At 42.9% G+C, this 72,089-nt stretch overlaps 1 protein-coding gene across 1 annotated transcript; it reads right to left on the bottom strand.

Moving 5' to 3' along the window:
• Positions 1 to 25,407: 25,407 nt before the first annotated feature.
• Positions 25,408 to 59,850, bottom strand: PDGFRA (platelet derived growth factor receptor alpha). Its single transcript, XM_014873455.2, has 23 exons — positions 59,611 to 59,850; positions 52,267 to 52,327; positions 50,613 to 50,927; positions 47,633 to 47,896; positions 46,806 to 46,936; positions 45,255 to 45,426; positions 44,963 to 45,152; positions 44,651 to 44,766; positions 44,015 to 44,141; positions 43,321 to 43,514; positions 42,766 to 42,860; positions 42,524 to 42,656; positions 38,365 to 38,469; positions 37,615 to 37,725; positions 36,737 to 36,890; positions 35,424 to 35,590; positions 34,151 to 34,266; positions 33,491 to 33,613; positions 32,802 to 32,913; positions 30,882 to 30,981; positions 30,655 to 30,760; positions 29,712 to 29,947; positions 25,408 to 28,790 (listed from the first exon to the last, which is right to left on the bottom strand). The coding sequence occupies exons 2-23, from the start codon at positions 52,313 to 52,315 to the stop codon at positions 28,643 to 28,645; spliced, it is 3,264 nt and encodes a 1,087-aa protein (XP_014728941.1). The 5' UTR covers positions 52,316 to 52,327; positions 59,611 to 59,850; the 3' UTR covers positions 25,408 to 28,642.
• Between the last annotated feature and the right edge of the window lie 12,239 nt (positions 59,851 to 72,089).

The raw sequence follows: 72,089 nt of genomic DNA, 5'->3' as shown, positions 1-72,089 counted from the left end.
GACACATGCTGCAGAGCAAAAGGATGTTCAGGAAAAAAATCTTTGCAACACACATCTGCAAGTGACTGTAATTGCTGAGGTACCTCTTCCCTAACACAGATGTATAGAATATTAAGATTTTGGTGGTGACTGTCTGCAGGACAGGTTTTTGTTAATAGGTAACTGTTGCGATTATAAAATTACAAAATTGCATTCTGACACCATGAAAAGCCACTGATACTCTCTTGGAAGGTGAGTTTTCAATAATAATGTCCTCAGAGACTTTCAATTAGAGTATTTCAATTTTACCTGAAGTGTGTGTGGTAAAATATTATCACTCTCAGGAACATAGGATCTTCCTATTTTAAGTAAATAAAAAACATAGCTGGTTTGCTTAGCATTCAATACTATATATATATATATATATATATATATATATATATATATATATCCTTTTCATCTCTAAGTAATTCCTTTAATGCCTTTCATTTTTGAGAAGCACTGTCTGTAGACCTGGATACTTAGTTAAGCTGGGTGGTTTTCATGGGAGCAGGGGTTAGATTTACCAGTGCAGGAGTGATTTGAAAGTACATGTGTAGACCATCTGTACATGAAGGCCAGCCTTTGCTGTTTTCCTATATAAGTCTGGCCTTTTCAAGCCCTGCTTCAAAAACCACTCAAGATACACCTATATTTTCAGTGGCATTGACTATTCATCCAGGATGTGGTGTGTTCTAGTGGATGCCTACTGAGGCTAAGATCCTGTGCAAGAGCATCAATGCTTACATTGAGTGTTTTTTGCCGCATGCAACAACGTGACACAACAACCAAAGTCCTTTGGCTTCTGCTCACAAAGGGAAAGCTTTGCCAGGGGGTGAATGCTGCATGAACCACCAGAGCTGTTACTGTGCACAGTGTTATGGTAGATCATGGCCTGTGGTGTAACCCTGCAGAGAGGTGTTTTCTGGTGTAGCTCAGAAAGGAGAGGATACACAGCTGCTGGGAGCAAGGCTGCTCCTAAGCAGGGCAAGGTCCTGGCCTCTCACCCTTTGAAGGGTCTGGCTCCCCAGGCTCTGCAGGGACCTAGTGTTTCCTACCCAGGGACACAAGAGGGAGATTTTTGATTGAGCAAAGGGACACTCTGCTGCAGAGATGTGGGCACCACCAGCTCTTTTTGGATCACTGCTGACTACACCAGGTTAAGAGAACCTGCTGTGGAAAGAGTACACGCAGTTGGATGAGAGGCAGAGAAGCAGTTCAGCAACCCAAAAGCAGGAGTGTTTGCCATAAATCCCAATGCTAGTTTCTGGAACGAAAGAAAAGGAAAAAAAAAAAAAAAAAAAGAAACCTTTTTGTCTGAAATAAGCCTGCTGCAATACGCTTCTAGGCTGAGTGGAAGGAAACACAAAGTGCCTCCTGTTCTCCAAGAGTGTACACTCATCCGTGCTACTTTTTCAAATCTGAGCAGTGTTAACAAAGAGGTATATCAGAAGATTGACATTGCCAGGACAAGCACTCAAAATTCACAAATGTTTCATTTGTTTTAGTTAACACAAAAGCTGATATGTAAAGATCATCTTCTGAAAAGCCAGGAGCTTTGTGGTGAAAGAGTGCAGCAGTTCAGCCAGTGAGGACAAAGGCTCTTATTGCAGTGTCCAGTGTGAAAACGTGACCAAAACTTCCTGGCCATAAATGAAAGGTGGTATTATTATTATTATTGGTGCGTAGAATGCATTCTAATATTGCTTCACATCAAAGGGCCTTGGCTAGATATTTGCTACTTGACCATGAAGATTCAGGAATGAGCAGAACATTCAAGATTATTAACTCCAGTGAACCCTGAAATGAGAAGATATTACCTAGCTTACAATCTCTTTCTGAGATGGTAACATGGCTTTCCCTTATAATGCTTTCCCTTTTCTTTTGAATTTCTTTTTCTTTTTCCTTTTTGCCCCCTAAGGTTTTTCTCATTTTAGTAATATCATTGTGCCAGTAATTAACACCATACTTGACAAAAGTATTTCCTTATCAATGTGGAATTATTGATTTTAAATATCTGCATTCATATCTTTATGCTTGCCACAATAGGATGCTTTGAAGCAGAAATGATAAAGTCATTCACATTAACACCTGGACTTCCTGAAATATGTGTTTGTCTCCCAGTTCAAAACCACTGCCTTCTGGGGAGAGGAAAAAGGGAGGAACTTTTATTCTCATTTGTGTTTTTAATGGACTAGAAAACCCAACAGATTTATTGTAATTAGAGTGCATTTAGTTTCACGGAATTAATGCTAATGCTACAAAGGATAAAGTTAATTTGAATTAGAGCTGTATGACTGGGCTTTTTATGCATTTCAGACCAGGAGTGTATGCAGGTACAGAGCCCCATCATAACTGCTAAAACATTTTAAATTCTAAATTAATTTGACTGTGAGGAGAAATATTGGACTATAATGTATTGTACAGATTCCCTGAGCCGGTCTGTGTGAACCTGAGTGTGGTGCTGGCTATCTTTACCAAAAGATTTGACAAAGAAGTCAGAGAGGGATGCCAGACTAGCAGCTAACACTGTCATTAACTTGTGCATTTGCTGTGATTTCTTCGTTGACAAACATATTTGTTAGAACACATATCAGGCAGTGTCATCCTAGGAGGGAAGCAAGAATAAGGAAATTAAGACAGTTTGCTTGACATGCAAATTATCACCTCAACTCCAATCAGTTTGTGAAAAAGATACACTTTACAAGAATGACACACACAAGAGAATACACATCGGCCTCATTTTATTTTCAGGAAACTGCTGTTCCAATTTTTCACAGTATTTAAGGTAAACCCCCTTCTTTCCTAAGTGTATTATTCTGGATTTTCTTTAGAGAGAAGCTTTTCACTCTGGCTGCAAGTTTCCATCTTATTCACCTTTCTTCTCTCGGGCTGTAATTGAATCTGTAAGGCATGCTTCTTATGGTTCTGTAATCCGGTGTCATGGAAACTTTGGAGTCAGCCTAAAGGAAAGCGATTCAGAGGCTGGCAATCATTAAATAGCACAATGGATATTTTCTGAAAACAAAGGCTTCAAAATTTTAGACTTCCACGAAGACAGAGAAACAAGTCTCTTTTGAGCAACACCCAGCATATACACAAGCTCATTTATTGACTTTTTCCTTAGAGTATTTCAATAATGGAGACTTGGATCAAAGTTGCCAGCACTGGTAAAAGGGTTCTCATGAACTGAATTTTACTAATACCTAACACTTAAGCAACTTAAATACTATTCAGGCCTAAAAAGAACGGTCTGAAAAAATATTTGTTTGGGGCTAAACTCTTCATTATTAAAAAATAAAATTAAAACTAAAGTTAAAAAAAGACAAATCTAAGAAGCCTAGAAGTTGAATTTTTAAGGTAAATCTATACCTTTGGTGACCTGGAGCTGTAATAAAAATGCTGTACACGTATATAAAAGCTATTGTTTCACAAAGAAAATGATTTGATTAGCATTAATGCAATAGATAAGACTACAGCAGAAGAGTCACAAATCAATGGCTATGCTTCTCAACAAATTGAATCTTCCATAGCAGCACTTTTCATACATATATATTAGATATAGAGACTTCAAGAAGTGAAACTGAGCACAGAGAAGGAAAAATCCTACACCTTTGTAGTATAATCTTAGTATTACATTGTTACAACTTAACTGCACAAATAAAGCAGCAAAGTTGTCCCTTCAAGAGTAAGAATAAATAAGACTAATTCCAAGTGTGACATTATTACAAAATAAATATATTTGGTCATGAAAAAAGTACAGTGAAAGTTAGGATATCAAAGCTAGACTGACTTACCCTGAATAAAATGTCTAGTAAAGGATTTTTCTAGCTAAAAAAAAGCATTCCCAGCTCTGTGTTCTGGAGACAGCTGGGCCCAGCAGTGCAACTCAGAAATGCATTTTAATGCAGCATTTCAACTGCTGGACCTACAGCAACTTAGTAAAAAAACTTTCACCAATCTCACAATGAGGTCACAGGGTGTGAGGAACCCAGATTTACTCTGGAGATGGCCTTGTCTTCACCTATTTGCAACACACTGGACCACTGAAATGGTACCATGGCCTAATAGCTGAGCAACAAAAGGGCAAAAGCAAATTTTTGTTCTTCTCACTTTTTCTTAAACAAAGATTTTGCATTTAATAATTAGAAAGACATTGCAAAGCAGTGAGAATCAAATCTGAATAGTTTGGTAGTGCTAATAGAGTCTACTGGAAAACCTATATCTACTCCTGTGATTCTTGTTTTTAAAAAGCCTCATTTTATTTGTGAGCAAAATGAAAAGGCCAGTAATTCAAACAAGTATTGCAGGCAGTCTCATAAAAACAGGGCTAGCCCAGCAGATGAGCAAAAGCTTCCCTGATAATCAGAGCCAGCTCTCTCAAAGAAGGGCAATGCTCCCAGCTGGGAGTGAGGGGCACTTGAAGGATTTGGAGAGCATCCTGAGATTTAACAGCTCACTCTTTACAACATTGAAATTGTCATCACTACCTGTGGCCACATTTTTTGGATCTGATCCTTCCCTAAGTGACCTTGGTGTGAGTTTTAACAACATCACAGGGGAAGTGTCAAGCTTTATGTGATGTTTTTGGCAGCAGATACCACTTTAAAACTCCAGCTCACATTTGGATGCTTCCATTTACAGTGTTTACTCTTCTTGGTGATGATTTGGCCCAAGTCCACTACAAGCAAGAAACACTGGCACTGATGGGGTTTTTATCACTTGTAATTCTTTGAAATAAAGGAGACATGTTATTTGGGCTGCCCTGATGTTAGCATCTGATTTGCTTTTGGGATTTTAAGCACTGAGGTATAATTTTCACAGCCAGTATTTGTGACTGGGTGTGATTGATATAAGTAACCATCAATCACCTGGTGGTACCCACATACCAAGCACTGAAGGACCTAAATGGAATTAACTCCCTAAGGCTTAATTGTGGACAAAACATTTTTACAACTTGTTTACCTGCAAATACTGTTCAGGAGGTATATTCTAGAGCTTGAAGATCTGGCCTTCAGGTTTTTGTCTTTTTTGTTGCTGTTGTTTCTTTTCCTTCTCTCAGCTTGTATTTCTGCCTTTTTCTGTTCATGTTCAGGAGCGTTTTCATAAGAGGAAAACTAACTTTTCAATTTTTCCTCAAGTTAGTAATTTCTATGCAGTGTCCCATTTATTTGAGTAAGCATTACTCACAGGTAGAAGACCTTGCTGGTTTAGACTCCTTTTCAACAGAAGAGAAGGTACCAGACAACAGTAATCTCTTTTTCAGCACATGGCAAACACCAAACACTGTGAGGAAGAATGTGTTTACTTTGGAATATGAAAACCAACTAAATAAAATTAATAGGCATGAGGCATCCATGAGACAACAGCAGGCGAATGTTGTTTTCTTCTCCCCTTTTTCAAAACAAAAGGATGATGTCCAGGAGAAACAAACTCATGATTCCAAATGGTGTCTCAGGAAGCTGTACTTGCCTGATGCTGTGGCCAGCATGAAGGATAACCTGCTATAGAAATGGCCTATGTTTTCCCACTGATGTTTTATTATAAGCAGTCATATAAAAGAAGAAAAATACCTGTAGCAAATTTTTTTATAAAATAAGGGTTGGTCTCTCTTGCTTACATTATTAAACTTACTATCTTTTTCTAGGAAAGACACAGCAGCATGCTTTGTATTTTTGACATGTATAAAATGTAAATATTTTAACCAAATTGACACAGCTGCATGGCAGAGATATGCTTGGTATGGTTACCTTGCTTGTCAGTGGATTCACAGCTTCTTTTTAATTTGTTTTCTGCTGTGGCACCATGCACATCCTCTCTCATTTCCCTGGCAAGCAAAACAGAGCTTTAGGGCTCTTACGGATGGTCCCAGTTCCATGGAACCTGGGCTGACTTTCTTGTCCATGTGTACCAGCTGAAAGTTGTTCTGATAACCTTGCTGTGGAGAGTTTCTGCCAGAACAATGCCACCCTATCACTGCATTTGAAAGTAATTGGATCTGCCAAGGGAAGCCTCTGCAACACGCAAGCTAAAGCATACTTTATTTAATATATTTTCTTCAAATGCTCTGCGTGGTCAAAACTGAGTTACAGATGCTGAAAAGTCTGTGTTCATTCCTGCAGTCTGTCCACAAACAAAACTAACTGTTCACTGGTGAGGATGAATTATTCTGTGCAAATGAATTTAGTGTGTGCAACAAATTCCAGCTTAAATAAATGAATAGCTTGCAAATAGATTCCCTGCTTTTCTTGAAGGCATTATGGCACATGAAGATTTGCTGGGCACAGCATCTTGGCTGGTGGGCAGCTAAGCCACAGACCCCTTCCAACACCCACCAGCTCTGCCAAGCTACCAGCACCTCAGCTCTGGTGCCTGGAGTGTGAAAGCTGCAAATGGCAAACTGCAATCATAGTCATGAACCTCAGCACATGCAATGCAAACTTTTCAGGGGCTATACCCATGCCCCACACCCAAGGTCAAACTGAAGGGACTGTCCTAGTTTTCACCTCTGCCCATGGAAAAGATTCACAAATTGGCTCATCTTCTACTTGATTAGCTGATCTGATTCCCCTGTGCATGTGTGGGGAGACAGGGAGGAAAGGAATGGCACCCAGATCATTGAGGAGGTGAAATTATTGAAAGTAAGTTTGTCCCTACAAAGCTCTGCACTTGCAGACCGTAACCATGTACTGCAGGCCACTGATCACCCCAACACTAATCTGTCTTCTAGGTAATTAGAAACACTCACTCTCACCTTTTTGATTAAGTTCTCAGTATAACACTAAAAGTAGTAGTGTTCTATTATTTTAAGAAGAAAGAATTTTCACCAGTGAATAAGGAATCTCTGATATATTCATATTTGCTTCTTAACAAGGAACTCATCCCAAAGGATAACTAGCTGCCCACTTTCCTTGAACTTAATGTTGTCGGTGACGATTCTGTATTGTATAGGATAATGGCTTCAGACTGTGTTAGAGGCAGAAATGTTGCTGGGGACGCTGGTGCAGAATAAATGTTTGTATTTTGTGTATGCTTGGAGAAATAGTTGAAAAATAAGTGACGAATAACAAACCACCTACTTAAGTCAGCCTCTCTAGATGTATCCAACTAACTTTAAAATGTGCAGTCTGGAAAAAAAGTTAAACACCAAATACACTTTCCAAGTGAGTCTCTCTGGTATATCTGGCTTTTTTGCACACACTAAATCACTTGGGGTTTGTTAGGCAGTATTATTTTTACTAAAATGATACTTTGCATTCCACAGCTTCCCATTTCCTGTAAAGGAAAACAGTCTTAAAATACATGGCTAAGCCACAGGAAGACAGGAACAAGCTAATGCATAGATTGGCTCCACCTGTATAAGCCAGAATTAAAAAGAAAAAAAAGAAAAGGCAAAAAACTTAAAAGTAGTTACAAAGGTGAAGTTAAAGCAGACAGCCTACCTTTTTAAACTTTGCAATTGTATTCAATTCCAAGTATTGAGAAGCACGGGACAATACATTGTGCAGGCTTTTGAGCTCACACCTTACTAGAGGCAACCTTTTATTCCTTCCACTGGCTTCCTGACTCTGAAATAACTTCTCCTGGAAAAGTGATGTCTCTCACAAGGGTGCAGGACTGAGGGAAGCTGTTAATTGCAGGATACCAGGCAGCTGCTCTAGGGAAGCAACATGCAGGGATATAGAACTGACCAGGTCTGGCAACTTTGAATAAATACTACAAGTGATCTTGCTTCACCCCGGTTTTCACAGGGAGGTGGCTTTACCTCTTCCCCTGCTGACACACATTTGTTAGCTCCTCCATACATCACAGACTTTGTGTGGGCACAAGCAGATAAGGAGGCAGAGAAGAACTTATTGCCAGAGTCTCTAGTCATGAGACAAGGGACAACACTTTTAAACAAAAAAGGTAAGTTTCGACTGGATGTAAGGAAGAAAATTTGACAATGATGGTGGTGAGACACTGGAGTAAATTGCCCAGAGAAACTGTGGATGTTCTATCCCTGTAAGTGTTCAAGGCCAGGCTGAATGGGGCTTTGAGCACCCTGGTCTTATGGAAGATGTTCCTGTCCACAGCAGGGAGTTGGACTAGATGATTTAAGGTCCCTTCCAAACCAAACTATTCCATGATTCTATGTAAGATGAAGGACAAAGGCCACCCTGACAATGAAACCAGTGCAGATGGCTCTCAGTATTTTGCCTGTGCTTGGAGGGTCCTACTTCCCAAATGGGTAGATACTCAGCACAAAAAAGTTAACAATCCTGCCTAAAATTAAAAATACTGCCATTGCAATGCAATCTCTAATTCCCTGAAAAAAAACTATGGACAAAGCCACATCAACACATGGAGGAATTAGGCTAGTGAAGTGTCAAAGCCTTGAAGCTCCCTCCTCACTGGGAGCCAAACTGTGTCTCCCAACACACTTGGCAGAATCTGGAGGATGTGCCCCACTTGATGGAGGCATCTCCGAGCCTTTCCCTGCCATGCTGGGAGCAGCGTTGAGCTCGGTGACTGCAAACATCCAGCTACACACGAGCAGCATCTGAAAGATTGCTTCTGACTTCTGCTTGGGTTTATTAGTGTTGGATTGAATGTCCTTCCAAGGCTGGAAGTGGAGTATGTCAGACATCTCCTCCCATCTGTGATAACTGAGCTCGTCAGTGCCGTGATCCACACTGCTAACCAGGAGAATGGTATTTTCAGTCTTAGACTGTAGACAAGGAGAAGTCCTAGTAGAGAAACTGAGAAACTAGAAGAAAAAAAATAAAAACTTGAGAACAGGAAAATCCCAAAGCACAGGAGTCTGGTTTTGTCTTGTGCCTTTGACTTATGCTGTGTCTTTTGCCTTCACTGATTATGGAATCAGCCTCTTGATTTTTCTGACATTTAGTTGTTATTTTCCTTGTTTGAGGCTTCTTACACACGGTTTCCAGTCCTGAACTTGTCAAGCAAAGCAGCTCAGAATTTTTTTTTATGTCAGTTGCAATTTCTTCTTTGTTGACCATTCTCTTCCAGGTTTTCTTGCTTGCTGCTTTTGCCCATGCCCCAGGATGACAAGAATCTGCAGTGTTCTCATTTCCCTTCTCTCAGATACTCATTTATGAGGGATCTATCTAGTTGGCAACATTTTTTCTCATAACAGCAAGATAAAAATGTAGCATTATATTTTCAGAGAGTGAGTGCAACAAAAAAGGCTTACATATCAATTGAACATCCAGACTTGCAGATTCCATGAGGTCTCCAAGCCTTTTATTGTGGGGACAATTACCTCTGTAACTGCTGTGCTGGGAATGCAGCTCGCACAAGGGGTGAGGAGAACGCCTGGAATCCCTAGAAACACATGAAACCCAGAAAGCAAGAAGTGATACAACTCTGTTTAATCCAGTGTCCCCCAAAGTCAATGAGGAATCTGAAAAATCAGCTGGCTTTGGATCAGACCCCTGGTACCTGTTGGTTTGTAGGAAACAACGAGGGCCGAGTGGTTACATGAAACCCATCATTCTTGGTGGGGATCTACACACAAGAAACAGCTGCACATGGATATGTGTGTGTGTGTGTGTGTGTGTGTGTGTGTGTGTGTGTGTGTGTGTGTGTGAAAGCACCGTTCTGCCATGGGAAATTACCTTAAACTCTTGGGTTTTTCTAACAGAATTAAAACCAGAAGGTTTTTCAAACTTCAAATATTTATATGAACAGGAGTACTGTACTATATCAATCAAACACTTGTGGACTGAAGACACATTGAAACCTATGTACCTGCTCTCTCAGAGAGCTCTGTGAGCTGCTTGGAGCTAGTTTATGTTAAAAAAAAATCCCTAGCCCAAATGACAATACCAGAGCTTGTTAGTTCTCTGTTTACACTGTGTGAACTTAAGTTACCAGCACGACAGAAGAGGATGTATATTTTAGATAACACAATCTGGTTTCTATCTTTTGTATTTTTAGGTTTTAATCCTATCAGTCTCTTAGCCAAGCAACTGAGTATCAGATTTAACTATTGTTATATAGAGGGGAAAATCCTAGCTTATCTTAAAAAAAACAATAGGTTTGAGTATATATATTTTTAAAAAACTTAAACCTAATAATTCCCATTAGAAACTGAGTCAAATTGCTCAGACTCCTCTTTTAGTTCATGAACTTAGCAGTGATAAAACAAAAGGAAATGGATTTGCAGAATTTTTGATTCTGGTGCACGCCTTTCATGAACAGAAATAGACTCTGAGAACTGCCTTCTGCAGGCATTATTTCTGAACAATTTCCATAACATTTCAAGTAAAACATCCATTTTTCCTCTGCCTGCCTTGTAAACACCCATCTGAGAGTCAAGCCAGATACTCTGCTCTTTCCATGCAGTCGCAGAGCCCAGCCCTACACCCAGAGCAGTTCCAGGAGCTAGTGCAGCTCCTGGGAACATCTGTGCTGCATGAACAGGCCACCTCCATTTTCTACTCGTTTTCTACTGCCTCACCTCACTCTCCTGCTCCCTGAAATAACAATTCAAGCTAGTAAGTCTACTTCTGCTCTAGTGAGAAAAATTTGGGGCCTTGGAAGATTTATTAGCATCAAGCAAGGTAGCTGGACAATGGTGCAGGAGTTGAGGGGGGATATTTTGCGAAGATCTGACTGCTGTCCCAGAAGAACAGACTGGTCTTCACAATGACCTTACCCAGCTGTGCCTGAGGTTCAGGAAATGGCTGTGTCCCAGTGGTTTGTCCAAGCCCTCCCTCACTGTTACGTCCTTATCTCTTGTGATAACCATGTCTGCCTGCACAGGATGAGCAAGGATGCCTTGGTCAAAGAATGTTAGTGTCAAACTATACGTGTAGGTCAGGGCATCATGCAAGTTGATTTCTACTAAAACAAGCAAAGCCAAGGCACAACAGGAGCTAAAGCCCTGGTTAAAATAAAGTTTTGCCTGAGTAAGGTTTGTAGCTCAGGCCTTTAATACAAGCCAAGTCAAGAAAAATATGTTTGACTCAGCACCAGGCTAGCTATTTTAAAAGCTTTGAACAACATCTCTGATATGAGTGACCTTGAAGAAATTCTGAATTCCTACCATGTCTTTGCAGGGTGGTTTCCTAGGAAATTTATAGCTGTGGTAGCAAAAGCAGCAAAAGGAATTCAGATAAGCAAATAAGTAGATACAGACTTGCCTTTTTCAGAGGGAGTAAAAGAGAAAGAACAGAGGAATTCTGTGTTACCTAAATTATAGTACTTATTAATAGATAAGGTATCATTAACACATTATTAATTCCTGAGGGACAATAGTGTGTAACTATTGTTATATATCATAACTACAGTGTATAACAATCATAGCAGCTTTTACTGATGGGCTTCAACTTGCCACGAGGACAGACTAGGTAACCAGCTGCTGTGTATTCTCTGCCTCTATAAGCTCATTCTCGTAGGCTTTCTCCACTTCCCACAGGGATGCAGGCTGCTGCCCTCCCTCGTGGCCACTGCAGCCACCCACTCTCCTCCCCTGGCACTGCAGGGTCTGCATTTCTCTGATCCTGCTGCTCACCCCTCACCCACTGCTCTGTTAATAAAGTCCCCAATAGATCACTTTGCAGCCACTTGATAACCTTTTCAAAACAGTGTCTTAAACATGTATAAAGAAGAGCAAAGAAATATTCAGGGTTGGTTCCACCTCCAAAGCAATTTTGGAAAAAGTATCTGCAAACACTGGCAGCGTCTACTTAGTGGGTTTCTTTTTGGACTTTTTGCCACCAAAGTATTTCTTCCAGTTACTCCTACATGAGCATGTCAAATTTCAGTAATGCCTTAGAAACTGCAGGAATATTTCTGAAGGTTCACTTTGCCCCTGTCTTCATCCTCTTCCTCCTGTGAGCCGTGGCACCTGTAGCCCCAGCGATTCCTGATGGTCTGATAGTTCAGGAAACCCTGAAGGAGACTGAGTTCATACTGATTCTGAACATTTCAGATAATCTCACCACAAGCTCGAGCTGACTTTTCTTTGGTGGTGGTGGTGGTGCTCAGCAGTCCCCATTGCTCAGCTGTTAGTTGATTTGCAGCGTGATTTACAAACTTTGTTTTACTCAGTATGAGGAGCATGACTGATAAAAGCATGGGGTCAAGGGTCTTTAAAAGAAACATGATTATAGCCCTGAAGACTTATGAAGACTATGAGGTATTAGATGTCATCCTAGGAACACATTGACCTACTCATTTCAAGAGATGCTGTCGAAGAAAATTAACTAGCTGATGCTTTTTCTTGTTCAGTGCTATAAATATTTCATATTCATGTTTCATATTTTCCTGTGACTATATACAGTTATACCTCCTTAGCACTAATGAATGGCACTTGTTGCATCCACAGCTACAGGGCCTCAAAGCTTTTTCAAAGAGTGATATTTTTGTTGATCTTCAAAATTCTCTAGGTATGGAATTTGTCTACAGTATCCCTTAGTTTAATACACCAAACGTGAGGAAGAGGCAAAGGCACTGACTGGAAACTGGAAACACAAATATCTGGGTGCCCCATTTCCCCATTCCCCATTTCTCATTTCCCTCCCTTTTTAAAGAGGTTTAAACACCTCTTGGTTTCTGCAGAGGTGTAGGGACTGCATCACCTCTCTCTGCAAAGCCTGATTGTGGCAGCATGCCTGCCAGGGGATGGTGTAGGGGCCTTAGAAAGGGCCATCTGCTGGGGAACTCAGCTCAAGCCCAAAAACAGGGGAGCAAAGGGGCTCCTCCTCAGTGTCCTTTAGATGATAATGCTGGCTTTTGTGTGCACTGGGTGCCATGGCCTCTCCCCTGGCTCAGCAGGGCCTGAGGCCAGCACATCCCTGACACCATGCTCAGTGACCAAAGCCAAGCTGGACATCTTTGAGTGCAGGTGTGCCCAAGCCATGGCAAAGAGAAAGCCAGAAGAACACAGGTAGATTGAAATTCAGATACAGAGGAGGTTTAGAAGAAGAGGAAAGAAAGACAGATGACTCATTAAATAAATAGCAGCACACAGCAGTCTCTCTTTTCATACCCCCACTTACAAAACAATGTGATTTTCTAATGAGAGATCATGGGACAGACCAGAGGCGAGCCTACAAGGGACTTACATAATAAGTTTACATTAAAGGATGAGATGCCAAAACACCCTGTAACAAGGATACTAGAGAACAGTTTTAATAACATATTCCAAACTTCCTGAGGTTGTTTATACCTTCCTTCAGACTGATGAAATGCTTTTTCTTACATGTGGACTGATGTGAAATACCTTTCAACTACTGCTAAAAGATCTGGGTGTAGAAAACATACTTGCTCAGCTAAGAAGATTGTTTAAGCACCTCAAGAAAAAAGCCAGTCACTTAATTACAAGATTCAGGGTATATTCCAAAGCACTTCCTTCTATAAATTAACGTGTCAACCAGGAGATTAACTGTTACTTTTAGAGTAATTTTATGGTATATTTGTTCTTCTGCAACTTTTTCTTTCTCAGGCATTAGAAGTGCTCTGGACATCAGTGAAGACCTATGAAATGTCACATGGAAATAATTACTCTGACCAGGAAGAGGGACAGATTCAATTCTGCACTCAGATTTATGCTCATGCAAACCCCACTGACAGTGGCATGAAGTTCAAGTTACAATCAATAATCAGGCCCAAAGTCATTAAAATTAAAAACTAGTTACTAATGAATTACTTGTTTGGTAAGCCATATGAAAAAAGATGGTGTTTTCAGTACAGATCCTAGAAGACAGATGTCCACATTTCAGAAATTACTTCCAAACTGGCGCTACTTGGCACTCTCAGAAGAGAGAAGAAAAGATTTGCAAGAACACTCTTCATCTAAAAACATATTTGTGTCTGAACTATATTTACCTACTATGGCCTGTAATATTTTGAAGGAAAGAATCAGTTCTGTAGTTCTGGTGTTGATTGGGGCAGTCTTTAGCCCTCAGGAGTACTTGAATGCATCTCACCGGAACTGATAAAATCCAAAAGAGAATGCAGTTAGTCTTAGTTTTAATTCTTCTACAGAGTGTTGCAGCCCATTATCCCAGCATCTCTCCACTTGTTTCCAGCTCTTCTGATTAACTGAATTTCCCCAAAGCTGCCAGGTGAGGATGCTAGTACAAAGGATTTAAAATGTCCCCTGCAGGCTCAGGCACTTTTCATGGTCCTTTGCACAGCTCAGAGACGAGAAGTTTCCACACCCAAAGAGGAACTCCACAGAACCTCAGGTTTGCCACATATTCAGAGTGAAGGAAAACCCAATTCTGCCCTGCTTTCCTCTGTACAAGGAGAATCATAGCTGCATCCCTTCCCCAGGAGACTGTCTTGTCCTTGCAAACTGTTACACAGCACTGAAAGGCTCTGGCTGCCTCTCCCCTTGGTGTGGTCTCACTTTGCACATTACATTGAACATTAATTGCTCCAGAGGGAGCACTGCAGTGCAGTGATTGGGGCACCCAGGTGGGAGCTGGGACACAGAGGACCATCAGCACTAATAAATATTTAATCTTTGTATGCAAAGTGTAACAGCTTCATTGAGAGAGACTGCACCTGCCAGCTCTGCTCAGCCCAGAGCCTGCTCAGCAAGGGCTGCAGGAAGACGAGGCTTGAAGCAGATGGCAGAGTTGAACTTGGATCACCCAAACCTTAAGCATGTGCTTTAGTCAATCTGTACATTCAGCCCAATTAGTGAATAGTGCCAGATCTGCCAAAGCCACATTTTTCTCACGCTAAACGATTGATCAAAACAAAAGAAAACAACTCACCCAGGCTCACCAGTCAGTCTTGCTGCGGATCACGGCCCCACAGGCAGTGCCAGTGTTTCACAACAGTCGCTTTCTTCAGCTGTCAGTGTGCATCCTTTAGACATCAGCAGGAAATAAAGCACAAAACTGGAGACAGGAAATTGTTTAGTGATAGAAATTGGCTAAGACAGGTGTAATCCTCAAGCTACATTTAGCTCATTTTAGGAAATACGCAGGTATCATTTTGACAGCAGGCTTTTAGCAAATAAAGGTAGACATTTACACAGTAAGATGTGCTCTTCTTAGAGGACCTAGCCCTCATTCTGTTGGTAAATTGACTGCCAGTTGTAGCTGGGATGTAAGTTTTTTGTGAAATCAATCTAGAAAAAGACATTTTAAATTCAGCTTTAAGTGCCTTTTAATATTGTTGTTCAATGATAGCTATGGTGTGATATAGATTGAAGGAAGTCTATTAGTACCTGCCCTTGGTTTCACAGCCTCTGTATAAACACCACCTTTGCCTCTGATATTGGCCTTTCCTCATCTATGGCTGCTCCTTTGCTGCAAACTTTGGTTCATTTAATCTCTAGCACCTTCCCTAGCTGTGGACTTGTCTCTGCACTTTTCATGCCTCTTCTCATTAGCCCAAGACACTCAGCTTTTCTTCTCAGTTCCCTGTTTCTCATTAATTTATTTTCCAAGAAGCAAAAAGTGAAAATAATTATACATTTGTGTCCTGAGAAGACTCCAAGGTCACAGTCACAGTCACCACTCCTCATTGTGAGCAAGAAGCCTCCTCGACAGCTTCAACACACACACAGAGCAGCTGTAGGAAAAAAAAGGACAAACATCACCCCTCTCCAGCTGTGCCTTCACATACACAGACAAATCCTGCTAGGAAATGACAAGGAGCAGCTAAAGGAAATGGACTTCAGAGATACAAAACGCTCATCACTGCCTCGCTCACAATGGATGAGATGAAAGAGGAAGTGTCAAATCCAAACCAGACCCTGCACGTACACCTGTGACTGTGTACACACAGCCAGCTGAACCTGCAGAAGATGAAAAGCAGGCGAACAACTCAATATGATAAGGGAATATAGCTATTTATGTTATTACAGGCTAATGACTGCACATAGGACAGAGTATAAACCTGAATTTTTGGAAATGGGAGAGATAAATCAAAATAATTCATGGCTTTCTTGCAGTTCTGCTTCTTTGGGTGTGAATATCTGAATCTGAAGGCAGTGCCTGAATATCTTATTCTGTATAGCTCCTGAACTTTCTTTCAGTTTTATTCAGATTGCTACTACTTTTTAAAGCTCAACAGGCAAATTCTAGAACTATTTAGCAACAGATTCTGGGATTCTTATTTTTTGAAAGTTACTTGCAGATTGAAAAAGACAGGAGAAAGGATGTTTTTTCCCTGCCAAAGCCTGTAACCAAGTATACAAGTCTACTTAATCAGCTGAATGCTAGTGGTTTTCCCACAGAGTGAATTTCTGGAGAAGCCCTGTAATCTGTGAGCTCCTGCAGACTTCTGGCAGCAGAGTGGGACTGGAGATGGGCTCTATCAGATTCCTTTGCCGTGTCTTTGGGATGGATGCTGAAGTCCCACCTACTGGAATCACAGATTATTCACTTTCATCTGTGCATTGCTAGCTGTCATCATTAAACACATACAATATCATGTGAAATAAGCACAAACTTGAAAGTCCATTAAGTGGAACTAAAAGAACCCAGCATGTTTTGTCTTGATTTTAAATCTTGCCTTGGAGGATCAGCTTATGACTCCTGTTATTTGGTACAGCAGCTACAGGTTTTCTCTTGAGCACCATAAACTTTTTGCTTCCTAGGCATCAACAGGGTTAATAAGGTCAGCCAAAATTGCCCATTAAGTAATCAAGATAGACTTTGAGTCAAAATCTTTCTATGCCAGTAGGAATACTTTCAGACTTATACTAGAAGATTAATAGGGATAAAACAGCATATGAGGACTTCTTTAATAACCCTTTGATAATATTTTGGAAGCAGAGATGAAAATGTGCCTTCATTTACAAAGGATTGAAGAGTCATGAATTGAAGAACAGGAGAGGATATTGGGACACTGTTGTATATTGTCCGTTTATCATTTTGATAATACAGTTTCTCTGCTTTGTATGTCTCTTCTCCAACTGGCACTTCTTGCATCAAAATTCATAATTTTAAATATACAATCCGAGTTCCTGCAGTTATTCACATGTATGGCCCTTCAAAATCTGTAGGTTTTAAGCCCAATACGTGATTCAAAGTATTGCAGTGAGCATGGAGCAAAGTACCTCGGTGAGCACTGAGCAAAGCATTTGTGTCCTCCAGGGCAATGCTCAGGCAAATGACTCACAGCACCAGCAGGGAGGGAAGAAGGAGTCAAAGTGATTTTCCAAAGTACTGATCACAGACATATCATGGGTGTGATGTGGCCTTAAGGGAGAGGAAGGGCAGGAAAGGACAATAGTGTTGTTAGTTTGTGACTTCCATAATTATATGGTTTGCAAAATTAGGAAGGAGGGAGGGAAGCAGGAAAGACAAATATTTATCAGTTGCCACTTTCTGCTTGTTGCATGCTAAGGAATATTTCTGCCAATTCCTTCACTAGAAGAGCTGAGCTTGCTGAAACCTAAAGTGGGGGAATTATACTGAGACAGGGCATGGGCAAGGCCAGCCACTGCCCAGGTAGCCCTTGCTCCTCCAGCTCTCCCAGGACCTTCTCATTACCTAGCATCCTTTGCTTTCATCACTCAGTCCAAAACAATAACTACATTTGCATGCAACATGTTCTCTGCTGAGAAACTGTGGCCCTTTTGAGTAGATACATAGCTGTACAGTCACATATTTAGCAGAATTTATTATACAGAATTACTGACAAATAAGATCACATGCGAAGGTTGATAAGCTAAAACTGCATTTCAACAAACTGTTTTTGATGTAGTCATGACAATGTAATGAAAAGTTAGAAAGATGTACAATTTCTGTAATAAAGGAATATTCACTTTTGATCTGAAGTATTAGTAGTTGTGTCTAGACTTTGAGTGCTTCCAATCACAGAGCTACTAAAGCCAGAAGAATTCAGATGGTTAGCAAAAATGGTATATCTTCAAGATGGGCCTCTTGTACTAAAAAGATTTGATCTCAACCTAGGCTGTGGGTCATGTGAGATAGATAATAATTTATTTTATTATTTATTTTATTTATTGCTATTTTAAAATAGTTGATATATTTTAAATTTTTTGACAATCTTCTTTTTCCCAGATTCATTTAAAAATTAGGAACTTGCAAACATTCCCAGTATTTGGAGTGCTTGTCTATTCAAAAAGAGAAAAGGTACAGTTAAATATATATAAATATAGACAATAAAATCTCATGACATTGCATCAGGTTCAACAATATAATGATATAAAAATAATAATCTGACAGAATTTTAGCTGCTGCATGGCTACTTGATTTAAAACTCTAGGTAAAATGAAGAATGGGTGATTTGGGGAGTTGACAGGAGTCACCAGTGGTGTCCCGTGGGAGTCTGTGCTGGGGCCAGTCCTGTTCAGTATTTTCATTGATGACATGGATGAGGGTATTGAGTCTTTCATTAGTAAATTTGCAGATTACACTAAGCTGGGAGCATGTGTTGATCTGTTGGAAGGCAGGAGGGCTCTGCAGAGATACCTAGAATGGTTGGATGGATGGGTAGAGTCCAATGGGATGAAGTTTAATAAATCCAAGTGCCCAGTCCTGCATTTTGGCTACAATAACCCCCTTCAGCATTACAGGCTGAGGACGATGTGGCTGGACAGTGCCCAGGCACAAAGGGACGTGGGGGTACTGGTTGACAGCTGACTGAACATTAGCCAGCAGTGTGCCCTGGTGGCCAAGAAAGCCAATGGCATCCTGGCCTGGATCAGGAATGGTGTGGCCAGCAGGAGCAGGGAGATCATTCTTCCCCTGTACTCAGCACTGGTGAGGTCACACCCTGAGTGCTCTGTCCAGTTCTGGTCCCTCAGTTTAGGGAGGACGTTGAGAAGCTGGAGTGTGTCCAGAGGAGACAACAAAGGCTGGTGAGGGGCTTGGAACACAAACCCTGTGAGGAATGGCTGAGGGAGCTGTTCAGCCTGGAGAAAATGAGACTCAGAGGTGACCTTATCAGTCTCTACAACTCCCTGAAAGGTGTTTGTAGTCAGGTGGGGTTGGTCTCTTTCTCCAGGCAGCAACTGACAGAACAAGAGGACACAGTCTTAAGCTGTGCCAAGGAAAATATAGGTTGGATATCAGGAAAAAGTTTTTTACAAAAAAATAAAGCACTGGAATTGTCTGCTCAGGGAGGTTGTGGAGTCACCATCCCTGGATGTGTTTAAAAAAAGACTGAATGTGGCACTGGGTGCCATGCTTTATTTGAGGTGTTAGGGCATGAGTTGGACTCAATGATCTTGAAAGTCTCTTCCAAACTAGTGATTCTGTGATTCTGTGATCAGTTGTCAGCTGTTCAAATCTAGCCCAGGCTGTCAACAGCAGTAGGGGTAGTAATGGAACCATTACCTTCTGGCAGCTGTTTGACTGGAGTAAAATGAGACAGTGGTCTGCTCCCTTTGTTTTAGGTTACCCATCCCTCTGTTCTCTAGATAGGGCCAAAACAGCTCTCAGACTACTCCCTAGAAGGGACGTCAATGCACAAAACTCGGTGAGGATGTCTCAAGTGATGGTAAGCACATCCAGAAATAAGAAACTTCAAGCCAGAATCACAACATCCTCTGAGTCATAAAGGAGCCTCCTTCAATGCAGTAGCTTCTTTTAAGGTTTTTGTGAAGGTGTCCTGGTGATAACCTCAAGGCAAAATCCTTAATTGTTTCCCCTGGTGATCCAGGAGTGTCACACTTTTGACTTACTGGTCTTGACCAGAGTCTTGCCCAATACTCCTGTGGGAGTGAGAACAGAGGTGCTTACAGGGTTTAATCTCTGCTAGCACTCTAGGAAGTGCCATATTATGATGTTTTTCCTGTCTAATGCTTACATGGCTCCCTCTCCTACCATCTACAACTGTACAGGGGTCCTTCTCACCAGCAGCAGATCCTGTTATTGGAGAGGTCTCCTGGAACAGAGCTACTGTTCCCCCACACTATGAGTCAGACAGGTCACAGCAGTAGGGACAGCAGTATGTGTGTGGCTGAGGGACAGCATGATAGACAGGCTGATGAAATCAGATATACAGTATTGGAGAGAGGAGAAGACAGGAAGGCAGGTTTGCCATGAGCCCTATCACCACTGCTCAGCAGACATATAAGAAAAATTCTTCTTTTCTACTGACTCAAATACTCTCACAAGCTTCCTGCTCACTCCCTGGTGAAGGAGAAGAAGATAACCTGAGCAGTATTGTGACAAAATTCAGTGCTGGCACAGCAGAGCTCCCCTGGCTGTGATGGTCTCAGGATTAATATGTGGCAGGTTGGCAATGTCTTTTCTGAGTCCCATCCACGTGGCTGGCAAAACCCAGGCATCACTGGCGGTGTCTCTGACCAGTGTGCAATTGTAAGGTTGTGGTGGGGCTCAGAGCTCTCTTTCACGTTACTCCTGAGCCATAAAGGTGAGGTGCCCATGGGCAGGGAGCAGCCAGCAGGTAGACCTGTGCCAACACAGAAGCTCCACTGTGTTCTGCTCACACATTTGAGCCTTTGTGTCAGAGACCTTCTTGGAAAAGGAGGTTCTTACTGGCTGCCACAGGGCAGAGTGGGGGAACAAAATGCATCTTTCATGCCTGGGTATCTCTTATACACAGTCTCAGCAGCAACCCAGCAGACACAGCTCTCATGCCCCTACCCTCTCCCAGCATTTATTTGGAACCTCAGGAGGGAAGAGGTAAAAGTGGATTTCACCAGGTCAAAAAACCCAGTAACTTGCTTTTTAGTCCATAGCAAAAATTGAATTTTCAGGAAAAAATCTGAATACCAAAATATTCAAGCCAAAAAATAAAGTTTTTAATTTTTGGCAGCTCAGGACAGGTTTGGGCTGCTCAGTTTTTGACAGTAAAGCAACATATATTCGCACCATTTTTTTCGTCTTCTTTTACAGTATGCTGACATTTTCAAATGCATTTTCTCTTGAAATGCAGTTTCTCTTGAACATTTTCAACAACGCTTTTTCACGGTATTTAATTCTCAGGGTTTCTCACTGCCAGGGGAACAGCCGAGGATCCAGGGAGGAGCCGTGGAAATGCATTAGCTATGCCAGCTCTCAAGAGCAGCTTGAAGTGGCACTGGCCCGCTTTGATTCTGGCCCTTGGCAGCAGCTGGTCCTGTCCAAGTTTGAAATGGGGCAGAACTCCCAGACCACCTCCAGGAGGAAGCTGAAAAGGGTAGGCACAGGAGAAAAGAGCCAAGTCAAATGCACCTTTGATCAAATGGTGAAATCTTAGCAAGACAGCAGAAAAACAGACTGTGCCATGCCCCAGCATTGTCTCACTCGTTGTGCCAAGCCCTGCAGTCAAGAGAGAACATCTGCTGACCAGCCCACAGCTGTAAGAGAAGCATTTCCCTGTACTTGCAACCAAAGGCAGTGTCAAAGCCTCTGTGCTGCTACATTAAGCTGTAGTTGGAAATGCAACGGAGGCTCCTCTATACATTCCTGCTTTTACATACATAAAAGCCAAGTGCAAGTAGCTCTGACCCAGCCCAGGAGGGGTTGGCAGTGGCACTCCTCCTGCTCTTCACAGAGCAATCTCTTTGAGCCAACCAACAGGGAGACACAGCTCAAAGAAGCACAGGAAGGTCATGTGTGGGAAAACACATTTAACTAAATTCACCTGCATGTTTTTACTGAATAGAAGTGTTACACTGGTTTGTTTTTTTTTCCTACAGGTGTCTTTTCTCCTCCAGACCAGCCCAGTTCCACTAACTTCTGGCCAAAGGAGTTCCTACTTCATATGCAGAACATCAGTGTTGCATACATATAACCAGAACTGCCACAGGTAGACACCAGGAACCATACTAAAAACAATTAAAATATGCTGATGAAATCCCACTTCCCTGCTCATCCAGCCCATCAGACTAGAAATGATGGGGTTTCTGAGCTCCTCTGAGCAAACACTGTGAAAATATAAGTCTTGGTTTGGTGATGCCCAGAGCGTTGAACTAATAACACTTGTCTCATATGTAAGCAGCTGCAAAACCTGATATTTACACAAGGATTCACAGAGATGAGAAAAGCCTGCTTTTTTTTTTTTTTTCCTAGATGGCAGGCTCTTGTTCAAATGGGAATTAATTTGGGAAAACCCTCTGGTTTATATCACACAGCATGCCAGGTTAAATGACTAGAGTAGACTCTATTTTTTGTGTAACTGAAGATTAGCTTTAGAGCATTGACACCGTTCCCACATCAGTATAGTAGCATTTTTACCCACTAAAGCACCCATCATTTTGCATGTCGAATAGATTGTGAAAAAAGTAGAACTCTACCTTTAAAAGCACTCAAACAATGAGATCACAAATGCACTTGGTACAAATACAATTACACCTATATGCGTTTGCTGGCAGGAGCCACTTTTTTGCAGAGCTGTCTCTTGGAATCCACACATTGGCTTAGCTTACCTTAGACAAGGTGGCTGCAATTTCAAAGCTTAGAGCTGCCTTTAAATAGGCTTTTCTTAGACTTGGGTATCAGCTGGCACATGCTTCTGCTGGCAACACAAGGGCTGTTGTCTCAGCTACCCAGGAGTAATATGCAAAAGACAGCTTCTATGAGGCCAATTAGTAGAGCTGGAAAACACAACCCAAGCCCTACCTCAAGGTAGGGCTGATACCTGATACCTGATGTGAATTTCTTCTCATTTTTGTCAGATTTATCAGGTGGTCTAATAAATTACATCCCCCTTCTTACAAAGCTTGCATCACTTTTATGGAGAAATGATGAAGCAGGCAATGCTCCTGCTGGCAGAGCGCAGCAGAGCTAATGGCAGGGTGGATACAGCAAAGTCTGATACATCAGATTGCTGCAGGAAACAGCTTGCAAACTCGAGCTAACCCCCAGCCCCCATGCCTTCTGGGAGTTACATTTTGGTGGTCTTGGTACATAGAGTAGGCTGGTCCCAACTATTTTTTTGAGTCTCATGAAGGCACATGAACCTGACCCTCAGCTCAGCAGTGCTTTTAGCTCCCCATCTAGCACCAGTACAACACTAAAGCAACAAAAGAATGAGTGCAGAGAAACAGATATCATCTCAGGTGATATCTAAGGTCTCACTTCTTGCCTCATTTAAAATCATATTTTATTTTAAATCCCTCCCTCTCTCTGCACAAGAGGTAAGTTTTTTGAGGCAAAAGACAGAGTGTCCATCAGCGCTATCAGGGGTAGCAAGGCAGTTGCCAGTCTCATCCTGTAAAAAACTATGGTTATCACAATAGGTTCAAAGTTCTTCCAAACAGAACAGCTGGAGCTGATGGACACTGTGTGTTCTTCCTATTGCTTTAAGAGCTCCAGCTGCTTTGCCTCTGCAGTGGCAGTACATCTGTGTTGCTGTGCAAGCAAAACCAGAGAAAGGATGAGGAAGAAAACAATTTCACATATTTTTGTCTGTTGCTTCCATCTTGTGGCCAACTTGGAAAAGAAAAATTTGGGTCTTTATTTTAGTAAAGTTGTTATTAGCAAATGAAAGGAAACGCTGGAATTTTTAGAGGTGGCTCTAATCCTTACCTCTAGTTGTTTGGATGGGAATGAATTTGGATTGGAAGTTAGGTTTTCTCTTTGAAAAGCATTGAACATCAATGCTGGCAGAGGAAGGGGCTGGTGCCTCCTTTGCCACACACTCTGTTTTGGTCTCATATGAGCTGATGTGCCAAGGGGTGCAGGACAGAGATGGGGTCAGGAGGACAAGCCCATGAGAGCTGAGCCCAAACCCTCACCTTGCTGTAGGCAGCAGTGATGGGACTCTGCCAGAGTATGGACTCTGCTTCAGCTGCTGGCTTAATGAGCTAGCCCAGATCCATGAGGTGACTTTCTCTCTTCTTTTTGAGCCTACAAAGTATTTTCTTCATTTCCCTTTCATTTTTCTTAGGGATTATGCCAGCATACAGCTTCATACCACACAACCTCTAAAAATGGATAAGTTGATGGGACACAGCAATTTTGCTGAGACAGTTGCAAAGGCACCATGTCCCAGGTTTCCAGAGCCACGGGGAGCATCTCAAGGTGGCTGGATAACTTCTTTCTGGCTCGTGAACCTGCTGCTTTTTGCACCACTCATAGCAATACAGAAGCTTAGCCAAAAATCTTTCTACCTGCATAACCTAGAGCCATTCTCTTCCTATCTTCCTGGCCAGAAGCCTGTCCTTCTCTGTCCTGGCACAGTGCTGCTCTCTCACAGCTCCTGTTTCCTAGGCAGACTGCCTCTGCTGTGTGCCATTCTGTGCCCTCAGCACATTTCCAGCCAAATATTTGCTGAGGCCTTGAGACAGAGAGCAAGATGATGTGTGGAACTCATGTCTGACCCCCAGTCAGGTGGGAAAAGGAGCTAGAATTTTGTCCAAAACATGTCTGCTTCAGCAAGAAGGTGAGAAACTCACTATCCATGCTTCCCAGCATGGACAGATATGCTCACAGGCATGCACAGCCATGCCCTGTGCTTGGGAGAATGCTCTGTGCCCAGGCTCTTGCATTGAGAGAGATTTCAGTACCCCCTCCCTTCACCCCACACAGAGAAATAACGAGTCCATTAGTCCTTATGTCCCACACAGCTGCTGAGCTTCCAGAAGAGCAGGTGCACAGCTGAGCAGGATGTAAGGGCACAAGCACTTCCAGGACTCTTTCCTGTCCCCTGGTGACAGGAAGTGTTGTGTGTCTGTGCAGGGTTACAGGATAAAGACTCCTTTCAGCAAGGACTCACAAAGGAGACACAACCTACTGTAGCTCTTATCTAAGGCAAGGGCCCAGGATGCTGCACCCCATTTGAATTAGGAGGGGGAGATGTTAGATGGAGAGTTCATCTCTCAGCAAGCTCCCAGCAAGAGCAGTGACCATGCCAAGGACAGAAGGTTGCTAACCTGCCCATTCACAGGGCATTCCCACAGCCAGCCTTGCCTGGCTCCCACTGGGAAACCAAGACAGGCTTTTGTGCAGGAAGTGCAGCTGTCAAGTTTAACTCTGATTTCAGGTTGAAATCTTGCAAATCTTCTCAAATTCACGTTCAGTTACATACACTGTGTAAAATTGATTACTGTGGGAGCACAGAACCATACTAAAAATCTGGATTGATTCACAAAGGAGGCAAATTCAGCACAAGTTCAAAAAACCCTGTAGCCAGGAGCTTTTCCTGAGTGTGTGCAGATCAGCAGGCACCAACCCCCCAGCACACAGTGCCAAGATCAAGGGTTTTGTCTTGTGCAGGGAGCCAGTGCCCACCCACTCACTCCCTCAGTGCTGGAGCACCATACCTGCTGTGTTTTGGGTGATAATGTGACTCCCCACAGATGTCACTTGGTATCCTGGTCATTTCCTGCCAGGCTCATTATGCCCACTGGAAGGGCTCAGAGACGTGCTTGTCATTACTGCCTGATGGCTTTGCAGAGAACTCAAAGACCTCTTGAGGGAAAAAAATCCCTCAGCAAGACTGAGTCTTTATAACCATCTTTGAATAAGTGAGTATAGACCCCTCACATATCCTTAAATTATATATCATTTATTGAAATATAGAGATCTTAATTTACAAGATTTTTTCAAAGACAAAATATCAACAGGGGCATTTTTGAAATACATTTTGTGCCTACCATCACTCAGGCCAGTTTGCCCTTCTTCAAACATTTCACAACAGCCATCATTTTGGAAACACTTCCTTTTTTATTATTCTAAAATATAACTTTTGGACATTCAAAGTGCAACAGTTAACGTGCCTGTGGAATATATCACAGTAAAAAAAATATAAACAAAGGCAGTGATATAGCTGTCATAAATGTTTTGGCAGTATTCTAGAAGTCTATATAAAAATACTTATATACATATTGATGTATAACATCATCATATCTCACGTCCTTCATCATGTAATAGGACCATTTTGTACAAGTTGCAGACCACACTGTAAGGAATTGGTTGGCCATTCCAAATCAAAAGCTGCATTTCATAGGATAACACTGATTGTCGTTATACAATTGCTGTAGCAAAAGGTTTGGGAATATCTCTTCCAGTGGCTTCTCAAAAAGTAAGCCATAAAAAAAAAAAAAAGTCTGTAATACTGATAATATTGTGAAACTAAACAATTCATCCTCTCACACTTCTCTCTCTGTAATAAATCCTCTCTCTTCCTCTCCTTCTCATTCCAGTTTCCAGGCCAGCTTGTCTGATTCCAAGCCTGAAGTGAGCTGGGTTTGGCTAGACCCCTGCCACGGATGCAATTGATTTGCACAATACTCATGACAAGATGGAGAATGAACATTATCATGTACCTGAAAGTGAGCCAGCTCTGGTTCACCATTTGAGTCTAGCCTGAGATGCACTGTGAGATACAGAATGAGGCTGGTGAGGGGAAGGCAAATCTGCATTAAAATGTCCTTAGATTCCAGTAACTGATATAATAAAACATGCTGGGGCTGATTTTCAAACCCTGAAGAACACTAGGCCATGTGCAAAAATGCAGGTGAAATTGCTTGCCTAATTTGAATGTGTAGTTGTAAAGACTACACATGGAAATTCAAGCACATGTCATCTCAAGTGGCCATTCAGATATCTGGGATATCCATAGACAATTTGTGTTTCCTCAGTTCATCATTTGTAACTGGAGGGAGATTTCACACCATCTCATCTGTCCTGGCTATATCAAGAGCCTGTGTTTCACAGTTGTCCCCATACAGAGCTCAGTGACATGTTTGGCAAAAGCATGGTCCCAGGAAGACACTTGTTCTTGATCTGTCGAATGCAAGAAGTAGAGAATGCACCATCATTCACCATTCCTTCTGATTGTCAGCTTCCATTGGGGTTGAAAATGTGGGGGCTCCTCTCTTCAGGTCCTGTTTTCACATTTGCTGTGATCTTGTGCATGACTTCAGCCAGGTGACAGCTGAAAACCCAGATCCAGAATTATTTGCCTATGCAGCGTCCCACGCTGTAACACTGCCAGTATTGCATTTGCTTTTATTTGATCTGTAGCTGTCCACAAGTGAAGTCAAGGGGACTTACAAAACTTTTTGAAGGGTCATTTGAAGGTAAAGGCTAGTTTAACATGGCAGCATGTTCTGTCAGTCACTCTTTCACACTTCCTAGGAAAATACAGGAATGAGTTTGCACCGCATTTGCATTGGTTATGTCGTAACAGAGGCTGGCCATATCCTACGAGGTGCTCATTGCACTGAATTAAGGTGAAGTTTGAAAGTTGAGTACCAGAAAGGATGAGGCCCTTGGCAGTGATGTACTTTTCACATGTAAGTCTTCCAAAGCATCATATCTCAATTAGACATTGTACAGTGATAGCAGTAATCATAATACTTTGTTCATATAAGTGGTGTCAAAAACCAATAATTGCAGGCTGAGAGCAGGTTCATTTTCATGCACTTTCTTCCAAACAACACTCCTAGAAGCATTTACCTTTTGTAGTTACAGTCTGCAAAGATATTAGAGTTTTCTGCTCCTGTTTGAACTTGAAAACTAAGACAAGAATATTTTCTGCATATTTATTTCTGCTTATTTGAACTTGCGTTTCGGGCTAGGAGAAATGTCTATTCCTTGAGCAGTTCAAATATCAAATCAATTCTTCATAGCTAACCTCAGGATAAGATTTCTTTTGAGTACCCATGAAACATTAATAAAGGGATATTGCTGGTGGTTTATCATAATCTTCCATTCTCCAGCATCTTGGAAATCTGGCATAATTTTGTTTTCAAATTTAAATTTTTAGAACTTCACTTAATCAGAGGAAAATTAATTGCTTCTAATATATCTGATTAGAAAAGCTACTCAGATCATGAAAGAAAAATATCTTAAATTTTTTCTCCATGTTAAAGTATTTTTAGCTAACCAGAACAATTACCATTCTGTGTAGATTTAAAAAAAAAAATTGTTTCATAAAGGGTTTTTTGGGCTGGAAATTTCTCCCCTTTACTTAAAAAAGTATTTTGATACTGTGCTTTTACTGAAGGACAATGGATTGTAAAATATACATTTAGTGTTACTGAAAACAGTAGTAGTATTATCTTGAAAACAGCTACCTTCTATAGTTAATAAAGACTTACTAGGTTTCTAACACCTATTATAGACTGACTTTTAATTATCATTATTATTATCATTATTATTCCCCTTTACTTGCATTAATGGTAAAAAGTAACATGTTTTATAGTACCAGTCAGTCCCTTGTGGGTTTAGACCGTTTTGGTCCAAAAGTGGTTTTTGCATGTTCTTCAATTCACATGATAATTCAACAGCAGCTGACATTGAGATTGAGGGAGGAAGTACACAAAATTCATGAATGACCTCTTCTAAAATCCATGGCATACGTTCAATGTGCACCTCAAAAGATCCTTGAGCAGACAGTTATTTACATAATTACAATGGTGAAGTATTGCTGCAGTGGAAAATTGATCCATCAAAGTCATATGAATGCCCTTGAAACACAAAACTGGTCTGTTTGTGGCTTTTCCCTTCATCCTCCTACCAGCTGGAATGGCAAACAACACTGAGATGCTACTGAAGTACTGCAAGAAGCAACACTAAAAAAATCCATCTTCAACATGTCTCTTTCATTTATACTCAGGCTGATTCCTCTGCCCATTTCTGGGAGTTCCTTTCTACAAATCCGCCTCCTCTTCACATCCTTGACATTGCAATAAAGTGGTTTTCTCTGTGGAGCAGAAGTCTGTAGACAGCACGGGAAGCTTCCCTGTGTGCAGAGCTGGCAGGTGTCTGTGGGGTTACAGGAAGCTGTCCTCCACCAGGTCTGAGGAGTCGATCCCAATGTCGTCCATCATGTCAATGTCCTCAATGGTCTCGTCCTCTCTCTTGATGAAGGTAGAGCTACTGGAACCAGTCTCAATGGCACTTTCTTCAGATGTCTGTGAACTGGAAGAGACAAATATCTCAGAGATAAGGTCCTGTGGCTGGGTAAATACCCCAATCTCTAGCAGAACTGAACGCTACCTCCCCAGATGCTTTCTGACCCACGGTGCAATCTTAGATGACTATGACCACCAGTTTCTTAAGACATGACATATCTTGTCTATCAAAAGTATTGAACCACCTTGGAATTCAAAGGAGCATGCTGTTCTTATGTTCCTCCAAGCACTCTCAGCCAGACACTTGTTGGAGAAATACTTTTATGACACTATTGTGACAATAGGTCACTTAGGTAAATCTGAGGAGGTCAGGTGAAAATAAGGTCGCAATAACAGTAAGATAAGAATAACAAGAATAAGAATATGTCTTAATTTTGATAGTACTTTTAGGGACTTTGTTCTTCCCTCGCTTGAATAAAGCACAAAATTATACAAAAAAAAAAAAAAAAAAAAGACATTTCTAGGTTGCTGAACCTATATACGATGAATTAAGTGCTGAATTAAACCTGCACCACTCACAATTAGGGTCACACAGTGTTGTGTTGTAATGGCATTGGTCACACAAACTGACAAGAGAGAAGTAAAAAGAAAAGTTCTGGACACCTTTCTTTCATAGAAAACTGTACCATAGAAGATATTATCAACAACTTCTCCCAGATTTTGGAATTTGTCTCCTATAAACAAATCAATCATTTGAGGTCTCATATGAAGCTCTAAGGAAGCAAGATATGCTGCAAAATGTGCCCACAGATCCACCAGACAACCACTGTCATACTACCATATTTATATGTACTATTTATAAGTAGTTTCAACAGACCTAAGGAAACAATTTGCAGACTACGATGCTGGAAAGTGTAAATAGACATTGCCAAACATGACCCCAAATGGTGACTATGGGCAAAGGGATCTATCTGTAAACTGCACCTACCTGTGTCTGTTTCTTTTGCCAAGCTCATCTTCAGAAACAGGGTCAATGTCAGGCAGGGGAATGATGTATCCACTGTCAGCACTCAGCCTCTGCTCATCAAATCCACTCTCCCTGTCCTTTAGCTTGTCTTCATTCTTGTAGGTTACACCAATGTAAGCATTGTCACAGTCCCCTCTCATGCGTGTGACAGCTGGGTGATCACTTTTCAGGAAGTCCAGATGAATCTTCTCGTAGCTCTGAAAATATTAATTTCAACCCCCTCATTAGATTTTATTCACTAAGGCTGCCTTTATTGAGATAGACAGCTGTGATTCATTAGCCTAGCAAATATTCTGCCCTATGAGCCAGCAACACTGGATAGAGAAGTCCAGAACTTTCAATTGCTTTGAAGGAAAAAGTGACATGTAAGTTTTAGATGATGCAGGAGCAAAGCTTTGTGGCAGCACAAAGCAGACAAATAGATGTGAAAGAAGGGTAGGGAGAAGAGAGTTAAGGTAGGTGGGAAAAATGAAACACTGAATGATGGGGCAGGCACAACTTGTCTAGAGCTGTCAGAAGTGTGAAGGGAAAACTTGATGGTGTCAGGGTCCAAAGGAAGAGACAGGGATATTATACACATGGGCCAAGAAGTCCCTTTTATAGAATTATTTCACAGCCTACAAAATCCCATTAAAATATATAGAACTATGTCTCCAGTAGAAAAAATGAGTTGTTAGGATTTAATTGGACATGAAGAGTTCTGCTTCCCAGTTAATACTGCAGAATGGCTTCTCTGAGTAAGCTCGAGTGAAGAAACTGAACATGAATCCCTGTGCTAATCACATCATTCCTGTAGGTTAGAATGTGCCAGTTTGGTGCTCATGGCTCTTATGGCTGGAACAATGCTTATAATTCCCTCCAAAGCGGTATACAGAAAATACAGAGAAAATGACAAAGAGCAAACCTTTTTGTACTCTCCAGGCAACAAGCTCTCCACAATTTCACTCAGATGGTAGAAAGAAGGTCTTTTCTCTGGTTCGCTGTTCCAGCACTTCACCATAATCTCATACCTGCAGATAAGAAGGAAACCAGTTTAACCAGCTGGTACAGGAACATAACTGATCAAACAGAAACTAAAGCCAAAATTCTCTGGAGACTGGGCAGGTGTGGAAAAGCCAAATGCACACATACACTTCATTGGTAGCATGATCAGGTTTAGCCATTCGATATCCACTCTTGATCTTATTGTAGAAAGTAGAATCGACCATCATGCCAGGATATGGTGTGCCACCTGCAGATAAAAGAGAAGCAAAAGTTCTACTCTGTACTTGACTATCCACGAAGAGTTCACAAATACTGTCTTCCTGTTCATGTTATGAATGGTTAACACTATAATTTAACATGACATCAGAATGATTCTTTCCTAGCCAGTGTTTCACATCAGAGCTGTTGTCTTGATGACATTAAGCCCTAATATGAAACACTGGCTAGGAAAGATTGAAGTAGGTACTAGTTAGGAAAAAAATCTTTACAGTATTTATAGAATGCACTAGGGACAGAGATTGGGTGATACCTGGATCAGGTCAGCAGCCTGCATTTGGCATGGCTGAGGTCACGGCCCTGCCCTGCCACTGCCTTTCTGTGAGAGCTTAGCCCAGATATTTGCTCTTACTGGAATTACTGCCTTTGGCACCTGTAGAACAGCTGAGAGTGACAGAGCCAGAGTAACATACCTCATCCTGACTGCAAGGCCAGAACCTTGGTGTAAGTTCCCTCCATACCCCACTCATCCCAGCTGGGCAGCTGCCTTTAGACAATAGCTAACATGTCACATGTATGGGTTGTCAAAAAAGTTTGGACTTGGCCCAAGCTGACACTGTTAACTGTTAATTTGGGGCTGCAGCACAGACATATTATTGCACTCATGCTCAGTTGTTGCTGATGTGTAAAAGGGTAATTCAAGCTGAAGTCAGCATGGCAGCAAGATGTTAAAATTGACCTTCTTAAAAAACACTGCTGAAGATATGTTCTGCTTTCCAAAAAGGAACAGTTTTCTCAGATGGAGGAGACATGTTATAATATTACTTCAGAAACCTCTGCCCTTTCAAAAGCAGGATTTTCACCTAAAACTGAGCTTCAGAACCTCCTTTACAGGTAGACCAGTGAAGTGTAATGCTTCAGTTCCTGCACTGTCCAATGCCTCCCAGGGATATCAGGGAATGGCTATTTACAGGATCCTATGATACCCAGAGATTACAGGAATCAATACCATAAATAGTGGTGCAACTATTGTTTTCTGAGAAGCAGTTATGTGACAAATTATTCTAGCAAATAACATTAGGCTGGGGGTTGCCACGGGGCAGCAGTAGATGCCATACAGGCATGAGTAATTGTGCTGGCAGTAAATCTGGGCAGTGCATGCTCACTGAAGCAGGCCATCCACCCATCCAGGAGGCTAATTAATGAGGCTGAGGAGAGAGCCAGGCTGTTCCCAGCTGGGAACTGCACATTGTCTGTAACTGTTATATATTGTCATAACCACTTTACACTGTCATAAACCAACTGTGTGAACAGTGTTGACCTGGAAATGAGAAACCGGTGTCCCAGAAGATTGACATTTATTTTCATTCTGTAATAGGACTAAGACAGGCTCTTTTGAAACGTGTATGAAGAAACTGTTCCAAAGCAGCTGCTGAGCTGGGCTGCAGCCCCAGGCACCCCATTGCAAGGGAGAAACATGTTCCTTCTCATATTAGACAGAAAATCAATCCTGTTGTAGCACACCAATACTTTTCCTCAAAAGATTTTCACACAGTTCTTTTAGTTTTACAGAAAAAAAAGTATATTGCTAAAACAAACAATAAATAAATGAAAAATAAAACCCTCAAATACACAAACAAAAAATCCACACCAAAACTAAAGAGAACTTTGGGAGAGTATGGACATTTCACTTCATACCTAACACTGGAATCTGAAATCTCATACAGAAGACAGCTAACAGTGGATTTTACACATATATTTTTATCTGCAGAATTTGAAGTACTTAATGTAGAACAGCTTGAATTGAAAAAACATAATCACTACACATAAGAAAATATTCACAGTACATACCAAGAGAAAATATTTCCCACAGTAGAATGCCATAAGACCAGACATCACTTAATGTTGTGTACAGGTTGTCAAAAATACTTTCAGGTGCCATCCATTTTACTGGGAGAAAAGTCTATAATAAAAAGAAAGCACAAACACAAGAGATTAGTCATTAAATACATGCTTACCATTGCAATTGTTGTTTGATAGCCAGGAATAACATCTCTCTATAGGAGAAGTTGTGTTAACTTTGGTAGTATTTATTTGTAATTCAATTTAATAAAGAGGTACCAGGATTATAAGCAATGCTACTTGTTGCTCCCCATAAAACTAGTTAAACCATAACAGTAATCATTTCATTACTAGCAAATGACCAGGTAGCAAATGACTGAATGCATGATGCAAAATCTAGCAGTGCTGAACTAGGTCTGATATGTCATTGTTTGACAGGTCCTTAATAATTTATCCAGTCACAAAACCTGCCAGTTAAAATGTCAGACTGTGAAGTCCTAAATGTGTACTTTTTGGCTTTCTAAAAGAGAGTTAGAAAAACTACAGGAATAATGATCTGAAGATAAATTGTTCTGAGGAGCATTCATCCCAATGGTCGATTACTGTAACCAACACTGAATGGCAAGAACATGAAATAGCGTTTAAAACTGACAATTTTCATTTCAGTTCAAGCAGAGCTCCAGAGATTAAGTACATACACTGCCTTTGGAGACATAGTTGGAATCATGCATGATGTCTCTAGCCAGCCCAAAGTCACAGATCTTCACAATTTTTCCTTGAGCCAGGAGGACATTACGAGCAGCCAAGTCACGGTGTACACACTGTATGGAGAAAAATGAAGTTGTTCAAGGACATGCTTTTTCCATGAGGGCCTCTGCCCTTACAAAAGGATTGACTTTCTAGGTACAGTCCTAACAAGACCTTCTACTGAACAAGCACCTGCTAACAGGGGCAGGGAGGCACACGTCTCCAGGACTAGCGAGGTCTCACACGGACACATTTTAGGGAGGAGGAGGCAAAAGTGTACAATGTCATGTACTAATGATATGCCTGTGCTTCTGACCATGCTGGCTTGTGACTGCATGGACCCTTCTCCCAGACCCTGCTTTGATCCTCCATCATCTCTGGCACCCTGACTCCAGCAATGTCACAGGATGCAGCAGGGGAAGACGAGTGACTGCTGCTTTGATTTTTTCCCACTATGGTGATCTCTATTTCCAGGTAAGTGAGAAAGCTGTCTGTATCTACAAAAAGAATACTGTGTTGTATCATATGCTCAAAATCTAAATTTAAAACCATAGCTGCAGAAGACATTTTTACACCTTATTTCATTTTGCTTACTTTTTTTATTTACTTACATTTTTAGAAGCCAAAAATTCCATTCCCCGTGCAACCTGGTAGGTGAAGCTCAGCAGATCCAGCAGGCTGAGGCCCTCAGAACTGTCATCTGAAAGAAGGTTTTTGACCTCTGATTCTATTGAAAAAAGAAAAAAAATGTGGTTTTGCTGTGGAGTGTGAAAGTAGCATCTGTCTTCCCCTACCTACCTATTCTGAGCTGATAATTTTAGCAGGGTACATGACCAAAACAGTCTTTTCATAGTAACTATTACCACCTCTAATGTCTGCATCAGTCACTGACACATACTGCATTTTTAAAAACAGCCAGTATTAAATAACGGGTTTGGGTTTTCTCCTGTCTCTAATTCTTCCCCCTGGGAACAGTTGGAAAAAAGTAAAGTGAAAAAGGAGTGTTACTGGACATTACTGGACTGTCACATAGGTTATTTACTCAGTGTGTGGTACAAAAATATTTGTTTAGAGGTGATGCCTTCATTAGGGTTTTGTGCATGCATGGACATTCTTATCCGTTTACTTTTGCTGAACACTGTTGTTTCCCAGGAAGAATTCACTGGGACTAATCCAATACCAGCAAAAAGGGTCAGTAAGTCTATGGCAACAGTTCTTATTTCTTTTATGAAAAATGCCAGAAAAAAACATAGTCAAAATTCCGTGATTCATTTTCTCTGACTGTCTTAGAGCATGAGTACATAAGTCTGCCATGTAAATCTGGGACTGGATATGATTCAGTTTCTGAGGCCTGGAGGCAGAAGTGATGGTGACTATTTTTAAAGAAAAGCATATTTGGTTTCTGAGAACAGGGACAGGGAATAGAATGCATTTATTATCTTCATTACATAATCTAGGAAAGTATTTGGGATTGTTCTGCATTTGGTAAGTGTCACTTAATGCAAAATGTAAATGGAAATAGTACAATATAAACTACTATTATTATTGGTTGTTGCTATTGCTCAAAATCCTTTAAACTACAAGACTGATAAAATCACTGCCTCCAAAGAGTGCCTACAGCCCCATTGCAGAGCACAACTACACAGTATTTCAGCACAGAAACAAATACACAACAGGACCCCTTCCTCTCCAGCAACATGCATTCCTACCCCCAGAGCAGAATGGAAGAACACAACCATAAGCTTTTAGCTTACAGTTTATGCTCACACTCTTTGCTGAACAGAGCTAAACAGTTTGTGCATTTAGAGGACAAAAATAAGATATTTGTTTACACAAGAGTAATTTGTATTAATGATAGATGCAGAAGGGACAGTTCTACATTACCTGACATGGATTTCTTCTTATACGAAGCTGGCCGATCATACACAGATCTCTGAATATCAGAGTATTTAGAGCCCTCCTTCCTTTCCAGCATTGGCACATACTGAGTGGTATCAGCTTGTTTCATGTCCATGTATTCTCCAGTGTTTTCAAATGATAGTATCACATAACTGAAATTGGAAAATAATACCAGTGTATCAGCTAGTGACTTCTCTGTCACAGCATATGCATATCTAACCATTCACTTAAGCTCTACCAGTGTATTGATGTGAAATTCAACAGCTGGCTTCTTGTTAGGGAATATATATATATGTAAAGATCATTACCATGTATCATATGTATAACACAACCATCACTTATTAATACATGTTACTGTGTATTACTGTAATCAGACACAAGTGCTCCAAACTTAGGCTTTTGGCAACAGTCAGGTATGTAACCATGCCTTATTTCCCAGAATCCCACTGAACTCAAGCATCACTACCTAGGGCTTTTAGCTCAAGGTATTCCAAATGATAGGTGTAATTTATTCACCCAGACAGTTTGCACTAAATCCAGTCCTGCTGAACAAGTTCATGCCCAGATGTCTTTACTCAGCTACTAAGTCAGTTGATCTATTTGTCTGAGTGATTTTTTTAATTAATCTCTGTTCACCTTTTAAATCCTGGCTCATTTTATGGCATTACATTATTGTTGAATGTATGATGACAAACTTCTTCAACCATCATCTGGAAAAAGTTCTGGGATGAACATTAACCATTAGGACACTATTGAGACTGGCTAAGCCATTAGTAGATAAAGGAGGGTACTTGAGCTTGGAGAACAAGCTCTGCCATGTTGTTGAAGGGAAAGAGTTTTAGACAGTGGAAATTCCCCAAGCATGGTAACAAGGAGACAGGTAGATGCACTTTACTTTTAAAATTTTTTGGCATGTAGAGTCAGAAGGATGTTTTTTTGTTGGTTTTGGAGTTTTGGGGGTTTTGTTTTTTTTCTTTTTAAAGAAGAAGAAGAAACACTGGGCTGTGATTTATTATTAAAAACCTTTGGGATATCAGGATATCTGTGGAGAAACCACAGGGGTCCTCAGACTGCAGACATGTCTACATGCAGGAAACACAAATCTAGGACACATGTCAGAGAGATTGAATAAAAGCTGTTGAAACTTTCCCAGACCTACAAAACCTGACAAATAAAAGTCTAACAAGAAAATATAGGGAGGAGTTTAAACCAATGAATGAGTAATGCAACAAGGATTAATAATGACTTAAGTCATTAAGTCGCAGGTCATGTATTTCTCTTTTTCGTTTTTCTCCCACCTTCTCGTGCTTTCATCAGCAGGGTTCATCCCAAAGATATCCAAATCTTTTTTAGGCTTTTCCGGGTGTCGGTTCAGGAAATTGTCCCTATTCTTATGCAGGTAATTCACCAAATCACCATAAAAACAGTATTCAGTGATGATGTAAATAGGACCTGTTAAAATAAAGCAAAATTATGCATTGATGGGTGCAGGAAACAGAAAAATAAAAACAAATACAAAAAGACTCCAAAAGTAGTAGAAAATAGAGTTGTGAGTTAATACATTTCTGTCTACTAACTTGTGACTGCAATTATTATCAAATATCAAGAAGTTTTCTGAAAGCTATATTTATTGGTAAATCCTTTACTTGAAACCTGTGTTGATGCCTGGAAACAGAACACAAACTTTTCCAAACAGCATTAGAATGATAATATAAAAGCCTTCAGGTACACAATATGGCAAAAAAAAATGTGTTCCAAATTAAATTTGTAGAATTTTATAAAATAGGGCAATTAGAATATCTAGCCAATACTGTCCAATTAGAGGAGCAGTTGATTAGGTAATCCACCCCCTGCATTCTATCCCATTGGAGCTCTCCCCCTGATCTCCTACCCTGCCTTTATGGTGTCTGTGGTTGTATGGTGCAAAATAAAAGTTTCTTAGTAAACTAATAGGCAAGACTAGATAAAATTTAAGGAATGCATCAATAGGCATTTATTCATTATGGGAAAGAAAGCTGGAAAAGTACTAGAAGTTATACTTAGTCATTTAACAGTCTATGAAGTTACAAATACATTAAGATTACATATAAAGCTAAAAATCTTTAGGCATCAGTGTGCTTGTTAAATACTGAACGATGACCCCACAGCAAACCTTTCTTTTGTCAGCCAAACCCACCTGATTTTGTACAAGCTCCAAGCAGATTCACAATATTCAGGTGGGGGCCAAGATGTGTCATTATCTTCAGTTCAGACATGAGGGCCTGTTTTTCACTGGATCTAGCTGTAGCTGTAGAAAAAAACACATTTGCCACTCAGTGGGAGCAGTCACCTTTTTCATATTAACAAAAGATTTCTCCTTGCTTGCTTCATTGGAGCATTGCTGCCACCATGTCCTTTACTTGATGTGTGTCTTTCTTAAGACTTGGAGAGGAGCCACAAACTATTAATAAGGGACTCACTTGATGAGGCTGATGACCCAGTCTGTTTGTCCCTCTCCAGGGATATAATGGTTTGTCCACGTGGCACAGAAGCACTCTACAAGCTGCTCATTGAACACGAGCAAGCTCCCCATGGTTCCTACAGAATCATTGCCTCAGATTCTCAGTTCTCATGAACCAGAAAATTTTCAGTGTACTTGAGACTCTTATACAAGACCTGCCTATTTCCCCTTGTTGTATAGCCCTCATTTGTTCACAGGCATTCATGGTTACTCCATCTTTCTCAATATTTGTAGAGTTATTGTAGCTGTTCAGCTAAATCTAAATATCTTGAATATCTTCGAAAACCTGGTTCCTTTAGGCTTGAAATACCATAAAGCAATCTAACATATAATTTTAAAATCCTGTCATTTCACCATTCATTTTGAACTTTTGATAGGAAGAATTGATTTATAGTTAGCCTGGGAAATGGAACCATGACAACTTACGTTTCAGCATTTTCACAGCTACTTTCATCACCGGTTGAGAGCGACTCAATCCATATGCAGTCCCTTCAACTACTTTTCCAAATGCACCTGAACCAAGGATCCGACCTGAACACAAGGGAGAGCATTATTTATTTCAAAAAGTAACAACAATTCAGCTCCTTTCCTGTCTCCATGCCTCTACAAGTTGATCCTTGTGTGGAAAGGACACATTCCCTTTGCCAGACCACTGGTATTATTGCTGCTTTTAAGCAGAAAAAAGAGATATGGAATGCTGTCATTAAGTACAATTCTTAAAAAGATGCAAAATTCAAGGGCACACCTGCACCTGAAAGCTCAGCTCATTCAAATTCATCCCTTCCTGTGCTCTGCCATCTTCACTTTATCCTCTCACATCATGGATTGTTCTAGGCTTAAGCTGAACTCCTTGCCTCAGTCAGCACCTGATTAAAATACAGGCATGTTCCTGACTTACAAATCTGAATTGGGTCCCTTAGCTGTAGTTTTGGTCTACTATATAAAGCTGGATACATCCAGCAGTAAAATGGACTAAAGCACATCAAGAGCACATTCAGAAGTAGACAGACAGCACCATTTCAGATCTGCAACAAGCTGAAATACATATTGATCACATATGAGGGGAAACTTCTCTGAAGTGTACAAGTGTGTTTCATCTGCTGGAATAAACTGTATTGCAAATTTCCAAGTGCTGTAATGAAACAGCTAATGTTTATAGACCCTTTACTCTTCCCACAAATCAATTTAGACAAAAATTTGGGATTAATATATCCTGTCTCCTAATATGGATACAGGCTCCAGAAGAATTTTGTACAGATTGAGTGAGATTTTAGAGAAACATGAACTGCACAAACATACTCCAAAATACTGTATTTCCTAGCTTCTGCATTGAAAACCAAGTTCATCAAGGGAACACTTAATGAACAAACCTGTATGTTATGTCCAGATGCCAGAATATAATCACATGCCTGACAAGCTGTCACTTTGATTTTAGGTTACTTTTTAACTTCGAGAAAGAATAAATAGTGGATTTTACTGCGGAGATACACAGCATTTTGTCTTTGACGTTGGTTTACAGTTTGAACTTGTCACCTCTTACACTTCTGAAGGTGTTACCTGGCATGCAATGCCATATGTTTCTGTTATCCTCTAGTCTACTGCCCTCACTTTTATTGTACATATGCTTTTGAAAGAAAATTTCCAGCTAAATATCTACATCATTAACAAGCACAAGAAATGGTTAAAGAATGCTTAGCTCAGTTAACACTGGTGAACCTCTCCAAGATTATGACAGCATAGTTTGTCATGCCCACAGAAGCTATGTGATTTCTTTTCAAGATTCCCGTGCTCCAAAGGTTATCCTTCCCAATCAGGATGTGAGAAAGCTTCACACTAAATTTCAGACTAATTCAAACAACCTGAGTTTGAAATTTGGCCCCTGAAACTTTTCAGACTGAAGGTCTGGGAGCCATATGGCAGGATGCAGCCCTTCAGAATGTGATGGCATTTGCTGATGCTCCTTGATCTTCTTGTCTTCACAAGCCAATTCCTCCCCAAAACCATATTGTCAGCTGAGCACAAGACACACATCTCCCTCTCCATCACCTCTACTGGGCTGGGGTGCATGTGGAGACAGTGAGAGCACTTCCGGAATGGCAGGGAGCCATCACTGCTATTTCCCCTTTTCAACCCTCTCTGCAGATGTAGCCCAAGCCCCCATGTCTTTTGCATTTGAAATTTGGAGCCAGGTGGGAGCTAACTGCCCAAGAGCTGGAAGCATCTGTAATGCCATCACATTCTTGATGAGTGCTTCATTGAAACTCAAAATTGTAGTGCGAGTTTATTTTTCAGTATAAAGGCAGGGCTGTGATCAGCTCGCTGAAGGAACAGTGCTGCTTCACCACCACAGAGGGACCGTGGAGATACAGAGACCCCTCAAGACCCCTCAAACTAGTGGAGGAACAGCAGCTAATTCAGCCTCTGTACCCATCCACAGAGCTTATCTGCTGTGCCTGCCAGAGAGGTGCTGCTTTTCTGCTCAGAGGACAAAAGGGTGAAGTGTGTGAATTAGTTCCAGATGCAACCATCTCAGCTGGATGCTTCTTTTGCTAAAATTGGCCTGTAATAATTAACCCACCCCAAATGAAACCATAAGTCTCTTAGTCTATATTAAAAGCCAAACAAGTGTCAAGCTTTATAATCTACACCCAGCTTCTAGACTCATGAAATTAGGTACCACATCTCTGACTGTTGTGTGACTTGAATCTTAATTTGCCTTTTCCAAATGGGCATGGGTCAGATTCTGTGTCAGACCAGCATTTCATTTTATTAAGGTCACCAGGACAAATAAGTGGCTTGCTGGGAAGAGATGAGAGCAATTCTGCTGTCTCTGAACAGCCACCCTGGTATCCTGAGCAGCAGCACTCAAACCCCATGCCTCAAAAGGTGCTGCTCTCAGCCCTGTCAGCCAGATGGGGAGGTTCAGGTCCTGCTGGGACCTCACTAATTCTCAGCAGAGCCAGCAGAAGGCAGTGGTGCTCAAACAGCTCATGGCATTACTGCGTTGTTCCTTCTGGTACACATCTCCTGGACTTGCACTGGTTCATGAGCCCTTCAAAGAGCACTGCACTACATATACTGGGTCAGTGATTGCAAAGGGAAATTTGCAGTGCAACCCAAATTTGTCAATTGAAGCTCCATCCAGCCAGTGTTCAGAGTTGGTATTTAACACAGCACTGCGCTCCAGGCACTACTGGCTAGAAAAAAACAAACAAATGCCAGCTGGCTTACACAGCTAGGATGGGAAATACTCATCTGGCAGAGCCAAAATGGGTTTGTAACCTGCTTCAGAGGCTCCCTGAACTAAAGGTGTGATTGCTTTGCTGTCATCTCCCACTTAGACAAGAGAAAATCCATACAAACCAGAATTGTCATCCCCAGAAACAAAAGAAGCCCCCCCCTCACCAGCAAGCATTTAATACGGCAGAAGTGCAGGCGGGTGGCTGTGTCAAGTAGAGCAGTTGTGTAATCCAAATTGTCAAAAGGATTTGGAGCATTGGGTTTTAAAGTTACTGACTATTCTGAATACACTTGTAAACAAGAAGGCGTTGAAGCAGGCTGGTGGTCATGAGTCAGAGGGAGACAAAGTCACAATGGTGGTCTTTAACAACTCAGATCTGACAAATTCTATTTAGGCATATAATTAAAGTCTGGGTTGTAATAAAATAATTCCATAAAACATTCATCCTCCTCTAGTCTTCAATTAGCAACATGAATTTAATTAAAGGATATTGTTCCTGAACCGGAAATTTTTCTCTTGCTTCTTTCAAGAATTAACTCCTTCTCTGTGATGGTGAAGAACTACACCAGGGGAGTATGTTTCTTGAAATATATCAAATAAAAGACACATTTCATCTTCTTCTCCTGTGTTTTGCAATACAGTTTGGTCCACAGATATCTCCAAGAGAGGGAAGCCTTGTATGTTTAAAGCACTATCTGGATAGAACATTAAAATTTTCTATAGTCATTACATTTTCAATTTATATAAATGAGAGATTGGGCCAGCCTTGAGGAATTAATTACGACTGAGTTCTGTATGAATTCCAATGAGGAATAGAAAAGCAAGAAATCAGAAGGGGGAGGAAGAAGAAAGAAGGACAGTAGCCACAAAAATATGCAGTTACTCAGCACTGATATGTGCATGGCATGGATTAATAATTTAAAAAATATTTTTAATAAAACTACATAACTAGTTGCAGATTTCCTTGGCCTCTGCACATAAGTATATAAATGTCTTGCAGATAAAAAATACTGACATCCGTCTTGTGGATGCCTTAGCAGAAGTGAGGGTTGAAAAGGGCATTTGACATGGACAGAGTCTCCTAAGCCTCATAGGGGTGGACATTGCACACAGGGCATGTGGAGGAGAACTGGAACAGAGGCACAGGAGACAAAAACACAAGGACCTCAGGGCTGATGTCACTGTAGAAGAGATCAGGAAGAAGAACTGATGAGAACAGACACAGCGAGACTCTGGACTTTGTGGCCATAACTTCCAATGCAAATCCTGCAGAGACTTCAGAATGGTCACTGAATGTCTTTCTCCCCAAAGAAGGGTGAGGCTAGTCCCTGACAGAAAACTTACCAAGCACTAACCCATCTCGAGGAAATTCCCATCTGGAGTCGTAAGGCAGTTGCATTGGGTCCACATAAATGTACTCGTGGCCATCAGGGCTGATAGACTCAATGACTCTCCATCTAATCTCATACCTTGGCTTCTGCAGAGCACATTGAATGCAAAACCAAGCATTAGTCTTGGACCTGACTTTAGAGCAGATCAAAACCCAACAAGGCTCAGCACCCAAACTGAAATTCTTTTCTATATACCTGTTTCCATATGATGACCAGGACAATCAGTGAAATTATCACAATCACTAACAGCACTAAGACAGCAGCAGCCACCGTTAGCTCTGATCTCAAGGCTGTGGAATAAAAAGATAAACCATATTTTCCTCATGAGCCATGAGGAGTATCCCACACATAAGACACCCACCTCCCCACACATCCACCTCGCAGTTCCTGTGTCCTGCAGAAGTGGCAAGAGCAGTTCCTGAGGCTGGTGACTATAAAGTCTTTCCAAGCCCAGAGCTGCTCTGCCATCTTGTTTCAAAACCAAATGCAGATTGTCTAGAAGAATGTCCCATAGCCACTAGTAATCACATGGTAAAATGAATTATGGAACCACATAATAAGCAAAAAGCAGATGCACCATAAAGACCTGTAAAATGCCTCATCCTCAGAAATACCAGGGTGGAAAAAAAATCCACTTTAATTTGTTATCTACAACAATTCATATTTTTATCCATTAATGCTAAACTGGAGTGAGTTAGAACAGGGTCAAACTGGCTGTTGTAATTGCATAGAAGGACAAAGCAAACTCACTGGGAGCCACAAGCTTCAGTTCTCGAGTGACGGCACCAAGGTCATTCCTTGCCACACACCGCACAGCCAGGGTTTCCTCCACCTTCTGGAAGGTCACCTGGCTTTCCACCATATTTTTCTCATCCAGGTGGGCTTCCATGTGTATATCAGAGATATTGTTAGTCAAAAGGGTCCATGAGGTGTCATTGCTGCACCTGCAGAGAAGAATAATGGGGGAAATGGGCGTTGGGTGTAGGTATGGATAAATAAGAGTGAACAGAACAAGAATTACCTTTCTCTGCAAATTTCTTCTGACAACAACATATTAAGGACCAGAAGGGTCTTTAGATTGCATCTCTGAAAAACCTACACCTTTCTTCCTTCAAAATAAAAATACTCCCTGAATGGAGGGACAACTACTTCTCAAAATCCTTACTCAAACCTGGACTGTGAAAACCTTGGAGTTGGCTTACTAGACAGAAAGCTTTTATGAGAGAAACCTGAATTGATGCATTGTGCTGTGTCCTAGAGGATGTAAAAAGAAGGGCACTAACAGCCTCTCCTGAAATATAAGCAACATGCCTCTAAAAAGAAACAAGAATTATCTGAAACTTACTGGCTCTTCATGAGGAAAACATTGTACAGTAACTAATTATGTTAAGATAATTGAGGACACAAGTCATATTTCAGGTAAGAAACCACCCATTCCTCTTACTTTTTAATGTCCTTGCAAACCAGCCATTCCACATCTGGAAGTGGTGTCCCCTCTGCCAAGCATCTCACTGTCTGCCCACCTGCAGAGCCATGGTGATCATCCACGAGGGCTGAGATCAGAGCTGGAACTGGGAAGGAATCAGGAGATTGTTAAAATATTTGTCAGTGTCTACAAAAAAAAAAAAAAAAAAAAACAAACCAAAAAAAAAACAAACCAGCTTCAAATTTCAAAGCAGGGCAAGTGTTGTTTGGCCAACACCTTAGCAAAAGCTACAGACACAAACTCGACCAGGAGATGCTATCTCCTGTAGCACAGACTGGATTCTAGGCTAGAGCAATGAGAAGGAAGTGCTGCAGTTGTGCCACGTCTTCATGTCATGTTAAATGAGCTATCGTCCTACTGTCAGCTGGAATAACTTAGCTGGGTGGATAAAGTTTCTCTTTGGCTCAAGGCCAGTGCAGAAGTGAAAGCCAGGATCAGGCTAGAAAAGCTCCAGAGACTAACACGCACGCACTCCTCCGCTCACCCTGGTTGTGCCTTTCATGTTTCTGTACTCCAGGCAATGCAGCATGTGAGTGGATCAAGTCTTTGCTGTGTGCCATGAGTTCTGCTGGGCAAGGCTTTGGGGCTGCTTACCTTGTATTAGCAATGAGAAGGTGTATCTTTTAATCTCATCTTCATTTTCAGCAACCAAAGTATAGTATCCACTGTCTTCCTCCTTGGCTCGTATCAATTTTAAAATACTCTGAAACCTGCAGAAATGCAAGTTTTTGTTTGTATTTTTAAAGCAGGTATAAAAAAATCATTTTAGTTCAACATGTAATCAACATTTTTAAATGCCATTGAGGAAGAAGCAACAAACTGAGGTATAAAGAGTGAGCAGTGCCCAAGTTTCTGGGGGAGGAACTCAAGTCAGCACAGCAAAGTAAGGGTCAGAAGGTTTTTTACCTCGTTTCCTGGACTCTTCCTGAAGTCGTAACAATCTCTGTAAGATTTTCAATCAGAGTCACATTATCCTTCAACCAGTACATTTTTGGTGCTGGGTAAGCCTGCACATCAACAACAAAGTTTTTGACTTCATGCAGGTTGACAGCTTCCAGAGGGCTAAACTGAGGCTCCAGGTGAACAAAGCCTTTGTCTGTAAATGAAAAAGTCTTGTGTAAACAACACTGTGCAACATTTTTCAAGAATGGTGTTTTCCAATGTGTTCATAATTTTGGACACTAAAATCAGACTGTACCATGAACTGTAATGACTACTTTCTTATTTTCCTTAACCTCCTTGGTTGCATGGCGAGCAGTACATTCATAATCCCCTGTGTCTTTCACCGATGCCTCAGGAATGGTCAAGGTGTAAACCAGCTTCTGCGATGGGACTTTGATATCATCAAGTTTTATCAGACCTTTTTCTTTCTGTAGTTTGGAGAAGGAAAAAAACTTGCTTAAGTAACTGAGCTGAAAGCACATCATTGAGGATCTTTGATACCCCTGAAGTGAGAGCAAACATCTAAATCCTATATGGCAGAAGACTTGTTCATTCAGTTCAGGATGCCCTTTTCAGCCGCAACAGAAAAGCTGTGCCTATAAAAATACACCCTTTTGGGGGCAGGCACAGAGGGTTGAGGTTGAGAGGTCTTATTTTGTTCACAAGAAACAAATACCTCTGAAAATTTGGGTAAGCAACTTGACAGGGAAATTCACTCTTTATGCACTACCATTTCCTCAGATGTAAAAGCCACTTCAGTCCCCTTTGTTCAATGTCCATGAAATAAGTTGAATTTTTATCCCCTTTGCCAGACAAAAAGTAACCAGTTAATAGATACTGTGTTCTGCCTCCTCTCAAAACAAGAATAATTTATTGACAAGGAGAAAACTCCTGAGAGTAACGGGATGGTGAAAATGACAGACCATGTTATCATGAGGGGCTGGAACAAAAATATGCTGGGGCTAGTTTTGAAAGGTAGCATGTAGCAGAGACTATACTGATGAGTAAGATGGAAAACAAAACAAAACTCGCTCAAATAATTTTTCCTCTTGGGCTCTTAACTTACTTAAATAAAAGGGGATATTTGGAGTAACACCTAGGTACACTTCAATTATATCATTCCTTCAGCAATCAGACTTTTTACACGGGGTACTCTGAAATTGCCTGGGACTGGCCCTAGCCAAGTTTGACCGAATAAAAATTTTCACTGCAAAAGGATGTTAAGCCAGTGTTAACAATAAACTAGTGTTACTTAACCAGTAAAAAAAAATCTGAAAAATTTCAGAGTTCTATAAAAGTTTTAGGATTTTCTTACTAGATATTTCTCATTAGTAAATTCAGAGACTGTAAGAATCATATCAGTTTACATCTGCATAATGAAGAACACTTAAGATTATAGACTCGATTCTTCACTGTTTCTTCTTATCCCCAAGAACCAGGATTTAAGAGAGCTGTTTTAGAGATTCAGACCTTCAGCAGCAGAGGTCTATTCAGATGTCCAGCATACCTAGATCTTTCTACTTTCACAACATTTCTTTTTTGCAGCAGCAGCACAAGACCTGAGAGACAGCATTCCTTCCTCAGTCGTACCTCACCTTCTTCCCATGCTTTGCTTAGTTACTAACATCAAATTTACCTTTGGGGAGTGACTTTCTTTTATGGTAACCTAAAATTAAAATAACTTACTTGGTTTTCTCTCCTTAGCTGTCCTCATTCAGATAAGAGAAGAATATTTTACAACCCAACTTACTTGCCTAATAAGTAACTACAAACATTGTGGGGGAAAAAAAAATAAAGAGATATTTACCACTTTGCCAGGATAATTCCACTGCAAATTAACCACCTCATTGTCAAAGACCACACAAGTTACTACAATGGTCTCGCCTGTTTTGTAGACAGTTTTAAGAGCTTCAATTTCAACAGGCAGCTGTGAAGTAGCTAAGAGAAAAGAGAGAGAGATCTCATTTAGTTTTTAAAAGATTACAATTTTCACATGGTCCAATTTCAGACGAAGATTTCCATTTCACTTCCTCTACTGAGGAATCACCTTGAAAATTCATTAAAAGTACTGCTGATCTATACTAATATAAACAATTTGTATTTAAAGCATGAACTGCACAGGCATTGAGTTCAATCCCACAAAGAAATGATCCACAAATAAAATTTCAATTACAGGTTCCTATCTCAAATATCCCTATAAAAAGGCATTGGGTATAAGAGCAATTTCCCATTTTGCTAATCAGTGACTGTCTTTGAGAATTTCTTGATGGCCAGGAAAAATGTTTTCAAAATAATTAAATCATAATTTTTTCAGTCTGCCCAGAATTTGACAGTTCAAAGCCACTGGGAAGCACCAGCCTTTCAATTTGTGTTTCAGCAAAGACGATGAAAATACATAGACTACAAAACATTTTTCTCGCAATAATTTTGGAGAGAATATAAAGTTAGGGACAAGTTATTCTCATCAAAATTGTAAGTAAACTTGCAATTAAGTAACTGGCAGTACTGCCAGAGGAGCAAGGAGCTCATCATTGGAGAAATATCTGATACAACCCCATGATGCTGGTGCTCTGACAGTGTGAAGAAAGAACACAATCACTTTTTCTGCTTTTATAAATGAACGGAAATAAATACCTCTTATAATATAGATGAGGAACTCATCAGACTTGAACTCCACGCCTTTAACCATTGTTTTACAAGAGTATGAGCCCGCCGGAAAATTCCCTATGAAGCCTTGTTTGGTGTCATATAAAGCAGATACAGACTTGTCTAAACTGTTAACTAAAGTCACTTGAGCATCTGGGTCACTTGTCCGACAAGGGATGACTGCAGGATCACCTTCTTCTACTAGGATGAACTGGTCTTCTGGTATAGAAGGAACAAAAGGCATGTCTGGGTCTGTAAAAAACAAGAGGTAATCTTACACTGTCTTGTTTGTAGCAAGTCCATATACAAGAATTGCATCTCAATGACCACTTATAGGTCATAAGTGAAACTTGCACAGTTCATTCTCCCAATGTTTCAGATATTGCAGGCAAGGTTTGCTAAGTTCATGTGGTATCTCATTTTAGCTAGTTGATGTGACGTGTAATGAAACATTTCTCCTAAGCACAAAACAGGAAAGGGTTTAGGTTCTTTTGCAATAATTCAGGGTGCAAAATGAAAAAGACTAAAGATCCTCCCCACAAAATGTTAATGTTATTAATCACAACTCACATGATTTTAAGTTACATGTTTTTTCCCCTTTTTTATTAGTAGCTGTCTCCTGACCAATATATAAGCAGGGGGAAAAATAAAAATAAAATTAAAAATCAAAATACTTTCCAAGTAAAAAAAAAAAGTAGACGTCAGTTTCATGTTGTTTATGTTGAACACCACTAAAGCCACATTTCATCAAAAATAGTTCAAGGTACTTATCTTCATGTATTTCTAACATGTCCAACATTACAGTTATGAGACATAGTTAATTATGGTCACTGCATGTGGTTTTCAAAATAAGGTATTCAACTAGGAAAAAAAGCAAACAAGGACCTAGTAGTTTTATTTCTTTTAAAGTCAACAAAATACATGCCAACTTTCCTACCCAGCCAATCCAAAGTCTGAGTTTAAAACATAATTGCATAACATTATGCATAAAAAGCACAGCCTTCAAATCGTCTCCATTTGGCCATTCAGAATAAACAAATAATCCCTGCTAGCCTGAAGCTTCTGTGCAAAGCTTTATAATAAAATTTAATAAATAGCCGTCCAAATCCCTCCAACAATAGAGTTTCTGCTGCACTGGCAGGCTCTTTGTAGCAATATTCCAAACACAGCACTCCATCCCAAAAATGCTGCCAACTCCATGTATTCATTTTCCCACTGTAATTTAAAGCAGAAACAAGATTCACCTAGTTTGGTTTGCTATGTGCTGTTAGTGAAAATAGGATATTGTGTGAAGTCCCAACATAATCCTCCCTGGCTAAAGTGGGTTGCTGCCACCCATTGCCCTCCTAATTCATTGCAGGAAAAACAATTGTAAAGACAAAGTTTATAGTGGAAACAGAGACATTCTCTATAATTTGGAGGAAAGGATATGTTTCTGCATTTATGACATCTTGATGGTTAGCAAGTGGAAAAAATTACAGGGTGTCTCTGCCCTGCAAATCTGGTAGGCTGATGTCTAGAGGCTTTCAAAAACCAAACCAAAAGTCCTCTTGAAGAAATCCTCCATCTCTTGCCTCCACTGGGCGAGTTGCAAGATTGCTTAACATAAACAACATCTTCTGGTAATTTGGTTAGAGCTGCTTGGATATTGAGATATACGTGCCAAAGCTGGCAGCCTCTGCTGAAACATCTTGCTTCAAGAGCAAACACAAACACTTTACATTTATTGTGGCAAATGGAAAGGAAGTCTTGGAAGACTCACTGTCCTTGAATCACACACTGACAACAGCAAAAACTTAACGCCACTGCAAAATAGCCTTAAAAACAAGTCCTGTTATTGCTTCCTGGCTTTTTGCGCTTCCAGAATCTTCCTTGCTGTTGCAGACATCATCTCCTCAGAACATGCTGCAGTTTTTGCGGGATGATTTCCAATCTCTTCTACTCTCTTTTGTTCCCTGTTTCAAAATATTTACTGCAAATCCAGTGGCTTGATCTCTTCTGGCCCTGGAATTGTGACCCTCACCCCCTGAAGCCCAGCCAATGCTGAGGAAACATCCAGACAGGGCTTTACAAAAGCAGTCAGTCGTGGCTCAGCCTTTGGTGCCTATCTCAGCTATGACAATAAAGATTTTCATCCCATAGAGATTGGGGAAAGCCTTTAAGCAGATTTCCAGTCAGAACAAGGGGGTGGGAGGGCAAAGCTGTAAATAGGTACTTCCAAAAAGAAGGGATGCCATTTTTTCTGAGTCCAACAGTTTTCCACCACTAAAGAGAAATGCAACATAGGGCCTGGGAAGGCTGTGTTTGCCTTGAAAATTACAGGGCACTGCACAGTAGCACCATGTGTTTAATCTTGTGTCAGACTGGCCAGCAAGAACACTTCCTTCCCCTCCTGCTGACAGCCCCTCCCTAGACATCTCCATTGCTTTACACTTCCCAGGCTCTGTCCACACATGAGCTTTTTCCAGTTCTCAGTTCAAGCCTAATTCAGGTTAAGAGCAAGATATGGCCTTCCTCATCCGGCAGCAGCTTTAGTATCATACACAGCACTGGTTTGGTCAGTACACATCCCAGAATGTCTCCCCAAGTGCCCCCTGAAAAGACTGGCATTTCTGTTAATCCCCACCTGGGAGCCAGGCAAACCTGAAGGCTGGACATGCTCCCACAGATGAGCTGACCTGGCCACCTGCTCTCCAGCCCCTGGTGGTTAGAAGACCTCACCTCTAAAGTTTTGAGTTCATCACTCTTGAGAACTAAAACTCTTACCAAAATGTGAAAACCAATAGGAAGAAAGGAGAACATATCCATGGATTTACAGGGGCTGGTCTTGATTTACACATGAGGAAATGGCCCTGGGGTTATTTCTCCTCCTCAGATAGTAAATTGCCACCAGCAACCTCTTCTGAACATCCATGGTTCACCTCTCCCACCCAAAGCTCCAGGTACAGCTGTGGCATCCCTCACTTACCAGGCACATAGATGTAGATGTCCTTCCCTTCCACTTCCCCATCCTCCACTTGTGTGTGGTTATAATAGCAAACATACAGGCCTGTATGAGCTGCTGAGGCATTTCCTACTTCGAGAACTGTCACGAAGAGGCCACTGTTGTTTTCTTCGTGTCTAATATCTATCCTGTGGTTTCCCTCTGTCACTGGGTACTGCCAGCTCACTTCGCTGTCTCCAGAGCATTTGAGTGTGAAATTGGAATAGAGCTGTACCACCATTTCATTCCTATTGGGAACAATTGTTGGCAGAGGAAGCTGGCAAAATGTTAGGAATGGTCCTGCAAAAAGACACAAATAAATAGCATGTGAGTACACAAAACAGCCTCAGCACAGGGAGGTGAAAGGAAGCAGAGAGGATCCAGAGCAGCTTCCTTTTCTGACTATTTCAGACCTGCTGATGTCCCAGGAAATTTGCCCTTGTTAAAAGCCAAAGCTTTGCCCGAGGAGTAGCAAATGGCTTTCCTTTGAAATGTTAAGTGTTTGCTTGCTGACTTCTGTTTGTCAAATCAAGAGGTGAAAGACAGACAGAGGTGAAGTTAGAGATAGCTCCCAATCCACATCTCAGCTTTCCAGCCCCAAAGGTGTACACAGCTCTACTGCAGACCAGTGAATTCCACACCCTGGCTGCTGGGTCACAGGCATCTCACACCTTCTTACAGCCATGGTCAGGAAACCAGCAGCCCTGTCAGCCTTCAAGTAAGCTTACAGCTGAAATTTGGAAACCACTTCCCAAGACTAAAACCTGCATTTTACATCTGCCTTCAATTTCTGCAAAGGGCCAGAGCAGGAGCTTGTACATCAGGTCTACCTCTAGCCAAAATGCACAGAAGGCTTGTAGCCAACTAAAACTGCAATTCACTGAACTAGATGTTGTATATGGCACTGGCTTTCAGATACATTCTCCAGTTACAGACTCAGATTTGCAAGTCTAGGTAGTTTGCAGGTGGGCTGGTGCAGGTCCAGCTCTCGGAATGAAAATTAGAGGATGTAAACCCTACAAAATTAGGAACTCACCAAGGAAATATGTTTGTGGTTTCAGACCTGTACAATAAACAAGCACCTAGGCCCACTGAGTGAAATTGTCTCTCTCTGCAATAAACCGGCACCAGGAATCCAGACTGTCTTTGAAATCATTTTCCGCTCCTGCCCAGAGTTACCTCGGTCTACAGGCCCTTTCTATATTTGGCACCCTGTGGCACAGCCTGCCCTGCCCTCCCATCACCATTATTCAGCAGATGTTGGGAGGCTGGGCCGGCAGCCCCGGTGAGTGCAGAGCGGCGTGGGAGGATGAGGAGCCCACACAGGCAGCCTGGCCAGCACTGCTCTGCCCTGGCACAGCTGGAGGTGGGCACATCTCTTTCCCTGCACGCTCAGACAAGATGGCTGGGAGCTTACAGCAGCACAGGAGAGCCAAAGGGGCCAATATGGGCCAGCGAAAGTGCTGCCCTATCAGTAGGGCTTGTCATATCCTACCAGAGGGGAAAAGCACAAAAAACAGGTCTGTGACCAGTTGACAACCATGTGGCGTTTGTTATTGTGGGCAGAATGAAAGCGAGTTTAAATATGGACTTACAAAGAATTAGGGGTGGAGAGGCTTAGAGAACTGAGGAACATTACCTGTGAGAAAACATCCCAGGAGCAGGAACGTCCATGGGGAAGTACCCATAGCTACCAACAACTGAAACAGAAAGGAGAAGGCAAGAGAGAGATTGTTAATTGACTGACAACTGTATAAGACTTAGGAGGACCTCTCTTCTACAGTGCCCAAGTGCAGCTTCCCATCACCCCACATGGTGCCACAAAGAGGAATGGCCCAGGGACCCCTATTCACAGCCACAGCCCAAATGAGACTCATGCCACGAGATGAGTGTGGCCACAGGCAGATGAGACACTGTGACACCTTCTCTCCGCTGGCAATGTAAGGAACTAAGTCCTGATGTTACGAACCAAGTCCTGGTGCATGCCCTTTCCAACAGCCTGCAACCAGCTCTGCTCCCACGGCAGCCTCTGGGACCGAGCCCACAGAAATGCCCCTGCCCAGAGGCAGCACCCTCACAAGAATCAATGAAGATACAACATCTTCACAGAGTTAGTTCTGACCTTTCAGCTGCAAGCAGCTTTTACGGGAGAAAAAGTACATTTAAAGCTACTCTTATTCCAAATAGTACAACCCTGAGTGATATTTTTGTTTTGCCATTGTACATATGTGTATATATAGCTTACAGAATACAATGTAATACAATAGTGCTTATGGCTTATTTAGCAAGAATTCCCTTGATCGAGAGACATGCTATTTAAAACACATGCTGAAATTTTCTAATGAAATAAATCCATGACAGACTGTAGGCCAGCAGTGCCATTCATAGAGCATCTATTCTCCCCAACAGTGCAGAGAGTCATAGATCACATGCAGTTATTTCAGCTTTCAAACATATAATCCTAAAGCATCTGTCTTAGAGAGGCAACAATAGCAATCAGCTTCTATGTAATTTTTGTGCCATGTAATGACATTTCTACATAAAACCCTCAAGCAGCATGCTAGGTAATTTCTAAAGGAGAAGATCCTGCAACCCTTGTTCCCATTGAAACCAACAGATGCTTTGTTGGTGACTTCTAATATCAACAGGATTTGGCCCAAATCCAATCTAGATTAAAAAAACACTGCACAGAAGAGCCCCTAATTTGAAACACTGACCAAGGAGTAAAATAAAGGACGATGTGCCAAGACAGGGACTACTTTTCAAAGGTTCTGGAGAGTTTCTATTCTTTCTCTGGTATTCAGTTCCTGATGCTGAGATATGAAAGCACGTAGGTGCATCTAGTTATTACAACTGTGGCGGTGCCATATGGGAACTAAATGCTTACAGCATGCCAAGAAGTGTTTCTGATCTAGTCCTGCTTTCCTCCTGCTATGGGTGGAGCAGACAGCACCCTTTTGCAGAGCAAAAGAATTTCATATTCTTATATAAAGGGCTCAGAAGCAAGATTAGAAGACTACCTGTCTCAAAAACATATACAAGCACCTTCAGAAATTTAGTTAACAGTGTTCCAGCAGAGACAAGGCATCTTGCCTGATCCTTCAATTAGCAATAATTGCCATGTGTTTATGTATCTGTCTCCCATCGATAACAGACTCTTGGATATCAAATCGTTCCCTCAGTTTCAACCTCTTTACTCTTTTTTATCACATTTTGACACTGCATTTTTTTCTAATAAAGTAACCCTCTGTAACTCTTTAAAGGTTTACCATGGTCTGCTTTACTGATCTGACTCCTAATCTCCCAAGATCCACAAGACAATGTTACGCCACCTCTGCCAAGTTCCCTCCTTTTTCTGACTGAAAATGCAACTCTGTCCCCTTCTCGTGTTGTTTCGCCAAACTATTCCTGTGGTGCAAGTGATGCACCACAGGAGGAGAAAACACAAACCTAGCTCATCTTCAGCTCTGCTGAAGTGGACTTGGGCTATTGCAGAGCTATGTGTGTAAGTGAGGACTGAAGCCCAGTGATGTAAATACAGGTGATAGCATTTCCAAAGTGCTGCTTTGAACTTGCTGTCTTGGTTGGGCTGACACTGAAATCAATGAGTGTCTCAATGTAACATTTCAGTTTAAAAACACAAGGACTTAACTAAATTTGCTTTCTCCATCTGGCTCTTCTTTCACAACCCAGAGCTTTGATCTTTCCTCAATGACCCGTTAATCTCATCAAGATTCAAAGCAACACTTCTTCACTGTGAAAGACGGAATAATGTACTAAGGATTCACCATCACTCGCATTCAAAACCTATTTGAACTGAATTTAGTTACACACGTCTGACTTAAGAATGCTAGTGCCATCACCAGCATATCTGCACACACCCATGCCAGACTCAAGGTTTAACACAGTCACTATTTCACGCTTATGGGCAAGAGAGTTTACTCATTTCCACAACACCAAGCAGGCACACCTATCCTGTTTTTCTTTATTTACAATAACATACACCTTTGTATGCACCTTTTTAGCTCCTTTACCCTCCTTATGGCAGACCAGTTGTCTTTATCCCCAGCTACCCAAATCCCAGCCCTGGACAAATACATCAGGTTCAGTTCCTAACACTGGTCTATCAATCCATAATTTGGTGTAGCCTTGCAGAAGCCGGTAGATTTATGCAAGCTGAAAGCCAGTATTAACATGACACATACAATGTGAGTTTGAGCAAACCTTAATTTCTTGCATACTTAGGACATTGCTAGCTAAAATAGAAACATGGGTGTGTATAGTAAAAGCTAGGTAATGCCCTAGGAGATTTCCCAAACTCTTTGCAGGGGTTTGCCCTGGTTTGGATAGTCATTGAATTTAAATAGTTTTTGAAAGGTTCTGACTGAAATCCTAGTATCTTTCTTGTGCACTTTAGTGGTTAAAAAAAGAAAAATCAGAAAACTAATTCTGAAGAACTGTTATCATTCAGGAGTCAACTTTTCAAACACTAGCTGCCAAGCACTGGCTTCCTACAGAGAAAGGTTTCATTGACTATGCCACAAAAGACAAGGTAAAATCAATGTTCAGAAAAATCAATGGAAATACACGTTTAGAAAATTATGATATTTCTAGGTGAGTGCTCTAAGTGACCTAAAAAGAAAGAGCCCAGGGAGGCCGAGAAGAGCCAAGGGTATATGTTGTTTTCATACCGCTGTGAATCAACCAAAAACTTCTTTCAAGACAGAAAACCAGCCCATCTCCCGAACACGGGAGACTGCTGGGCTGATTTCCTGCCAGCCACTGCAGCTCGTCCTGGCGGCCACAGGATGGCAATGTTGATCCACATTAGCGAGCCACAGTTCTTGTCCTGCGAAAGGCAGCGCTGGTCTCCAGCACAGCCGCCTAAACTGAGTCTCCCGGATTAATTTAGAATTCACAATTCCTACATTTTTAATTTCATGTGATTAAAACGAAACAAAACAAAGCAAAAAAATAAACAAAAAAAGAAACAAAGCCAACCAAAAGCCCCAGAAAAACTCAAACAAACAAATAAAAAGCAGCCAAAAAAAAACAAAAAAAAAAAAACAAAAAAAAAAACCAAACAAACAACAACACACCAACCCTGGTCCCATTTTCTCTGTATTTACATAAGTGATAGGACAGTATTTGGATTGTAAATCTTGGCACGTAATGATATGATTATCCTTGTTATGAGAGGGCTGGGTAATTTCAGTCGTGATTTTGTCAGAGCGGCAGTCTGTCCTTCTGGGAAAGCTGATCTTTTCCAGGAAGAGCTAAGGCCAGCCCAAGAAAAGACATTTCTTTCTTGTGGTATATGTCACCAGCTGAATGTAAATGTTCGGACAGGACCTCTTGAAACCTTTCTTGGTTCTCAGTTTCCAAACTGCAAACTCAACTCGCCACAAGAGCAGCGCTGCCCTGCAGCACTAACATGTGGGTCTGATGGTTGTGCTGGGGAAAGGCTCAAAGCTCTTCAATGAAAAAGACTGGCATAAATATTCTCCCAAAATGAGGCGTGTTCCGTGTTCCATATCCCTTGACAAATATTTGAATCCAGCATAGCCTGTACCTAGAAAAACTATGCATCGAGAAAAGCCCAAGGAATAACCATGTATCAAGGATAGATAGCCCAGTGCTGGGCTCCTGCTGAGTACTTTGGGCTCTGCAGGACACACAGTGAGACTGCCTCTCAACGAGGACTCAGTCCCAATTCTTCAGCCTAACTCTTCAGGACAGAGTCCTTCAGACTAGGAGATAAAGGTGGTGGAGGAATTGCAAAGCCTAAAGTTTCCCACTTGACCCAAGGCCGGTTTTCCAGACTGTCTCAGAAAATAGGGGGAAAAAAGAGAAAGAAAAAAAAAATCCAGCTGGCACTTCGAAGTAGTACATCTTCCTTAGGTTCTCAGAATCAAATCAAAGAACACCTCAGATCCCAACTCAAGTGCTGGGAAGCATTGTGCGGGAAAAAAAATATCCATCTCTCTTGACCATAAGGACTAGGAAGCCTAGCTATTGCAAACCTTTCCCTTGGGTGCCCATGCAAAGCTTTATAGGCTTGATAGAGATGAGTCAAGCAGGAGAGCAAGGCAAGAGGGAGAGAAAGGATCGCTTGCTTTCTTGGTTGGCTTTTTTTAAATTATCAGTAATTCTCACCACCATCAGGAAAAATCACAGCTCAGAAGCCATTCCTTTAATTTTTCAAAAAAAAAAAATAAGGAAACATCTTCTATTAAAATTTTTAGAGTTCACTTGCAAAATAGGTACCATTGTAGTCATGATGAAATAAAGAAGCAAGCAAGGCAAGGATTATATAAAGCTATACATTTCAGCGTCCTTTTTAGACCAACTGGTATAGCTGGAAATAATCTGCGAGGTCTGGGCTATGCAAGATTTTCTGTCTATATATACTTTACTTCAATCTTAGCCCAACAGTACAGAGGAGAGGTATTTTATTAAAATATTTATTACTTCCTGCTTTCTTGAAACCTAATACCTATATATTACCCCTAGAGCCGCATGAAGATCTCCCATACATCAACAAACTACTAACAGCAAAAACGGCCCCAGTGCCCGATGGCAGCTGGACTGGCACGCCTCCTGCCCTTCAGAGCCTGGAGAAGAGTACCAGAACAAGGGATCTCACTTAAAAGCAGCAGGAGAGTGCCTGCAGGCTGAGAGAGCTGGTTTGCTTGTGGACTCCTAAATCTCAGTGTTTTGTGAGGTCTCATTTTTCTGCAAACTTTTTTTCCCCAAGCTTTGAGGTTGGCTAAACCGCTGTTTAGCTGAGGGCTGTTCTAAAATACTCATTGTTAACTAGAAGCTAAACCCGAAGTCCCTTGCTGGGAGATCTTTCCCTAGCGTTTCTGCACACAGAGTTAAAAGTCGGATCTCCACAGCTCAGATTTTGATGAGACGATGACAGAGCAATCTTTGATGCCTGTCTCTTTGCTTTGATCCTGTATCTTGTCCCATCTAAGGACGCAGAGCTTAGTCAGGCCCTGGGAGATGCCGAGAGCATAACAAGCCATCCCGCTTCCCCCGGTGCGTCCCGTCGGGGAGAGAGCGGCCGCCTGTAGCCCGTGGGGTGAGGATGTTGGTGGGAAGTCCCGTTCACACTCTCCAGCCCCCATCAGGCTGCAGGCGCTTGACAGACCCTGTCGGGCCGTGGGGAGCCCGGGCGGCAGCCCCTGGGGAGCGGCACACCGGCGCTGCCGCCGCTCCCCCTCGGCCCGCCCACCCTCGGCGCAGCCCGACGGCTGCAGATCAAAGGCTGCCCGGGACGCCGAGCAAACCTAGCAGAGATGGCAGCTCCCAGCCACTTCACTGTTTGTCTGGGAAACAATAGGAAAGTCTTTGCCAAGCTGGAGAGACAACTTTTTTTTCTTTATGCGAGGTAGCCGGGAAAAAGAAAAAGCGGGGTAGGGGAGACGGAGAGGAGCAGAGCACAGACGTGTTTCTCTACGGGGCTGGTGCTATGGCCCGACGCTTCTCCTCCAGCCCTCTCCGTCAGGCGAAGCACGAAGCCCCAGAGCTCAGTGTCTGGAGACGGGCTGGAGTCTCGGCGGGGGACAGGGGTTGCGCCCAGCCTGGGAGCTGTGGGACCAAGAGAGAGCGATGCGCCCGCAGCTCCTCCAACGGGTTCGTAGGTTCCCATAAGGGCCGAGGCGATGCGCTGCCCTCTCAGGGCGTGCAGGCTTAGGCCCCGAAGGAGCGCTAGGGAGCTCGAGCATTGGCAAAAGACACGCCGAAAATACCGTCTAGGGGCGCTGGAAACGTGCCCCCGGCACTGGCGGAGGCCAGGGCATCGCTCCCGCCTCTGGTCCGCAGCCGCCTCCCCGACGGGGTGCGGACGAGCGCCGGGGGCTGGCTGCTGTGCCCTGGGACTGCTGCTGCCTTGCTAGATCTGTCGTTGATGGCTCCAGAAAAAGCTGTCCAAGTCCTGTTCTCTGGAACGGTTCCTGAGCTACGGGATCCGCGTCCAAAAGTGTTGAGCAATGCCGCGGGCAGCCAAAAAGCCATTTCCTACTTGCTCCTAGGACTTTTCCAGGGGACCCCAGCCCGGCAGAGGCTGGTCCGTTTGCAACTCCTCGCTTGACAAAATCCAAAAGGTGGCCGTGAAGACTTTGCCATTCCCGGGGTAGGAAGCAGTGGGGTCTAGCAGTCCGGCAGGGCATACGGCAGGGCTGGCATTCCCGTTGAGAGAGGGGCTGCAGGCTGGAAAGGCTCCAGGTACCAGCCCTGTTTAAATTCAGCATCTTCCCTTTCACCGAGACACTTCAAAAGAAAAGACGGGGCGCGCAGGGATGGAGATCGGGTCGCTTTTAGGAGGTTGTGTGCGTGCCTCCGCTCGGAATCTCGGGGCATTTTAGGCTACCAGGTCAGGGGGAACGAGGTGAGAAAGGGGATCTAGAGGAGGGAAGGTGGCGAAAAACAAAGGGTGGGGGAAGGGACGGGAGAACAGCGGGGTGAAGGAAGAGAGGGATGCGAGAAGAGAGGGAGCCGCTTACTTGGTCGGTGCGCGTCCCCGCTTTCCCCCCTGGGGCGGGCACCGCCGCTGCCCGCGAAGCCCCGGCGGGTCGCTCCCGCCCCCGCGGCAGGAATGCGGCGCGGTGGCCCCGCCGTCCCAATGTGTTTGTCATTAGCTCTGCCCGCGCTGCTCGTCGCCGCACCCCGACGGCCGGCGCAGCGCAGCGCTGCACCCCCACTCCCCTCCGAGGGGTCGCCAGCGCCCGCCGCCTGCGCCCCGCGGAAAGAAGCCCTTCGCTCGGCTCAGAGCATCGGGGAAGAAGGGAAAAAAATTAAAAAATTAAAAATAAAAATAAAAAAAAAAAAGAAAAGAAAAGAAAAGGAAAAAAAACAGACAGAAGAAAACCCCCAACAAATAAATAGAGGACAAACTAATAAAATAAACAAGGAAAAAGCCGCGGGAGAAAAGGTGTAAAAAAAGAAAAAGGTGGGGAAAATGCCCCGCACCTCTTACCTTCTCCTTTACAATCCGCAGCCCCAATCCTGCAGATTGTAAAACATCCAAAATATGTCCACGTCTTTTGTGACTTTCCCTGCTCAGCCGCGCTCTTTCCCTCCCGCTCGCCCTCCCTCCCGATCCGACTGTAATGGTCTCACAAACCGCGTCCCGTAATTGATTCAATGTTATAGACCATCCTTCCAAAACTAATCATTTGCTTTAAGTAAATAGCTGTCAGGAAATGAAGCCCCCCTCAGGCCCCTTCAGAATAAGAGCGTGCTGGCTCTCCCGGCGCCCCCAGCCCCGCGGCCGGAGGCGGGCGCGCCGACGGGAGGCTCTTACGCAGGCAGGGGGCCAGTCTCTGCCTCCAGATTTCAGCAGCCTTGCAGGGGAGGGGGAGGTTGGCCATATGGCAGGGGCGAGGGGGAGGAAAGGGGGAAGCGGGGAGTTTTGCTCTGCAGGGGGAGAAAATTTAAAAAAAAAAAAAAAAAAAAAAAAAAGAGACCCAAAAAACTTTCATGAAAACTCAGAGTGCTCCCAAATTTCATGAATGAGCCTTCCCTCCTCAGACCCTCTAGGACACTGGGTCGGGCGCCGAGCTCGATGTCCACGCTTACAGTGTGAGTTTATGGATGGGGAGTTTGATTTGGAAACGAATTCGCGGCTTCCTCGTGTCCTTTGTACACCTCTGTGCTCGGGTTTGGGCTAGAAAGCTGGATGGACGGCCGTGAGCCAGCCAGGACAAGGAGCCACAGAGAGACAGGGGGAGAGACGAATCACTAACATTTATGAATGAAAGACACAACGAAAGGTAACCTTCGCCAGGAGTCAGCCCCCCCAAAGCCCGCAGCTCCGACGGGACCGAGAACACTCTTCTCTTCGTCTCTGCCTTCGCTTTGCCCAGCGCAAACAGAGCCCAATCATAACCAAACCAGGGACACGGCAAGAGCCGGAGGTGCCGGCGGAGGCGCGGGCAGCGCACGTCCGAGCCCGTCCTGTTTGAACACGCTCCAGACGGAGCTTTGATCCCCGCCGGGGAACCAGCGCTGGGTATCTCTGCTTTGTTGACCGTGGCTATCACTGGCGATAAGGGGTGGCCGAGGGAGCTGCCGAGGAGCTGCCCTAGCCGCCCTTTTGCTGCAGGCTTCGTGCGGAGCGAGGCGAGCGGGGCCGGAGGGGCGCGGCGATGCGGCGGCCGCGGGAGAGGGGGCAGTGCAGCCCCAGGAACGGAGCGGAGCTGAGCGGGTCCCTGCTCCCTTCTGGGGAGCGCACCGGCCCCACAGCTCCGTGACGGGGCTTCTCCCGTTTCCTTCCCTCCCCAATCCAGCACCACCATCACCCGCACCTCTTTCTCCCATTTAGTATTAAACAAAAGTTTGTTCCCGAAGTCAAGAGCCAGGACTCAGTGGTTTTTCTCTTTCCTGAGGGAGCGTTAAGCCTCTGAAATGAAGATGCCCCGAAGAGAACAGAGGCAGAAACGAGAACCAACTCCCAAGGATGCGCGCTCAGGCTGAGGGTACCCCTATCTGGGCTCTCAGGGCTCCCGGCGGCGCTCCTGGCCCTTTGCAAGCCCGCCACTAGTGCATCCTCGGCTCGGGTGAGTGCACAACCCCGCTATTGCTTCCACATGTTACTCCAGGAAATCATCGGAGTCAGATCTATGAGCAGCCCCTGGTCGGAATGCTAACAGGATACCGTAATGCTTGTGAATAAACAACAGGCTCCCAGTGAGTCAAAAAAGCACGAAGGAGAAAAAAAAAAAAAAAAAAAGCCAAACCAAACAAACAACACAGGAGGAAAAACCCCACACCGCACCCTGGAACTCTCCATCTGAGAGGGTGAGCGCACCCAGCATCCTGAACCCCTTAATTTGTAGAGGGAAATGCTTTATCATTACTTAAATCAGAGCTGCCGGTTCTCACAAATTTAAGTCCCTCGAAGATGAGCATCAACTGCCTATGCGCCGGGGTGACCCTGCAGGGCTCAGGCCAAGATGTACCGGCGTGAGAGTATCTGGTTTAACGAGCGGGATGATTCCTGGCGAAATACCATCAGGATGGGATGTAATGCGAGAGTTACTCTTTCGAAAAGAAAGGAGCAAAAGGAAAGGGGAGGAGGCGCCTTCTGGTTGCAATTACCTGCCTCATTTGAATAATGCCTTTGTCATGATCATTATCGAGAGGTCGTTAACGGCTTCCACGTGGGATCTCACAAGACCCAGCGAAAAATAAAAATTGCAAACTGAGGGACTAGCAAGGCTGCCTCCTAGGCCAGTCTGGCTCTTCGGGAGGGGGCCCGACGACTCTGTGAAGACAGAGACGGAAGTGTTCCGTGGCCCAGGGATCCTTCTGGGGGACGGTGACACTTTCCCCGGCGCAGCTTTCCCTTCCCCACGCTAAGGGCCCGGCCGTGTGTCCCCACGCCCGCCCCCCGAGGAGCACTGAGCCGGCGTGAGCTGGGCTCTGCCGGTCCCTCTGCCCAGAGCCGGCGGTGCCTATGGATTGGTCCCGGGCAGAGGAGGTGGTAGTTAAAATAAACCCTCCGGGGCGGCTGCTGAGCTCTGCTTCCCGCCCCGTGTAGTGCATGGGGGTCCCATCCAGGGAGGCGAGGGGGACGTGGGGTTAGAGAGAGGACAGGCTGGGGGTGGAGGGATTTTTTTACCTCTCCTCTCCCCTGTCCTCCCGCCTTCCCCTCCCTTGAAGGGCTGGAGCATAAAGCATCCCGTTAGCGTGTGTTTATGTGGTAACAGATGGAAGCTGCACGTCTCAAAGAAAGTGCGGCGCCCGGGCTAGAGCCGCTCTCGCCTGTTTACGCTCCCAAATTGCCCCTGAGGTGGGCGGGGGTGTGTGTCCCCCTCCCCGGGCCCGCGGCGCCGTCGGAGTCCGGCCAGCGGGAGCACCGACGTCTCGGGTTATTGCGGGGCTGCTCTCTCCACTCTCAGACGCTTCCAGGGGGGCTGGGAGCCTTTGAGGCCCCTTTCCCCCCTCCCCCGCTCAGCATCCCCCTCCTTGGGGAAATCACAATTTGCTTCAAGTAATAAATCCTTTCCTGCTGCTCTCTCCCAAGGGTGAGCAGGGGAGCGGTTAACTGGATAAGCCTATTGAACAACCTTATAGTGGCTTGTGTGGCCATCGTCGGGACTGGGCAGGCGAGAGGGGGTGCCCCGGCCCGGGCTCTGCGGGAACCCCCACTTAGGGGCCGCAGCCTTTGGACTGGATGGGAAGGCACGTCTGGGTTTTACTATCGTTACCCACGTTCAGAGATGCACGGAGCAGTAGTCACCCTTTTTACCTTTCAGAGCGGGAACCCCTACGTGAAGAGCAGCTACAGCCTGGAGCAGAGACCCCTCAAACCCCTGGAGAGGGAGAAAGCAGAGCGGCCTCACGTCTGTGTTCACATCTATCGCTCAGGGAGGAGATACAGTGGTGAGGGCTGCCTCACCTAGGAAGGAGAGCTAAGCAGGAGACCACCAAGGCCCCGAGCCCCTCCGGGAAATGTGTTCTGACGGTGGGAGGGTCTTGTGTACATTTACAATCCTATCAGATTTTTAGATTTTTATTTCTTTCCATCTTTCCACAAATACAGATTCCCTCATTTTGTTTGTTCAACAGAATTTGGCTCTGAATAGCAGGGATCCCGTGTCACTGGGAGGACAGGCAGCCAGACAAAAGAAATTAACTTTGCCCAGCCTGCCCTCCCTAACTTTTATTTTTATTTTTTAATTTTTTTATTCCCTGCATGACTGTTTGAGGTAGTTCCCCGTACCCGTCGTTTTCCCACCGAGGCCGCTGCTGCCACGACGTCGAGCTGTTTTGCTTTCATTGTTGCATTTGGCTCTTGATATTAAAAGATGCCAAAACAGCCGTAGAAGCCTCATTCTTTGAAAAACAGACTTTGCTTTTCCTTTTGCTCCCGCCCTGACTTTTTTGACTGAGGCAGAACAAACAGCTCTCTCTGGTCCCAGAAGTTTAGGGCAGTTTAGGGGTGAGGAGAAGCGAGGGGAAAAGGGGCTGTTACCCGCCCTGGGCCCTCGCCGCCGGCTGGCTCCGCTCCCCGCTCCGTGTCCCGGGCGGGAGCCCCGGCCCCTCCGGCACACCGACGGGCGGGGACCCAGCTCCTCAGGGGTACGGACGCCTCCGGGGTGTGTGCTGGGTGCCTTCCCCCTGGCCGAGGGCAGTGCCACCGCCGCCCGCGACACTAGAGGGCACCGGAGCCCGCCGGAGCAGCCGGCCCAGCCCGGCAGGGGCACCGAGCCCCGCCAGCCGCTGCTGCCTCTGCGCTTCATCAGCGACAGACCGGCTCTGGAGAATATGGCGAAGAGGGGCCGTCCCGGGAATGTAATGGTTCCAGCCCCGCAGGTCCAGCCCGGGCCGGGCTCAGCAGCTCGGGGGATGTGGTATGTTGCAAGCAAAGCAGAGACATAAATTCCTCCCGTGCCACAAATGAAACGTTTTCCCTCTGAAATCAAAGGATCCTCTGCTGATTCAGCCCAGGTTTGACTTCGGTTCATAACTCCCGAGACCATTATCTCTGCCTTTGTTCTTTCGAGCTGCAGCAATTAATGGATTACAGCAGGACAAAACCACAGCCAGACCAAACTGCTTTCGTTCTGCAGCTATTTACTATTAGTACCAGCTTTGCTTCCCTCAGGCTACTGTGCTTGGGAATCCAGCCCTGAGTTCTGCACGGGGGAGCTGGATGGTGTGGAGGCCACCCTGGATGTCGTGGTCATGGTCACCGTGGCACAATGGGCATGTGCCAACATCTGTGTCAATGTCGGTCCCCGCATATGCCTGGGCTCATCATGTCCACCCTACTTTCCTACCATGGTCACAGAAGAGCCAAGATAGGCTGAGCATCATAAAGTGTCAGGCTCAGGAGAGAAACATATCTATTCACTGAGTACCCAGAAACACCCATGCTCCAGGCAAGGGATGTAATTTTTCTGCTTCATCCCACAAGAGATTTTCTTCTGACACTTAGTGATTAACACACACATTTGGGGTGATTTTCTGGGGAAATACTGGAGCTACAGCCAAGGTTTATGAATTGTAGTTAGGTTTCTAAAAGGATCCCTCTACTTGCCAAATCATTCAAGCTCCAAAATATCCCCACAAACAAAATATTGTTCCTCTATTTCTGTGGCATGGACTGTTTCTGAATATGGATCTTCCCCATCTTAAGGATTAAGAAGATGGGAAGCCATTAATGCTTCCTAAGAGCTTGCAGAATTGGGGTTTTTGTGAAGCCATCACTAAGAGTTGCAAGAATCAGCATGCATGTTATCACAGTCAGGAAAAAAGCTCCAGACTTGGAAATGAATGTAGCCATTCCTCTTAGGCATTGGATTTGCTCACTCGTTTTACTCATATTTACCAAGATTATGCTGGAGGTATGTCAGCAGGAGGCATGAATCATGTTGTCATTCTTCTTGCAGCACAGTGTGTCTCCTGTATTCAAGGAGTATAGGGCTCTGTGCCCTTAATCAGTGAGGGAAGAAATCATGCAGGTGCCAATCACACCTCAAGCCATTCCAAGGAATGCCCATGTCCTCATTTTTCTTTCTTTAGTTCAGAGACAGGAGAGACTGAAACACTGAAATGTCAGGGAAAACTGTTCCTCTCTTCTTTTGTTACTTCTCCAAAAGACTATTTGGCCCTTTTCTCTGAAATCATCTTGTTTAAGTTTGTACCTCATCTAATTCTGCAGAGAGCACTTTCTGCCTCAGTTGCATGATCATTTGCCTGTTTGTTGGTGACAATCCTTTAGAAAACTCAGTTATATGCACTCCTTTTGAGCAAGGTGGTTATGGAGAGATAAATGAGAGAGTGAGATGAGAGGAAAATGCAGGTAAAGGTTCCTGTAGTCATGCATGTGAAGCTACATTTCAGGCTTTGACAGTAAAGCTCTGTGTGGCTGAAGAACAGAGGATACAGCAGCATTTAGTTACGTTATGATCCTTAGACTACTGGCTTTTTTAGTTAGATATTTTGCTTTTTAATCTAAGTTATCTTTTGAGAAAGAGTCTAATGTGGAGACTGGGCCAGATTCTGCTTTGTGTAAATCTGGTGTAACTAACTTCAAGAGAAATATTCCAGATTGAATCTGGTATAATTAAGATTAAGAATTGGCTCTGGAAGTCTTTTCTTTGGCAATAAAGTTAGAGAAGTTCTGCAAAGAAAAATAATTAGAACCAGGACTTTATTTCAGTGGTCTTTCAAATAACATATGCTATAGACGCTTTGAAGGCATTTGTTCTCTATGACAACAGTATTTTAAAACTTTCACTTAGGTTCCACTAACCAAGTTAACCCTTGACAACCAACTGTGCTAGAAATGTTATGTACAGAAACTTCTAATTTTGCAGGACATTGTCCAAATGAAAAACAAATTCATTTTGTAAGCTTCTGCTTGCTGGTGAAATCGTTAATTTCACTGCTCTTGCCACAACATAAGCACTGAAATAATTATGAATTTATACCTTAATCAACATGGGCTTTTTTCATGGTGCAAACTTTTACCTGACTGCTAAACTCAACATATTGAGAAGGAGAAATTGCAAAGTTCCTTAGTATCCCTGGAAAGCAAACGCTGCTAGAGGTTCCTAGAGGAACACTGAAATACTACAAATTACTACACAGTTTTCTATAAGAAAATGAGATGTCATTTAACATTTCCCGTGTTCATTATCACTGTATTTGTTAGGTCCATGCCCATCATGGAAAATACACCACCATAGTTTGATTACAATTGTGAGAAGATGCTGATAAATTTTTTGGTTTGGCTTTCAGCCGCAATGAAATTATAAGGACATTTGTCATTCTCTCGGCTGGCCCCAGAATTTCATTATGGATTAATCAGATCTCTCTTTAGTGTGTATAGGAAAAGAAAAGGTGAAGGGGAAAGAGTAATTTATCTTTGATTTCTTGCGGAATATGAAGAATATGTATTTGTAAAATGTATTTTGCTCTTTTTAAGTGGGGTTGGCATGTAGGAGGAGTCAAATCTATTTTGTTGTTTCAAAAGTACATGAGTATCAAGCCTCAAGCCTTGTCAGCTTTTTTTCAGTAGAGGACTCCTTGCCGAATCAGTGAGCAAAGACACCATGGTGAAGCTGACTCTTTCACTGAGCAATCTTTTAATCTCTCTGTTGAGCAGGTTTGTAGAATTAGGAAGCACCAAGACACAAATCTCACCCCAACCTTCTGTTGCAATGAGCTTATCCACCATCCCTTCTCTGTCCTGCATAAGTGCCTGGGAGATTGCAGGAAACAAACATGGGAGGAGGACCCAGATTGCAGCTTTGGAAGACCATGTACTGCAAGAGCCAGGAAGATGGAGCCCATTCTGGTTTTACACATTTGAGATTTCTTTCAGAGAAAGGGAATTGCGGGGTAATCCCTCACCAACCTGGCCCCTATTCCCATCCATGTTTTGCTTCCTTTGTCCCTTGTTAACAAGATAAGTGCTGAAGGAATAACAGTAAGGATACAAAAACAATGCCTAGTTCAGAACAGTTCTCTTTGTCCATCAGTCAGGGACACCTCAAAGAAGGAATAGGCACAGGTCACTTCATCTCTGGTTTTTATTCCATAGTCAAAGGAAGTACAAGCATGTTCTTGTTATCAAGAGAGTACAGAATATTCTTTCCCTCTCTTTGCAATGGGAGAAAACATTTGTAAAGCCAACATAAATCCAAATAAATTCTTGCAATTCCTTATCCATCATTTCCATCACCAAACTTATATTTTTCTTTTCTTAGTTGTTTTTTTCCCAATGCATTATATACTACTGTAAGAAAGAGGTATTATTGAAATCCACACCTCTATGAATCTTTGTTGGGAATCTCTTGCTAAGCAAGAGTCTCTGGTAGTCTGAATGAATCGATGAAACCTGCTCCGATTATCCTTTTCCGAAACATTGTAGGATTATTCAACTTGAAAAGATGAAGGGTTGAGGAAATGCTTTACTCCAGAAACATTAGCAGCTGTACAGCTGGGGGCTGATCAAAACAGTGCTCAGAAGTATAACCTTAGCCTCTGCCATTAACAGGGATATTGGAGGCACACAGCTCTGTTTAGGGGAGGTTGAAATATATAGGTAGTTAGACAGTCTGAGTGGACAGAAGCCATTGTAAATATCTGAGGAGTCTAGTGCTCTTTTTTGTGGGAGACAAATGGTCCCCCAGCCCACTTAGCACCTGCCAGTGTCTCTCTGCTGCCCTTTGCCCTGTGAAGCTGCTTGTTCTGACGGCTTCTGCAGCTCTCTTGGCTTCAAATTCCTTCTCCTTATGTTGGCCTTTTTCATTGCTGCTTATCCTAATATTGACTTAGGAAAGGAGGAGAGTTAAAAATAACTGGCTCCCCTACTGTCTTCAGACCTTCTGCCTAGCTTTGCTTTAGGCCTGTGAATCATAAACATTGGTTTAAACCATCATTAACATCTGAATGAAGATAAAGGGACAAGAGGAGCTAGGGTAGGCAGTCACCTTGTGTAAGTATCACTCCTCAATTATTTTGAAGAGCAGGAGAGAAGCAGGATCACAGTGGAGGATGTTTGCCTCCCGTTTCAGCAGTGAGGATTATTTGGAATTAAGGATGTAACAAACTGTCTTTCAAAAAACCGTGTTGGATCCCTCTAGGCATCCACTGGAGCCTCAGTAAAGCCTGTTGTCATTCTTGAGTAGCTTTGTTTCCTCCCTTCTCTCTGCCATCATTGTTTCTAAGCTGCTCTGCCTGCTCAAACCCAGGAGAAGCAAGGGTGAAGCTCCAGGTCACAGGGGTTTGCAGTGTGAAGGGGAATGTGTGTGACGAGGGAGGCAGTCATACTGCAGTGGGTGGCACAGTTTTATGAAGGTCAGTAAACCTCAGCTCCATCAGACCACCAGAGAGAGTGGGTTTCCCAGCTGGAATCACTCAAACATGTGGCCCTGCACTGAAAAACACCCTCGCTCCGGTCTCCAGGAATGCATCTCTGCCACGGTTAGTAAAAGTGTCCCAGAATATCTCAGCGTCACAGTGTTACACAAGAAGAGAGCCAGACTCTGAGAAAGACATATTCAAATTGGGATTGAAACCAACTGCTGGCTTCCCACCCAGAAGCAAAAATAAAATGAGCATAGTCTGCAAGCACAGGCACCATGGGCTCCCTCCACCCAGCTCCATGCCTTCACCAGCTCTGCAACTCCTGCAGCATCTCCAGAAACCACAATAGAAAGGAGACACCAAAAAAGTTAAACCCAAAGTCTGTGCTGAGATGCCCTTCAGGGAGAAAAGATTTCAGATCCCTACAGAGGTTAAAAAGTGCCAGGGGTGATGATTTTTAATCTGTTCAGGTGAAAAAATAACCCTTTCATTATGACAGCAGGTAATGAATCCAAAATACAGCAGCACTGTGGCTTTGGTAAGGAGTCAGTGCTGAGAAATATGATATCATCCTGATGTCACTTTGAATGTGTCACATTGGTATGGCAATGTAACGACTAACTCCTGTGCACTTGTGTCTCTACCATCTGCTGGGGAGGCCCAAGATCAGTCCCACCACATCTGAGCTCACAGATATGGCCAGAGGGACAGGAGAGTGACACACTGGAGGATAGGCTTTCTGTTGGAAAAGACCTGGATGCAGTCTGCAGTCTCCTGAGGTCAGGGATTATGCTGAGACCTGGAATCAGAACAGGACCACAGTGCAAGAAGTGCCATATGCAGAGGGTACAGGCAGGGTACTTCCTATTCTCTAAGGTGGTAGTGACAGGTCTCCAGGCATATTGAAATGCATTGGTGCCAGCCTTCAAGTCCTCCACTTGGATGGAGAGGGGTTTTGCTGATGATTAGGTCCGTATTAGGGGTACGAGTTTGTCTCTGGCAGGGAAAACCCAGGGTAGACAGAGCAGCTGAGCTTGTGGAGAAAGCCTAGGCAGAGGTCTGTGCCCTCATGCTGGCATTTATGTTAATTATGCACTTAGCATTCACTAAAACAACTTCAAGGCTACCAAGGTGAAAGTTCAGATCACCTACTCTTTCTGTTTGCATTAGCTTGGAAAACTTTGGGCCCATGTTTGCCAACACATGAAACACCCTTTGGAGTTATGGTCCAGAAGACTAGTTCAACAAAGTAAATGAAATGGATCGACTCATGTTTAGTGCTAATTGTACAGGGAGAAAGACCAATCATTTCACAATGATTACAGTAACTTCACTAATGTAAATGAGGGATAATGGTTGAAATCCACAAAGTTGCAGTGAGCAAAGAATGGGACCAAGAGGATGTCTTTTTTCTTTGAACTCATAGTGATCATCCATGATGTTTTTCACTTTTAGAAAACTGAAATGGTAAATCAGAACATCTGTAAGGACAACATTATAGGTCACAAGCTGTACCTACAGGAATCTGTTAGATGTCTCTCAGAAAAATCAGTATACTGAAGGTGGAGTTCTAAGAAAGGTTTTTAGTGTTTCTGTTAGGAGTATCACCAAAAGGACTTTGTTTTGGAAACAATAAAAACCAGAGCCAGCTTTCCACTTCCAGCATCTCCCATTCAGAAGGAATGTGCAGAAGACCTTGATATGATATGAATTAAAAGGATTCTGCGTTTGCCAGCTCTAAATTCCAGGAAGTGAGACACAGCATCCTCATCTGCTCTTGCAGGCAACATTTGTTTTTACTCTAGCCTAAATACCAGACTGTTTCCTAAATCTCAAGAAGTTGACCGTTCACTTAAATTCCTCAGCCTCTCACAACACAGGAGCAGGCTCTACACAGGCATTTCAAGCGCTCTTGCATGCCATCCAAAACTGACTCCTGCCCCTGGAGATTTAGAGGCGCCTCTGGAAGAAACACAACGGGATTCCAGTGTGTGCAGAGCTGGTGGGACAGAACTGCCTCGAGGCTCCTTGGTGGCAGTGCACAGAGTGATGAGGCCAGGAGATCCTTTCCTACCTGAACCCAGACTAACACGACAGCTCACGACCCTGCAGGGGAGTAGATTCCATAAAGTAGATTCAGAACTTTATTAAATCCTTCCATAGCCCTGTAAGGGCTGCTTGCAGATTTTGCTTTTTTCCTTCCCCTTTATAGTGTCTTTCGTCATTCTGCTGTCTGCTCACAGGCAGCAGGCATCCTACTTGCTTTGTGCACATACTCCCAAAAATGTGCAGAAATTCTCTGGCTCTGGATTCTGAACTGGCAGATATCACCAAGCCAGTCCTTCACTCCCTGCAGATCAGCTGGGCTGATGCTCTCTGAGTTTAAAGTGCATTGTGCTAGCAACATCTGACACTCTTCAAAGAGGTTGTGCACTGCATCTGGTGGAGTCACTGCATTTATGCTATCATGTAGAGGAAAGATGCAGATAAAGAGGCTTCTGTAGCCACCAGACAGCTATTAAAATTTACAGGACAACAGGTTCAATAAAAGTCTTCAATTTGTTGGCATGCCTATGCCTGCTATAGACTGGTAAACCACCTTCTGTTTCCCTCTCCTCTCACCTAGTGGTGCTCACTCTGGTGTAAGGTAGTTTTTTAAAAAATAATTTAGAAATGTGCTGTAGCATACTAAATATTTTACTAAATATTTTCTGAAGCTGCTGAGGGATTTAAGTGGTGAGCAACAATACTCAGAGGTAGTACAGTAGATTTTAATCTTAAAATGTAATTAATTAGATACACCTTAATAGTTCTGCAAGCACCACTCTTTCCCAAACATAAAAAATAATTGTTGTATTAGCTACATAAGAATTAATCAGGGAGTCAATAAGCATTTGGCCAAAACCCATACCTCTGCATATTGTATATAAAAAGTCTTTTTGCTTGGCCATACTACCTGAAGCTTGAGTTAAGATCAGGGTTCCTAAAACTCACTATAAGGTGGTTAAAAAAACTTCAACAAGCTATACCAATATGTACATCTCCTCATGTCACGGTTCTTTTTAAGCATAAGTATGGAAGAAACTCAGGACATTGAATGCAGCTTGTCAGGACAGGATATATGTCCTGTCATCGAGTAGGATATCTTCCATCCCAAATCCCCCTCTGGCAAACAGTGCAAAATTGCTGCTCCAAATGGGCTTCTGGCAGTTGTTAGCATAAATTAAAAAGCTTCAATAAGCCAAAAAAGATCACTGCTTTTTGCTGAAAATTTTTAACAGGCTCTTGTGGAAGTTTTTTTCTTTTTCTCCAAGAAATCTTCTCCTTTTAGACAAATTTAAGAAGATACAAATTGTAGCCTTGAAAAAAAAATCTGTTTAAAACAGTACCAGGTTCCCATCTTTCACATTTCTTTGAGTTTAATTTTTCCTTTTTTTTTTCTCAGAAAATATAGAAAAAAAAAAGAGAGAGAGACAAGAATGGGAAACATCCCTGTGTCATGGTGACTCTCCCCAGCTTGAGAGCTGACACTGAGCATTAGGGTTATCTCAGCTCCATACTCCGGTTGATCTTGTTTACTCCTTTGTGCAATGATGAAGTTGTGCTGGCTCACTTTCAAGCTATTGCAAC

The sequence above is a fragment of the Sturnus vulgaris genome, chromosome 4 (genome assembly GCF_052056855.1).
Source record: "Sturnus vulgaris isolate bStuVul1 chromosome 4, bStuVul1.hap1, whole genome shotgun sequence".
NCBI lineage: Eukaryota > Metazoa > Chordata > Aves > Passeriformes > Sturnidae > Sturnus > Sturnus vulgaris.
Note: the sequence above shows the minus strand (reverse complement) of the source record. Positions and strands in the feature narration are given on the sequence as shown.

What these genes read in the sequence shown, in the direction of transcription:
- PDGFRA (XM_014873455.2), bottom strand. Translation starts at nt 52,315, where the DNA reads ATGGGTACTTCCCCATGGACGTTCCTGCTCCTGGGATGTTTTCTCACA. An exon ending in GGAAGAGTCCAGGAAACGAG is followed by an intron (nt 44,767 to 44,962) that starts GTAAAAAACCTT and finishes GCATTTCTGCAG; the next exon opens with GTTTCAGAGTATTTTAAAAT. An exon ending in ACTATGTCTCCAAAGGCAGT is followed by an intron (nt 32,914 to 33,490) that starts GTATGTACTTAA and finishes TTTTTATTATAG; the next exon opens with ACTTTTCTCCCAGTAAAATG.